Source organism: Diadema antillarum, unplaced genomic scaffold (assembly GCF_040938485.1).
Source record: "Diadema antillarum isolate AM-2024a unplaced genomic scaffold, OU_Dant_1.0 seq00000161_RagTag, whole genome shotgun sequence".
Lineage (NCBI taxonomy): Eukaryota > Metazoa > Echinodermata > Echinoidea > Diadematoida > Diadematidae > Diadema > Diadema antillarum.
In genome coordinates, this window is record NW_027271232.1 from 1534754 (window position 1) to 1606842 (window position 72089).

Here is a 72089-nt window from a genome sequence, read left to right on the forward strand (position 1 = left end):
CAATATCACTGATCAGCCCATTCTAAACGGGTTTATAGTTGCCAACTGACACATGGGATTTAACTGATAGACATAGGGCTTTTAACTTTTTGTAGGATATCATCAGGGCATAATGTTACCAAGTTTGCTTGTTTTTGAACACCACAAAATCATAATATTGCACAATGTGGTTTGCATTTGTACATCAAGTGAATGTACTTTTTGCAGACCTTATTTCAACATTTATGATTTCACACTGTATCAGTGTATGACTCTACTATGAGAGAGAAAGCGGCACCTGAAAGAAGGCTCTTGTCTGGTTAAATAACATGCCTAGTCTAGTAGACACAGTATATTATTACAGTCAAGTACTGAGTATGTGTCACATCATTCATATAGAACAGTTCAAGTTACAACAAACTGAAAATTTATTTCAGACTTTTCTGACCCCAAGAATCTAAACATAGGCCTATTACATAGACCTCTACATTCTTAGTCGAGTTCTATAATCTGTACACAAACCACAAATAGAAATATTAAAATTTACAAGTCAAGTGTCATTCTTCATAACTGATTCAAAATGATTCTTGAATCTCAGGTTTAGAATTGACAAACTGAATCAGATATACCGGTACTATGTAAGGAAAAACAAACAATTGTGTACTAAACACATAGACTGCAGTCATGAAACAGTTGACCCGCTCTTGTGAATCTATCTTATACTCCTACCTTTGTACCGCTGCTTGTTGGGTTTCATTCCTGCTGCGGTTAGTCCGGACGGTTTGGCTTCACCAGGGCTTCGTGTAGTGCTGTTTATTCCCGCAAAATTCATAGCACTCTGCTGGGAATGAATGGGTTGCACGCTACCCTGTGCTATTGAACCAATGCCACTAGATGAGTATGAATCTTCCCGTAAATTCTGCGACGTAGCCATAGCAGGCTTGGTCGAGAAAAAAGGTAATGTATCTAGGTGGTACTGTCAGTTTGTGCACAGCTATGTACACCGTTTATCCGTGGAAATGTAGGCTACTCTGCGCTAGATTCTCTCCGAACCATGTATCGTGAAACCTGGCCGTGACCTCCGTACGCACACGGGTAGTTACCGACCTGTGATCGACAGTGTCTCCGAAAACAATTTACGTAGGTCTTGTAGAACGTGCCGACGACAAAATTCCTCAAAATCGTCCTTGCTGTCCGAATGCTTACTTCAGAATAATGATGTAATAGAGTCTGTGATACCCAAATTAACTCATAAATTACGACAAAAACATACGAGACCGACCAATACAAAGCTATGCACAGCACACAGCTTCCGTTCCCGTTCGTACGATTCCCAAACCCTACACAAACCGTACGCAGGAACTTTTTGCTGTTATTTCACGTCCAGGCTCGATTCATGCACGGGTGATCCCGATACTACACTAGCGAACGTTCGCTGTGCTTAGTGAATGTGTTCGCTCCTTGAACGACTCGACTTCTTCTTAGGTTTGCTACTTCGTTACGATTTTTATTTCTGTTTCGCACTAAACTTATTTTCTTAATATCTTATACTGAAACATTTATTCAATAATATTTATTGAATCCTGAACAGTTTATTTATCTGTAGACTGGACTAAAGTAATCACACATTAGTTTGATGGCATTTTGACCCCCCTATTTTCCTAGTAGACAGGTCTAGCTTTCAGTGACGTCACGTAATTTGACATCGATTGCCGTAATCCGGTAGTTTTGAATGTTGTGTCCTCATGGGGTTCATTTCGGGACACTGACCGCACCGAATAAGAGGGATCGAGAGCGATGGGGGACCGCGTAAGGTCCACTTTTGTCATCATGTCCAAAACAGGGAAAAATCTAGGCCTGAAAGGGTGTGAGCACTGGACGCGTGTTAAGTACTGGAGTAATATCGTACAGTAGACGGGCTTCGAATGACCAATACAACTACATTGCATAACACAGTGATAATTAATTTGGTACTAACAGGAGCGTTGACATTGCGGGAAATGTGTTGTAAAATGCAAACTATAACCCTGACTAACGCTAAAAAGTTTTTATCAATTCTGTGTGAACTTGGAACGTTTAAAGACACTGCTAAACACTGTGGTTTCCAAATCTATGTAACGCGCCAACCTTTGCTGATTTAGCAATCAAGAACAATCAAACGTTTTGATAGATAGTTGTATTCGATTAATAAAAAGAATGCACCGGTATATGAACAAATGTAACCAGGATAATACACTGTTTACTGAGTATGATATATCCGGACCCTCATAGATATTTCACTCTGTGAAAAAAACAGCAACAAAAACACTGCTGTAAATAAACAAACAAAAGCGTATAAGCAAAACCAACATTAAGTGTATATTATATACATATATATCGGGTCATTATCAATGGATTGGTCCAAAGGGTGTGAAAAATGAGAATGCCATTTCTACGAAAGCTTTGTGCTGTCCCTTCAAATATAACTTTTAAGTAAACTTGTGAAAATTTTCGGTTGTACAAAATTAAAATTGTAATGTGTTTATCATGATTTTGATACAAGGTGATATGAGTGAATGTTGATAGCCATTACTTCACGCACTTATTTGCTTTTTAAATATTTGTTCATCCTTTTGTGTGATGTGAATGTTTAGAGTGCATGCATAAAAGTATTTCATTTCATTACCCGTAGGAATTTTTGTACTCGGCTGCATGCCCATATACCTTGGTCTACTTCGCCGCTTGATCTAAATGTCTGAACTGTTTCCTTCATGTTTATAGAAATTCTTTAAGAATCTGCCATCAAAGACCAATTTCGATCTTTATTTTTCTTTGAGACAATAAAAAGATACATATTACTTGAAGTTGATGGGATTTATGTCTTCATTATTTCTTTTTTCCTTATGTAATGTGTCTCGCTTTAATTTGTTTACACTAATGCATTTTCATATGAAAAAAGTACAAAAAAGTTTCTTAGCGACGATGACAGATTTACACATACATAATCACATCAAGTTGGTCGAATTATATCTTCCTCTCTTTTACTTTTTTTTTGTTCTTTTTTTCTTGGTTTTTATTTTTTCACGTGAAAGCATTTATACATGAAATATTTGACAGAAAGCCTCAAACTTTCTTTCTTTCTTTACCATTGCTATGTTTGCTATTCGTTGGTCACACTTCCTGTAGCTTGATACTGTCGAGGCTTATCTCTGTGTTAAAATTCATAAGTCTTTGGATGACAGAGTCTGCTTGTGTGAATGTCTATCTAAAAGTGTGTAATTCAATGTTTATAACTAAAGTAATATCTAATAAAAAAAAACAGAGAAAGATTCACTGGTATCGAAAAATTAAGGAATTTCTTAAAATGAAACTATGGAAATTCTACGATTATGCTAAAACAATATACAGCTCACATGCATATATATATATATATATATATATATATATATATATATATATCCCATGCAATGTTATGATCTCTATTTTGTTCTTTGCTTCTTGATAGAATTTGGAAAGAAAATGAAATGAAAGATGGGATGATAAACGCTTATAATGACATCATGAGTTTCTCATGCGCATCATACACATATCTTCGCCGTCTATCCTTTGTTGACCTGAATTTAACAAAGACAATTCAATAAAAACAACAGCAAAATGTATGGGCACTCAGATCGTTCTAGATTTAATCATTTCCTGCATGCGGCGGTCACTTTTTAAAACCAAAATAAACCTTCATCATGATTTCTATGATGCATTTCTGAGGGCAAAGTTTCTGGGAGAAAGTGTAACAAGGTATAATCAGCAATAATCTTGCATTTTGAGCGATTATTATCAGGTGTAAAGAGCTTTCAAAGCGGAATTAATGTAGATGGCGATTGTTCTGTCCTCCGGAACGTTAGGTGCGTGCGCAGTTGAGTGATCTCGTGTGTACATCCTTGTGTAGGTTCTTGTCTATAGGCTTGTGTTTGTGTTTGCAATGTATGTCTATCCGTCTGTAATATTCCGATTCTATGCAAGAAGCCGCATACGAGAATAGTTAATTTGATTCATATTAATATGTATTTTTTTCTTTTCTTTCATTGTATTTTTTTTTACTTGACAGTGACGATATCCATTACACATAGCACGTCATGGAAGCATTTTGCCTGATTTGCCCATCTAAGGTGTACAAAAAAGAAATCACCACATAGTTTGTGAAATTGGAGTAAATGCAGACAAGTTAAGACACCAACTCTGAGATTATTTTCCCAACTCTCCGGGAATTCTTGTTTCTGAAAAAGTTGAAAAACTATAATGATAATGAATTATGTATAAGGCACCACGTGTGATATACGTATATGTCACTGATTTTTTTGAAATTCGGCTCTCTTCTTGCAAATAGCTGAAGTTTCCCCAGAAGCAACATTGTCTTCATGACTTGCGGTTAATGATAACAATAACGGCAATAATAATAATAACAATGATAATAATAATGATAATAATAATAATGATCATTACACACACACACACACACACACACACATATATATATATATATATATATATGTATATATATATACATATACATATATATTATATGCACTGTATATATTTTCAACAAAATCTAAGAAATTTGAATTTGGGTTAAACCACTGGAGTTACGTTTACTCTAGAAATTGTATAGCTTCCCTCTAGGCACCCTCTGACTATTCATCGATTTCGCATAATGATGTCTGTTTCTTCAGCTGCTCGCTTTTGCTCACTATTTCTTATCTGATTTGTTGTCTTGTGTTCAGACATTGTATCCGCTAAACGTAACTCTCTCGAAGGGATAACTGCACGTCCTTTAAGTAACAGTATAATTGTCGCTTGCGCAACACAAAGGAAACAATGATATATCAGACCTTGCTTATACTGAAGCAGTTTGTCGATGTTGCGTATACGCGAAGTTGACTTTTATTTGGCTTGTCTGTTTGTTTTTCTTTGTACAAGCTGTATTTGAAAAGTATATGATAGCTATCATTATTTTGAATTATGGTTTTTAAATAGTTTCCGCCGTTGCTTAAACGTTTATCAAACGACAATTTTCTTTGTGCTATAAAGATTACATGCAACTGATGACCCTTTTCCGAATATAATGTCCTGTCTTCTTAAAGGGAAAATCAAGTCCAAAAACAAGTTAGTCTGATAAAAAAGAATAAAATCTTACGAATTCAATGGTAAATATTTGACTGAAATCGGATGAAAAATAAGGAAATTATGAAATTTTGAAATTTTGCTTATTTCTGCAAAACATTATGTTTCTTGTACAGTGGATATGAATATTGAAATGAGTGAGATGACCAAGTCATAACCTTACAGTTTTCCATTGATTGTGTAGAAAAAATTACGAAAATTCAATGTTTCTGTCATCGAAGTCTAAAACGTGATATTATTTCCAGTTGAATAACTTTAGAATAGTGATCAGTTAGATACATCAGGATTTTAGCCTCGGGCATATTTACGTTGGAATGAAAGACTGGAAATTTCAAAATTTTATGTACAAACTATAATATGGTAAGTTGTGAGGGTATGACATGCTCAATTTGCCATTTGCATATTCATATTGACCGTTCAAGAACTGTTTCTTGAAAAATTCAATCAAATTTTTGCCGCTGAACTCGTAATATTTTACTCTTTCTTATCAGACTAAAGTATTTGGACTGGATTTCCCCTTTAATCATTATACGCTTGTCTTTGCCATATTGTCATCTTGGTAGCAATGAAAGCGATGAACTTATTGTTAAAGAAGCTGACTGGGTGATGTAATATGTACTTTTGGCCTGCTTATTGTACTCTTCTTTCTCACTTTTATTCCCGGTAGAGGGCATAGCCGGAATAGCCATTAACCTTAAGACATTCGGACAGGAGACCATGTACATCTCAAACTTTCAATTTGAAGAAATATAATTTTTCATGTTTAGAAAAAAAAAAACCTTCTTTTTGCATTGCGGATTTCACAATTGCTAATTGATCTGACAAATGATTCCCCCTTAATTGGCGAAGGTAAATCCGTTATAGGTGGATGACATTAATTGGTCTTGTCAAGGAGATAATTGTTTTTATTGTGTATTATACTTTTGCTGTTAATTTCATTGGTCAATCTGATTTTTCTGCCAGTTGCCTATTATTCTGAGAATACTGTGATGTAATCTGTCAAGTCCTGCTGGAATTTTGCTGCAGACATTATCATCTTGACGTCATTAGATTAGCAGCTTTGAGTTTTATTGCATGTTTTATATTGGAAAAACAAAAACAAAATACACTTAGCTGGTTAATTTATCAGGTTTGCACAAAGTCACAAATAAATAGATATTCGACAGAGACATTAACTGTAATCTTCGAAAATGTATTTTTGAAATTGAAAAGTCAGTTCAAATTCAGGGAATTATTGGCTTTTGGTAATTCTGCCCCTGAAAAGAGAAAAAGAATGGTACATGACTAAAAAGGATTCATCTCAAAGATAAATTCTTATTCTAACTTATAAAACACTAATTGTAGAAATCAAGTAAGGGCAGCATCAAATCACAGAAATGCGTTTTTTAGGACTTCATTTATAGTTTAAAGTTTATAGCGGACAAAAATATCAAACATGCATTTTTTTAATTTTTTTCAATGATTAGGCATTATTTCTCAGACTGATTTCAAATTTCATACTTTTATATTCTCCTATGCAGTTTATTTCACAAGTTAGTATCGCATTCCTCGCTATCTAATGCTTCTACCATTGTCAATGTCTGTAATAGAAAACGATTATATGTCGATCAAGGAAATTTAGTTTTCCAAGTAGAGAACATGACCTATACCGGTATACAAATACATTGATATTATGTTCTGTCTCCCGGGTCTCAGAGATGCTTATCGCAGATTATATCCCCATTGTGAGTATTAAGGTTGAAATTTGATAAAAATAAAAAAGTCACAAGAAGAACAAACTTTTTTTTCTATTTTTTTCAATGCTTAATGCAATTTAAAAAAAAACTGCTTCTCTATTTTTTTTCAATGTTTAACAGAATAATAAAAAAAAAACTTGCCGACCACTGCAAATGAAAAAAAAAAACAAAACAAAACACATAATGAGGCACATCAGAACACATAATTATTTTGAAAGCAAAAATCATATTTTTAGAACATCTTAACGGCAGCAACTTCACATTCCATGTGCGATCAAATTTCAAGGGAATTTTTTTTTATGTATACTTTTTAAGAGAAAAAAAAACTTGATATCACAGAAATACATTGGCAGCTCTGCGATGATATTTCAAGCATGTCATTTTCGAAATTCCCTATAGGTCTATAGATCAACATGTTTAATCATAATGATATCAATAATGTACATTCCGCCTGGGGATAGTCTTGCTCGAGGACTGTATCAGCTTTTTGTTGACACAGACCCAAACCTCATACAATGATTCCTTCATACATGGAAATATTGAAAACGTGCCACCAGTAAGCCTACTCCGTGCCGTGTGTGTGATCGCAGCAGGTGTTGGGATGATGATGTCGGATATTGATGTCGGCTGATGTTCGTTATTTCGAAGATTCATTATTCCAAAATTCGTTAAATCAAAATAGAAATATGTTCACTTGTTCCAAAGTTTCGTCATTCCGAAACACACAAAATCCCTTTACCTATAGGTCCTACATGTTCGTTAATCAGAAAGTGAAGTAGGGTTCCTTATTCTGAATACTTATTGCGTTATTCCAAGGGTTCGTTATTAGGAAGATCATTAATCCAAAAAATAAAATAAGGTTCGTTATTCCGAAAATGTAAAGAAGTTGCCTTTTACTAACGAACCTTTGGGATTATGAGGGCAATTCCGCGGTTAGTAACGTTACATTTAAAGAAATGTAGATATTTATTTTTACTACTAAATCACCATTTATTCATTTCAAGTCAAAATCATCGTAAAACATGTTCATCCTTCCCAGGTCTATGATATAGAAAAGAATGAGCACAATCCAATGATATATTAGAATTGCTATGGCAACTAAAAGGGCTGGTTAGTAACGTTACGAAACAAGGACATGACCAAAAAATCAGTGTCTTGTAACAAAAAGTGTGCAAAATTTCAAGTTACTTGAAACAAAGTGTTGCATTAATTTCAATTATAGCATCATGACAAACGTTCACGCAAATATTTTTAGCAGTTCGACCGATAATTTATTAGCTAGACCCCCAAATGCATGGTTAGTAACGTTACGGTTAGTAACGTTACATTTGTCCGGAGTAATTCCGCAGGTCATTTCACCCTTTTGTAATTGAAAAAATTTAACATGACTTCTGGAGTATTTAAACGTATTCATCTTTTACCTTTCAGCAAAAATTTTAGGAAAAAAATCTCAAAGCAACCCACTGTAATTTGCATTTAAGTGAATTTCAGCATCCCCAGTCCCACATGTTCATTTTAAATGATGGTTTTAGATCTCGCAAAATCAATAAATACGAAAAATAAAATCTACTGAATTTGAAAGACCTTAGTGATTGGTGAACATCCATGGCATTAGTTGATACCTAAATTAAAGAGTAAGATAAAGAGGCACATTTCTTTTATCCATGTCATGTCCATCTAATTGCGGAATTGCCCATGAAACCTTTTTTTTTTTTGTTCCCAATTTAAAAAAAAAAAATCCAAAAAATTAACTGTTTTTAATTTTATTTTCAGATTTGCAAGCCCTATCATTTGCATTTTCGGATTAACGAACCTGTGGAATAAGGAACCTCATATTATTTTCAAATTAACTAACCTTCGGAATAACCAGTCTTTTGTTGTCGTTGTTGTTGTTGTTGCTGCTGGTTTTCAACAATTCAATTGACATATGGAATAAAGAATTGTAACCTTGATGCTGATAGCGATAATGATGATAATGATGCTGATTCTGATAAGGATAATGACAACAATCATTATTGTCATCATCGTCGACAACAGGGTTCGTTAATCCGAAAATGAAAAAAAAAAATACCTTCAGAATAATGAAACTTTTTTTTTCTCTCTCTCTTAAATTTTCGGAAAAACGAATATTTAGAGTAATTTACTTTTTTTATCATATATAGATTCACAAATCTAATAAACATAATAATATCTATCAATCAAACAAAACGGTAGAAATTTCCTTACAATCGAACATAACAAGAAATGTCTATACCAATGATTCATGCGGTAGCATTAATAAAAGCAAACATAGAGGCAGGAGTGTCATTACAATCGACAGAACAAGAAAATTCTATGATATCTAGAGTTTTAGGTATATTGAACAAACAAGCAAATTGACAGAAGTGTTCTTAGAATCGAACATAGCAAGAAAGTTCTATATTTTTAGGGATTCCAATGATATTGATCAAACAAAATGGCACACATTAAGTGTCCTTGTACAATCGAGCATAACAAAACAGTTCTATGGTTGCTTTTTTTAAAGATATTTATATAATACTATTAATCAAACAAAATGGCAGAAGCGTCCTTACAATCGAACCTTAAAAAAGTTACTGTTGTTGTTGTTGTTGTTGTTGTTGTTGTTGTTGTTGTTGTTGTTTAGGATTCAGATAATATTCTCCTTACGCAGGAATGACCACAACCAGATACGTAAATCAGATGAGATTTTAATGTCAGCAACTAAATACAGTCTATCCACTCGGCCACGGAACATCCACACAAACACACACACACACACACACACACACACACACACACACACAAAGGTCTGCTCCGAGCATCGATCTCTCAACATCGTGCATGCGAAACCGTTACTAAAAAAAAAACAACACTTCGACATGTTAGCAATAAAAACAAAATAATAATTATACATGATCGTGAAGTTCAGGAATTTAGTAACTATAACCATGGTTAATAAAACACTACAATAAATCGCACAGAAGCTGATCCGGCTTTTTTATTGATTACCCCCCCCCCCCCCCCCCCGAAATTCAGTGGAAAGTTGTGTGCAGCAATGCACCAATAAGACTTGCAAAACGATGGCATCATTATTTTTTGTATTTCTGGATTTTATTGATCAGATCAAAAACATTGTGCTTTTTCATAAATCATATGACATTTACATTTTTGACATCACAAAACAAACATTTGATAGCATTCAATGATAGTAAAATTACCAGGCGTCTGATCCTTTTTTTTTTTATCATTATATGGCATCATTATCATCTAGTCTGCATGATGTGTAGTGTGGCAAGTATTACACATCAGCAAAACCATGTTAAACTCCATGTCCCAAACATTCCTTCTTTCCGTCCGAATTCATTAAGGCTCATCAATCTGTTTTGATTTTAATGTGTTTATCGAAGTCGACGTTAAGTCAAGACAAGTTTTGCAAAAACAAAGCAACAACAAACAAACCTTGCTTTTGTCTTTTACCGTTTTAATAACTATCTACTTATTTGCTAGTTTATTTTTAAATGCTGGTCTCCATCCACGTCCGTATCTAATGAAACTTTCCAGTCTGTTTGTTATTGATATGTTTATGAAATTCACCTTGAAAATGGAGACATTGCATATCAGTAGCTGTTTCGCTATCATTAACTTATTTTCTCATTTGTTCATTTGTAAAAATTTCAATACTTTTGATGAGATTCAGAAAGAAGGGTGCTGTGCTACGGATGGATACTAGTTACTTGATGTCTGCATATTTGCATTATAAGAGGTTGCTGATAATTGTTATATACCGCTAACAGTAGACAAAGAAATATACAGCTAATTTTCTCGATTTCTCCATGATTTGTAAGTTTGGTGTACTCGTTTTTTGCTGTTGTTGCTTTGTTTTTACTGACACATTAATAATTTTCTGTGAGAATTGATGTTTGATCATTCAATGCCTGCTCTTTTAAGATAGTGAAGTTGACAGCATCGGTGAATCGGTAAATGGCTGATATACACTGCTGCATTCGATGATCATCTCAATTTGAAGTATGAGTACATGGCTGTCGACGAAGGCAGACTGTGTGATGTCGCTTAAATTATAATTTTCTTTTGTTCTACGGGTAAATTGGTATGATTTGCATTTTATTGAGAGATGTTCTTCAAGATTCATCAAGGATAACGAATTAAAAAATTAGATATTATTATCATCAGTTTTCATAGAACATCACATGAAAATGCAAAGATCGTAAACATCAATAAAATGCCTTTTCTCACAACACAGTCTAAAATGACACGAAGCAACTCTCATTCTATCTGTGGAGCTGACAAAGTAGCAAGTCTATAAGTTTAATTTTATTCACATGTCAATCTGACAAAATAATCAGGATGATGGTACTAGAAAGCAATACTTGTGAAATATGAAAATAGATATATGCTGCTATGTTAGATTCAAGAATAATGTATCGTAACAGATTTTCCCACTTCGTTATTAGACAAAACTGGAAACGCTTGTTAGTGTAGGGTAATTTCCCAAATCAGTTTCAACTTCAAATGCATTTTAATCAATCAGCTAGATGAATTTAAATGGATAGCAATACATTCAGCATGCTGCTTTAAACAAGGTTATGTTATAAAATTTCTTTACAGACGAAACTTGATTCAAAGTCATTGTAATATAATTTTTTTATCCTAATCATGTCAACAAAAAGTAGCAAGTTTGATATCATGGTCATAGGGACCAAAGACCCATTCCCACTGAATGCCATGTTACTTAAGTGACGACTACATAAATTTAACTCGTCATTATTTCTGAATAATATTATTTTTTTTTCAATTTCATCAAAAACCTTTTCTCTCTCTTTTTTCTCTCTTTCTCTGCCACGTTCAATTCAATTCAAATGAAAATTTATTTCCAACAGCACATTTTTTGTTGAGACAAGTTCAAGGAGGGGAAAAAGTACAGCGTATTACAATGTTGCTTAGATTTCGTCACTTTCATTCCAACCAACTTTACAACACCGTTAATTTAATTTACATTATTACATTTATTTATGTCGTGAAGTAAGTAAGATCTGACTGAAGAGAGCGTTTATGTATTCGTTCTAATTTACGAGGGGAGTACATTTAAATGCATTATTCTCCTCCATTGTAGTCAACAGGAAACGAAAATACCATGAAGCGCTACAAACAAACAAACAAGGAGTAACGAACGAGGGACATAGTTCACAAAATGATGAGGTGAAAGACTTACTTATTTTGTAGCCTGATTGATTTTTTAGGATTATCAAAACATTTCGATGAATATTCATGATAGTATGACGCAGCAAACGGAGAACGGCAAAAGCGATCAAAAGCACACCACACATCGACATCAACACTCATGCTCGCACATTCACACACACTCTATGCCCATGCTGCGTCCTTGTGTCTGCACGTGCGAAGGCATAGCTATTATTTCAGACGCATGTTAATTATGCTAGTCATTGTTCCGCTGATGAGTGTGTTAAAAGTCAAATAATTACATGCTGTAGAAATGAGCGCTCATGCCCATTCAAATGATATCATTCCAAACAACACGTTCATTCTTCCGCTTTTTTCCCCCTCCATTTCTAGGGAATGACAGATAATTGCATCAAAATTTGATAATAAGAACAAAGCAAAGTAGCAGTTAACAAAAAAAACACACCAATAAAAGCAGTGTCATTCTAAGAAGGACATAAACAAAAAGAAAAAAAAAAACATGGAAGGCCAAAGATAAAAAACGACAACAAAAACGACATCCAAAGCAACTTCCTTCCAGCACTGGCCAAGGATGTGCGACCGCAGTTGTCAACGTGACGATCAGCGAGCGAAGGATAAAAAGCCATCAACAGATGGCGCTCTCCTTAGAACACTCAAATCTTTTTCTGCTGTATTTGGCAAGTCTCGTGATGTAACGAACTATTCTTGCTAATCAGTCGCTCCTCACTTGAGCTACTAAAAAGATCTTGTGTGTGTGTGTGTGTGTGTGTGTGTGTGTGTGTGTGTGTGTGTGTGTGTGTGTGTGTGTGTGTGTGTGTGTGTGTGTGTGTGTGTGTGTGTGTGTGTGTGTGTGTGTGTGTGTTTGTGTGTGTGTTGTATGTGCGTAATGTTCATAAATGTTAAGCTTCATATACTGGGGTTTTTTTTCAGTTCAGATCTAGCCCTGGCCAACGAAGGCTAAACTAATTTTGCTTCTGTTAAAAGAAAATATATATTTTTTTTTAAGTTGAAAGAGGGGACATCGGCTACAGCTATAATTATCATCTATTCTCTAATCGTCCACTTTTTGGCTTTCTCCAACTACCAAGAATTTCACAGAATTAGAATGTAATTTGTTAGCCGCTCCTGTTCCTTATCTTGACAATTATTATTATGATTGTTTAAGGATAGATTAGAATGCATACACGGAAATATGAACAGTTTCCATGCTAGTTTTTATGTCTGCAAGTTATAAATTAGAGATTTTTCCACACATAAAAGGAATTTTGACAGATTCATGCTCAAGAATGCATGCGAGTTTTTTTTTTTTTTTCTTGGCGAGTATGCATATGGAGAAAAGTGTAACTCGCTTGTTTATTGCTTCAGGGTTTTTTTTTTCTGATTATATTTGAGACTGACGGTTGCAAATATGGAATAAAATAGGGCCCTAATGATTGTTTTTAAATGTATCCTGAGGAATGTTGCGCCTGAATGAGCTCATGTTGTTGCCTGTCTACGTTAATTTGACTCTGTCCTGAGAGTCTGCGCTTTTTAACCATTTTATGCCTTTCCATGTGCTTATCTACCTCGTGTTTTCTGTTCTCCGTTTTTTTTTAGAGATCTATTTATGGACACTCCACTTCATCATCTTCCTGTTTACTACCCTTAGTCCAGCAGAAGACACCACTCGAAGGCTCCTGGTCCTCAGAGAGGGTCTGAAATATTATTAACAGAGCTATCCTCCACGGAAGGGAGCTACCTACAGTGCTTTGAGCTATTGGAAAACATTGTGTTTATATTGTGTCCATAATACACATAACATTTAATATACCATCACTCACAAGAAAGTTGTATTGCCTTGTCGGACTTACATCACAGACGCAATGCCATCATCTTGCACTGTTACTACTCGCCGTCTCCAAAACACCCTGATAACATTGAAGAAACCAAAAAAAAAAAGACACTTACAACTTCTTCTTTTTTTCTACACAAAAATGAGGGCGCACACAAAGCTTTTTTCTAAACATGCAGGCTCACGCATGCACACATCAATAATTAATCGGAGAAGTTCATGGTCTCAGGAGCCGGTTGACAGTGTACTCATACTCAACAACCTGCATAATTCTTAAAGGGGAAAAACCCTTTTCAGTCCTAGCTACTCCCCCTCCCCCCTACACACGCACACACACACACGCGCGCGCAGACTCTTACAATGTTTTGGCTCTCTCTAAAATGTAAAAAAAAAAAGGGGGAGAAAATCAAAACGAAATGTATGAAAGTGCTTGACTGGGCGAAGGTTCCCCACTGAGATTCTCCCAACTGTGCCCAAGCGAAAGTGGGGGGTGGGGTGGGGGGGGGGGGGGGGGAGACCAGCACTACCCCTCGAAAACAAAAAAAGCCCACCACCCCTGACATCTCCCCCGCCCCCACTGGAAAACGGATCCTATTCACACGCTACGGTCACAAGTCTTGTGTGTCTGCTGTCAATGATAACCACGTTCATAAAGTCAAATGATTGATGTGAATTAAGAAGTGTCTTGGTGCTAACACGAGGAAGTCTACAATATTTCTATATTCCATTCATCATCCAGTCTTTTAACAATGATTGATTGATTGATTGATAGATTGATTGATTGATTGATTGATTGATTGATTGATTGATTGATTGATGGATTGATGGATTGATTGATTTATGATGACTCATTTAATTTCTGCATTTCTTTTCCATAGATGGATGTTACACAAAGACGAGTCAAAGTTATTGCGAACATTGTTTGAATCTAACAGTTGAAACATTCAAGTAAAGTATGACATTATTCCATGATGATACAAAATGAAGACGAGCAGGTGCTATTTGCTGCATATTATGCAAACTTAAAAATTACAGCCCCCAGCCTCCATCCCCGCCTTCCATGCCCCCTGGGCCGACCAGAAACCTGCCTGTTCAGCTTACATGATCGCTTTTACGACAGGCATACATTCAAGCTATATCATTGTACAGTGTGCTCTTTCAATGTTGGGCAGAGTAGCCATTGTGAGATTAGGGGGATCCAACATGCAGCCCGCAAAAACACCTGTCCATACTTCAAATTGATAGTCCACGACTGTAACATGAGCATTTAACCATTTGAGAACATGATTCAAGTGTCCTCTCGTCACACTCGACGTTTTACCACTATTTCCTCATAGACCCGTGCATGCATCATCATGGTCGGAATTCGATGGCTGAAAAAAAAAAATTAAGAACGTCATCCCAATCGGCACAGGATGGGAAGAAAAGAAACATACATTTGTGTTTGATTCCTAGCTACACCATATCATTTACACTGGATAAGCTTTAATGTAGGATACAGGACAACTAAGAGCAGTCCGACAAATAAAATGATAAGAAGTAGACAACAGAAACCCCGGAAGAAACTAAAAAAAATATCCCCAAACATCGTGATTTCGCACAGCAAAGCCCAGAGGCAGTTCGATGTGTAAAGTGCGGGTACTCATTTGCCGTGGTGCAAGTTTACATTTACGTAATGTCAGAGAAAACTTGAGAAGGCTCAAGAGAACGCAAGTCCGGTTCAGCTAAAAGGGGGAAATTTCCTCATTTTGCATTGCTAAGATGTGTCGCTAATAGATAGTTCTTCTAGGGCTTCTAAGATCTCATTATTAACACATTGCCTGCATTCAACAGATCGCAACTTATTTTGGAGCCAACTTATTAAAGGGTGTGTACAGTTCTGGTTAAGGTGAGGATTTAGCTTTTAACGTTTTGCCAGATATTCAGAAACCACTCTATGAGATGTCGAAGAGCATGCAATTCTGACATGTCTTGGGGGTATCAAAAGTTTATTTGATGAAATCCGTTTCGAAATGGCTGAAATATCCCAAAACAAGGTGAAACAAAGAGATCCTAATAAAAGGTGTGGCCAGTCGCCTTTTATCATTATCACTTTCTTGGTTATCTCAGCCATTTGAAAAACAATTTTCATCAAATGAACGTTGAATCCTTCTTAAAATTACATGCTCTTTCATATTTCATTAGATGTTTCTCATTATCTCACTTAGGAATGTTCAAAACATGAATCTTCACCTCAACCAGTACTGTACAGTCCCTTTAAAGCGGAACATGAATGTTTGTTTCGCCTGACGTCAGGATATCAAAATGTTCATACATGGAGACCTTGACGGATCTTGAGATGCCTTCATCTCCAAGAGTAATTGACAAATTTTACAAGCTATGCTTTTCTTGTGAATTACTCTTTTCCATATAGAGTTACAAAATAAGATTGTATCGCTTACTTGTTTATTTATCTAAAAACCAAAGTTGATATCATTATGATATTGTATCCATGTTTTGTTGAAACTTATGCGATTCAAAGTTCCTTAAAATAGTATGTACTCATGTATGCGTTATGTATTATTGCTTTGTATTACTTTATATGGAAATAAAATCATTTGAATTGAATTGAATTTGAATTGATTTGACTTGAAGAAACGTTAAATGGTCACACACATTTTTGGTGCTTTTTTGCTTTGTTTTCTTTTTTTCTGTCACAATTTTGTGATATCTTCATACTGACAAGGCTGGTGTGCTTGCTCTGTTATCTTTTGATATAATTGCAAAATGTGCTTATAAGGAGATGCGCTGAAAACACATCGATGTCAATAGCTATATTATCTCTAAAGTCTTAATTTTGTAACTGAAATTTCGAAACATATGTAACATTCAGTAATCGTCATGCAGTAGGCTACAAAATCTCTCACGCTCACACTATAGCCATGATGTTCTCTGGCCAGCCATGCACTGAGAAGCCACGAAGCAATTTGCACCTCAGGACGAGGTTAAAGGACGGGGATTGTTTACAGGAAGGAAAATATCAGCTGTCCTGCGAGTACAAGTGCCGAGTTGAGATTTCATGTAATGGAGTCGCCCGTCCAAACCAGTCTGGTTTTTCCGTTCCTTAAAATGTGAGGAAATTCTAACTTTCTGCATGTCTGTCTCTCCAAAGCTTCGTCCATCTCTCTAACGCTTCCCTTTTCCGTTGGTCTTTTTTCCTGTTTCATCATTCTATTCTTTTTTTCCTCTCTCTCTCTCCCCTTTTGCTGTTATACTTCTTACATCATGTACATAGTGATCGTTACAACCAGTTTTATCTTCATGAATAGAATACGGTGATTTATAACGCTTTAAAAGTGAGTCATGCATGTTCCAATGATTTATGATAAATTATTTGACCTCCCCTTTCTGTGACAGCTGTGAATTAGCATGGGATGAAGTGAAAGATATATAAAATGTTCTAGGTGAATTTTGAGAAATACAGCATGTGAAGAGAACACTAAAATGAAGAAAAATGTATTATTTCGAAGTATCAAGTATCATTTTACCAGAACAGAAATATTAGTCACCCTTATGTCGCATTATACTGTTATAATTTCTTGCGAGTTATATGAAGAGACAAAGTTATTCACTTTTACATGTACATATTTATGGTCACCATACTTTTTTAACAAAGAGAAGAAGAAATGTCATATTATACTGAAGAGTTGTTAAATTGAACAATGATGACTTAAAAATGACGGGTAGAGATTGACTTCACTGAGTTATTGACACGCAGAATGATTCTATAACGTTAGCATCGACAAACCAATGTTCGAATTTGGATAAAGGCTAAGATATCGTCGTCCATAAGAACTCGTCTAATTTGCATAATGACATTACTGCTATATCTTTGTCGTTGATATCAATGAAACGTGGCAAATCTTACATTTCCACAAGTTTCATATTTTCGTCGGATTTCACTGATAATTGTATCTACTAATCTATCCGTCCTTTCACTCCTGTAAAACGCCATCTAGGGCATGTGTAGTGTCCCTTTAAAATATATGTTTGTTTGTTTGTTTGTTTTTACACAAGTAAGACCCAAAGGAACATCCGTCCTAAGGCACTTCCACTCTTTTGCGGGTAGGATATTAGCAGCATGAGCTGCTTCCGGAGCGCTAGTGAATAAAATCAACACTCTAGTCATGAGACTACAATAACGTCTGCAAGATAATTTTGCCATTATAAAATCTTTCCGAATCTCCAAATTGCTTTCAAGCTTAAAACATCTTTCCCAATTAAGAGTCTCACAGAAGTTGTCCTGTGATAAAGCTATAGATAGCCGTAGTCACAAGACAGTATGCCGAAATGAGCAAACTTGGTTTTCAAGAATCTGTGAAGCTGGAATATCACTCTACTCTACATGAACCTTGGATGTCTTTTTCGTCATCAAGGCCAGGTATCTGTTACACTGATCTCCCGTTAGTCAGGGGGGCATGCGTTATTATCGCATCTTGCGCGGCAACTATACATGGCGCTCCGTATCGACTGAAATCTAGGAAGATGTACACAAAAAGAAGACGCTGCTGCCAATTCCGCAGTTCGTCCGGAGAGTAAGATAAGACCTTGATAGAAGCTGGGTCATGGTCGTAACAGTGAGGACTTTTTTTATATGTTGATAGGCGCCACAGCGGACGAACGCCGTCTTTCTTCATTACGAGTAAATAGTAACACAACCTCTGCGTCTAATTTCTCGGGCGGCCTGTTCATATCTAACCCTGCAGTATCGCTGCACTGTTTGCAAGGAGCTGCAATGTAATTCGCTCTCATAAAAGAAAATTTGTCTAGATGGCCACCCGACGAGTCGTACCTCTTTGCAGAAAAGAAAAAGAAAAAAAGAAAGGACTGCATAGCGACCACAGGCCATTAAAGGTAGACATCAAGAATACACACACACACACGCACGCACGCACGCACACACACACACACACACACACACACTCACATAGATATATAATCACAAAACTCACGAAAATGTTGAGAAACGTTTTTTTAATGTTTTTCTTTTATACTGTCCTGTTTCTTTTTTTTTTTCGACAGTTACTACGTGACACGTAAGTGTTATTGGATTCAGCAGTGTGGAAGACGGGAATAATTTTGCAGATTTGATGGGTCAATAACCTGCCACCCCCACTGAAAGATTTTAACCTTCCCCTTCCCTTCCTCTCTTTCTTTCCCACTTCTTCATAAAATCACTTTTTTCTCTTTTTTTTTTTCTTTTTTTAAATCAGACACTCAACAAGGGGGTTCCAAAGTATAATGTTCGGTCTTGCGCAAATGCACGTAATATACAGCGGCATCCTGTTTCGGAAGACCTTCTGTCGCGTAATTAGAAAGGGGCATGACTGGAGACCGATGCAGTGGCAAAATGCAGCTTTTCTTTATAAAAAGCTAGAACTGGATATAGCGAGCTGCGTGCGTGTACCCATGAGCGCACTTGGGCATTGCGCTCCGTCGGATAGCTTCGTAGGGGAGCTAGAGCGTCACTCGCACGGCGCCAGCGCGAGGCGCATCGGGCCAGAGTTCGTAAATTAAAAGCTCTCCCTGGCCATCTCGCTGTGAGGCCACGCGGCAAGACGTGGGGTGACCAAAGGGGAATGTTCGTTGCCACGTGACGTGTGCCGATGAGAACAGGTCGCCGCCCCCTTTTCTTTCTCTCTTTCTTTCTTTCCTTCTTTCTTTCTTTCTTCTTTCTGTCTGTCTGTTTGTCTGTTTGTTTGTCTCTCTGTCTCTATCCGAGCCTCTCTCTAGTGACTAGACCCTCACTGGTAAATAAGAAAATACGATTACACACAATATTAATGACAGATTATTATAAGTGCAGAGGGATTTTTTTTTTTTTTTTTTGGCCGATATAAAGAGATAGACCTACCTAAAGTATTCTAATTCACGCCCGTCATTCACTGTTGCATATAGGGCCTATAGGTCAAAAATATGTTTTATCACTAAAGAGAGTCTCCGTGGGCTTACACAATGAACATAATCATGCTCATCATAAGATTGCGTTTTCAAATTGTAACTTACTTATGTACGTTCTGAGTCCTATTTTACGCAGGTCCACCCTTTTATGCACACTGTTATGATCGTGTGCAGTTATCCTTTTGAATATATTATTTCTGACCTCCCCCCTCCTCCAAGTCATCATACCGCCCCATCCCTTCCACACACACACACACGCATACACACACACACATACACGAGCGCGTGCGCACACACACACACACATTACAATAATAGAGAATTTACATAGATACATTTTGCTCCTCGAAAAGACAGAAAGAGGAAATCACCCTAATGATAATGATTAGCCATAAAACGTATTACCTCACGCAGCCATGCGATTTGATTCTTTCATCCTCGTTTCATTGCTGTTTATAGCATGTGAAGTAGATCGCAGGCATATGCCTTAAAAATTGATATTTCTCAGGGTTTAAGAGAGGGAACTGTTAAGTTGAATGATTATTGCAATAAACGGAATTGTGAACGTCTATAGTCTGTAGCAATACAGACGAAAATCCCTTCACTCATTCCATTTGTTCAAAACATACACACACACACACACACACACTGACGAACAAACAAACAAACAAACAATGGCTGACTGTCTTGCCTGCGTATTTCACATAACTTGGGTAATACTATACAATATAGCCAATGTTAATTTCATAGCATTAATCAGAATTCCTCTCGAAACAAAGTGGCTTGAAGAAATGCTGGTTCTTTTTGTTTCGTCGGTTGGGGATTTACTCCAGGAATTTTGAAATATAATGATAATGGTAAAATTAGGCGTTTATAGGACTATAACTCCATACAATAGTCATCATGATACTACTCTATAATAGTAAGTCAAGACAGAATAAGCTCTCGACCCTGATTGTTTTTTGTTCATTTCGTGGTATTATGTGGTATTATGTTTGTTTGTTTGTTTGTTTTTTGTTCTTATTGTTCCATACCCCACGTTTCAAAGAATAAACCAGAAACGTAACAAAAAATTGCATGGATGAATATTGTCGAATACTGAACAGGTGAATTATGAAGAATCTACTAAAAAGCATTGCCTTTTAGGGTGTAGATTCCCAGATGGAAGAGAATAAAACATGTATATGTCTAAAAATGTCTATCTTTTATGTTCCAACGCTCATATCCGCTGTGTGTATATTGTACTGAAAGTCTAATTTAATGTCAAAAATAATTATTTCATTATAGTCATGGCAAACATTACATCAGTTATTGCAATGCAGACAGAACCAACAGAACTTACAGTACAAAGTTAACATAATAACAAAAAGAAAAACACCATTATAGTATAAAAAGAATTTCAGTTGATTTGGGTGTTTATAATAGACGTGGTACATTCAGGCGCTACGTTATCTATTTGTCAGACAAAATGAATACTATTTCAACTGATTACAGCATGTACACTGTACTTTATTGTGCTTTATGGTTTGTTAGACGAGCAATAACTTGCGCTTTCTTTCTTTCTTTCTTTTTTGCCACTGGAGATACCTAGAGTAATGACGTAATTAATGCTGGTCTTCCATCTGCTCTTTTCGAGAAAAAAAAAGAGCAAAGGAAGAAAAAGGTTATGAAAGAAACTGATGATTATTAACACAGTTAGCCACGCAGTCAAAGCTCAAATATTACGGGTACAAACTCTATACCATAGAATATTATATTGCCAAATATAAGATTTGTTTTGATGAAGACGTATTTAAAATTTGACTGGCGGTTGTTGTAAATTAAGACTTAACTGTGCACCAGTACAATAAGATTTCGTTTTGCGGGGTAGATAACAAACAGTGCGAATCTAAGCGTGTGTTCAGCTGTCGTGTAATCGTCTAGCAAATACTGTCGATGTCTTAGAAGATATTGTCCCACAAGGCATAGTTCAGTTTTATGTTTCAACACAAAAATATGTACCTCTGAAAGGATTCCAGGTTTATTACAGATATTTGCATTTTTGCTTTCAAAGAGTGGTTCTTGATGAGCTAGTGACTGTAATATATATATATATATATTTTTTTTTTTTGGGGGGGGGGGGGCTTTGTCTATTTTGCTACAAGGCAGCTCCAACCATTTGGCATAAATTAGAAAGTAAACACAATGTTTGAATCAAAAGATCTAACAATTCAAACGAGTATGAACTATATTGAAATCACTTCTAACAATACTTAATTTTGACGTCCCAAAAGTAAAAAAGTATAAATAAGAGGGGTAGTGCTTTTTGATTGAACGGACGCATTTTTCATCGACACCGTATGCTATGAAAAATTCTTTGCTCAGCGACCAGAGGTATACTTATTAGCAGATATTGACCCTCCTTGAGTTCGCCAATAAAAGAAATTCCCCTTTTGTTGGTCTCGGACTGCCAGATATAATAGCTCGATTCATCTTAATTTGATGGACAGGTAGGTGGAAGTTGGCAAACAGCTCGCGAGAGTGTACTCACGATAGACGACCAGGTCGAGGCGCCATGTGCCCGCCGCTGGTCTCCCCGTGGTTGTCACGACTGACAGGACGCGCTGCCGTGTGGCGTGCGTATGGATTCCTGTCACAATAAGGGGTTCATAACCGGATGAAGAGCAGCTTAAGTCGGTCAAAGTCGAAGGATAGTCTAGAGTAGGGTTACTTGGGTTTGTTTGAGAGCATCCACCATTCTCATATGTTGAAGAAAAACCCGTCCAAAATTTCACTCACCTAAAAACAATTTACCTAGCGATACAACTATGCCATTCCCGTGTTTGACGGGTGGTTGAATAAAGCGTTATTTCGTCTACCTTTCGTCTACATTATTTTAAGAATCTGTTCTTGTCAATTTCCAGGAGTTCATAGACCCCGTCGTGCTTTTTTTTTTCCATTGCGGAACATATTAGATATCTTCTTTAAAAATGAAATAAAAGGATTTGCTTGACGACGTACACTAGAAAAACAATAAATCTAGACATAAAATGCGTTTCTTTCCTTGCACTCTTATCTGGCCAAAAGGGGAATTCTAGAAGCGTTAATATTGTTATTTCCTTGCATGAGGTCAAAGGAATTTTATAAATCAGAGTTATCGAAATAATTGTAATTCTCCTTCAATGTAAAGTTGGACCATTAGCCTTTGATCGCACAGTCCCTGTATATTGATTTACCATTGCATCTTATCCCTTAACAGTGTAAAGACGCTTTATTTAAATCGCAAACAGTGCTCCATGGCATTACACATTCGTCTATACTTCATTTAACCGAGAATGGTATGAGAAGAATAATATGCTAACCTGCAAAATGGCTCTGTCTGTTGCTAAGTGTCCGATCACTGTGTCATATATACAGTAGGCCTAGGGCCCACTTCTATACCATCCTATTCGATTTGCTGTGTAGACCGTGTTTGTATTGCTTATGGGGATTATGTATACGCGCGCTTTTGTGATGCCTGTCGTATAGTAAAAGTGCTGAGGAAGTATACGCAGCACATACCCCACTAACTTTTGCGCTCATTCAACTTGTCAAGGAAGTTTTCAACTAATTATGCAAATCAGTGAATAGAGAACGTCACTTTGATCATCTCATAAAATGTGTCTTATCTTCTTATGATTACTATGTTAAGATACCTCCCATATCACACAATATTCTTACAACGTTAGCATGAATCTAACGCACCTTGCCTTTAATAACAAAGCTAAACTAAACAAAGTGTGATACAGTGTATCAAATTGTGCTTTCTTCGAGCTGGTTCATTCCTTTTCATACGCGAAAAGCACGCTGAGATGGGCAGCGATGACATCCGCAGAGCATGATTTGTATTTTTCCACTTTCTTTTTGTTCTCATCTCCTTAACTATTACCACATTTATGTTCTTTATGGCAGTCCCGGTGTATGTCGCAAGTTACATTTTGGATCAAAGCTATGCACTCTAGTGATTGGTTGGAAAAGCTTCACGTCACGCGAGTAAGTGCATTTTCGATGATTTCAGAATGTTGGCATATTTGACACTCATGACGTTACTTTTCATTACATTTTCCAAAATGTAATACATGTATACAACTGGTATGTTCACTACTACTACAGTAGTTAGTAAAATGATATCACAAAGTAATTGTGACATCACAAAGAGTTTAATGCGTTGCTTCGTACGGTCTCTTTGTGACATATTGAAAAAACAATTGTGACATCACAAAGCAATTCTGACATCGCGCGCTGCTTCGTGCGGTCACTGCGTGAAATGTTATAAAAGATTATTCATTATTGTGACATCATAAAGTAATTCTGATATCGCGCGCTGCTTCGTACGGTCACAGTGATACAAGAACAAGTATTGTGACATCACAAGGCAATTCTAACATCGCACGCACCGCTTCGTACACCTTCTGGGCCCTGTTGCATAAAACCCTTACCGCTGGAATTACCGCTCCTTTCTAGCGGTAAATTTTATAATCCTTGATGCTGATTGGCTGTGACGCCTAATTTTGACGGTAGTTACCATTGAAATTAAACGGTAAGTTTTATGCAACGGGTCCCTGAAATGTTACAATGGGACATCACAAAACAATTCTGGAATTCTGAAATGCTCATAGTTTTAACCACAAACTCTTAGATCTGTACCTGTATACTATTTCAGAACGTTGGCATGTTTGACACTCCGTAGTATACTATTTTAAAGCTGACTTCTCTTTTTAGGCTAAATTTCGACTTTCTTGTGGTTCTTGATAGGCCTGGGTGCCTCCAAAAGTACTGTTTACTCACTGGAGCTCGTAGTATTTCGGAGTCACCTCTGCCCATAGTTTTGACAAGAAACTTTCCGAAATATTCCAGGTTGAGCCACTGATTATTATGAAATTATCTATAGGCCTCACACCTCTAAATAGAATGGAATGTTCCTGACCGCATCACAAAATCGAAAAAAAAAAATCATTTACAAGTCAGAAATGCAGTTTGGCAAAAAACCAAACCAAAACAAAACAAAACAAACAAACAAACAAAAACAAACACAAAAACAAAACCCCGAATAGCTGCAGATATTGAGTAGGAATTTCTCTACAAGCTGCATTTTGGTTGGAAGATTAAAGCTTTTCTCATGAAATTTTAAGGGATTTATTATTTGATTGGGTGCCTGTACAGAAAATATGTGATTTTTTGAGTGACAAGAACTCGTAGTCTGGCTTTGCAAACCCTTGGACAGAGTTTGAGCTTAAGAACCCCCCTTGGAAATTTGATAGATGAATCAATCTCACTTTTTTTTTTAGGTTAGTGAAGCAGAAACACCTCATTTTTCCAAGCGATTTCACAGAAATTTTTGAATTTCGAATTTTGACACACGTCTCTATGGGGAATTATTTACCCGTGGGAGCCCATTTATAAGATAAGAGAGCATTAATCTTTTTTTTTTTTTGTCCAGAGCTATCGCTCTGATTTGTCCCGAAGGACGCCATCTGCGTCAAAATATATACATTGTTTTCCCGCGTTTAGACAAAATTGTGAAGTGAAGAAAAATGGCTCAAGAAACGAAGAAGAGCATATCTTCTACACCCACTTACTCGCCAGATTCACTACCAGAGCTTTTACCTGTATATTACAAGAGATTATTTCCGTTCGGACCATACTACAGGTGGTTGAATTATGGTGGAGGTAAGTTATGCTCAAGTAGAACACTTTTCGCATTGCCGGTGAAAGTACAGTCCCATACGTTCACTTCGATGTTGCACAAGGCATTAGCACTAACGTTAGATAGATCTAGAGTCGTAGACTAACTGTTAGACAACTAGAGTTTCTAGTTGCGGTCAATCAGAGACTCGTCTCAGCTCAGTCGTACGGGGAAAAAAAAAGTTTGTTGCTTGTAGTTTGTCGTTGTTGACTATGCTCTGGATGTTGGGTGGTTCTAGATCCTTGATGGTACGTGAAATGTAGGAATGTTTGGAACGGTTAGTTTACCCCGGCGCGGCGCGCGGGGCGCTGTGCTGTGCCTGTGTGGGGGTGGCCCTGTGCTGTAACCAGTAAATTGTTAGGGCCTAAAACACTAATTTAACTAACACTAACATGACTAAATTAACAGCTCGGTACGCGGGTACGGTTTGGGGTTGCTGATGCGGTTGGTAAGGGTTGAGTATCGTGCATGTGTGGAAAAGTGTGGAAACTTTAATTTCAGTTGATAAAAAAGTGGAGTATCATAGGACATTAATAATAGCCAGGTGTCACAACTCGCATACCGGTATCAATTTTTGCTGAATATCATGCAGTAGATCTACTTTCTTTGTCATGTTTATGAATGTATGAGTCTATGACACAGTCACAGTTACAAAAGAACAAGTGATGTGAAACAAAGGCCTGGCTGGGCCACTGGTCTTAATAGATTTTAATTTTATGACATGTCAAAAGGTTGAATCTTACTGCAACCAGCCAGAACGCGAAGCCTCACTGCCATGGCATCAGGCTGGGGATAGTATAGACCGAGGGTCAGGAGACAAGTTTTTCTCCTTGCAAACCACACAACATGAAGTCCAGTGACGGTATGTGGGCATTACTGGTGATATAGAACACTTTTAGAGGTACCTCATGACGTTATGTTATTTTTCTGACTACAATGTATACAAAGCAAACACCCTGTTAACTTAGTGCACTCCCACAGTTTGCAACTGACTTGTACAGCACTACAGCCTCTACAATTACAAGGGAGGGCTCTGGGCTGGGGTTAGGTTGAGTCATGAATTCGCTGATGACATGTACACTGTACAATGTATGTACAGTACACAGAGATTTGTTAGAGCATTTTGATTTTCAGAATAACTCCCACACATTTTTGTTTTGTAAGATTGAATGCTCTTCTCTTCAAACTAGATACACCATTTGTTGCATTGTGCTATTATTTTGTGTCTGTGATGTTGCTCTCCTATACCATTCAGTGCCAAAAACCTACTTTCCTCATCGCGAGTTCTCCTTCACACTGGAAAATGACATCTACATCCGCTATCAATCATTTGCCGACCAAAGCGAGATGGAGAAAGAGATACAGAAACGTTGTCCCTACAAGATCGACATTGGGGCTGTCTTCACTCACAAGGTACAAACGTAGAGTTGACCAACATCAGTCATAAGTTAGCTGTTCAATATAGCATTAACATATTGTCTAATCTTGGGAAAAGCTGGATCGATGTCAAAGTCTCCAATCTCATTCATGATTAGACAGAAGTCGTAGGTTTCAGGTTTCTTGGAGCCTGCAGGAAGTTCATTTCATATCTTGCTGTGGTAAGATGCTCAATCATTTCTTTGAAGGAATGATACGTCTTCAGAAAACGGGCGTTGTCATAAGTGTTTACACATTGATAAAGTCTTGGCAGTGAAAGTGTTTCAATCATCACACCAAAAATGGTTAACTAAATTGTGAATAGATTATGGGCAAGTTACAATATGTGACTCTGGGGGAAAAAAAATGAATTGTGCCATATGTGGAAGCAAGAAATAGATACTTGTGATTCTTGAAAGTATTTCAAATTGAATTATATTAAATGTAGAAGGTATTTTGTGTCATATCTGAAGAAGCAACATATTGAGTGATTCAATACTAGGAGCTATTGTGAGAGTGCCAGCATTTGCACATGAAGAAAACTGGCAACACTGATTTGACTGTCTATACTGAAGTCATCTTGAATGTTGGGTGGAACTTTACTCTACTTCACTCAGCCAAAAGATCATCGAACATTGAAGGCAGCAGCATTCCAAGCCCAAGAGAAGGAACTTGTCTTTGATATCGACATGACAGATTACGATGATGTCAGAAGCTGCTGCCAGTGAGTAACACTAGTCTCTTGTTTGATTTGGATAGCCCTCATCTTTTTCTTTATCACTTTTGTGTCCAAATGCAGTGGACTCCCATTACTGAAGTCCTCTGGACCAGCAGATTTCTTTCATTATATTGAATTTTCATTTTAATCAAACAAATAAACAATAAAAACATAGAGTGGATAATGTTGGGCTCTGCATCTTTACTTCATTGTAATTTCATTATAATCATGTTTGTTATAATGGGACGGCACTGTATCCTCTGAGACAGATTTGATTTTCATCCCCAACCCCCCTTACCTTCAGAATTTCTAATTCTGTAAAACGGTGTTGATATAATAAATTGAGATTCCTTTGTGCAACAGACACATAGTTGGAAGAATTTTTGTGCATACTGTAGATGATTGAAAACAAAGAGAGAGGGGAGCACTGTCGTGTATTTAAACATTATTTGCCTTTTATGTATTTCAATAAAATGCTGTGTCATAATTATTTTGTATTTCACTCTAGGGGGGCTGATATCTGCTCGAAGTGCTGGCCACTTATGACGATAGCCATCAAGATTGTCGACAGTGCCCTGTGTGGTAAGAAAAATAAATCTACCCTTATCAAAATGCTATAAACTGAGATGAGTCTATCCAATAGTTGTGAAGAGAAATGCACTGTTTGTTGTTTTTAACCTGTGTGCATACTTCAGCTTTTTATATTTTATGTTTAATCTGCACTATAAGTAGTGCAGATTAGTAATAATAAACATGTAGTCATTTAATAAAGATATTAAGATGGAGTTAGTTTTCAATACAGGTGGCACTAAATGGGCCGTAAAAGATATCCCCCTTTAGTGACCACATTAATCATCACTAATGAACATAAGCATCACATAACACCATCCAAAACTCAGTCATACACAAGAATGATATACAAATGTATGCACAACTGCTGTGTGCATTTTTCTCCCAAAAGTTGCAGGTGATGAAATGAGCTTGTATTGTACATTATCTGTAAGACTGAACTTAAATTGTCTTGCATTGTTGTGATTTAAACAGGATTCTGTGATGGAAGTTGATCTTATCATAGGTCTCTCTCTACCGTATTTTCTTCATCTCCACTTCCCTTGATAGTTCTTTTTTTTTCATAACTCTCTACAACCCATGGACTATTCAGTAAGAAGTCCTGTAAAATGAGGAGCAGCACTAAGGATTGCTTCTAAATTGCATGCCAGAATAAATTCATCCTGTGTCACCAAGGGCTTGAACACGTTCTCTGTAATGCTGTGACAAGACCTCAATGTTGCATCCTTTTTACTTCATTTAAAGATAATAAAACAAATAATGCACAGATTTAAAGATAATATAAAGTTTTGGTACCGTACCTCAAAAGTTTCCCTGAGTTTCCTTGTCTTAGTTTGTGTTTCAGGTTAAAGTACCTTTCATATAACTAACACTGTGAGACTTACTCGCCCCAAAGTGCTCTCATGTCTTAGTAATCATGCAATAATGGTTTCGTACCAGAGCAGAGCGGGCTCTGAAAAATTCGAACGAGCCGTTAGTTTGACTCGACACAATCAATATACATGTATTGTACGAAACTTTGGGGCGAGTAAGTCTCACAGTGTTATTTATATAAAAGGTACTTTAACCTGAAACACAAACTAAGACAAGGAAACTCAGGGAAACTTTTGAGGTACCAAAACTTTATGTTATCTTTAAGACATACATTGTACATGTTTATATCCAGGTCTCTGAAGGATCTCTGTTAATTTTGAAACTTGATCAGAGCTTGCAGTGTACAAATCTGCATGATTAGACCATGCTGTATACTTGATGTTCTATGAATTTGTTACATGTCGCATTCAGAAAGAGAAAATGTGTGGCTGTATGATTTATATATTTTTAATCATGTTCAGTTTTTTAAATAGTATTGTTTATTCATTTGTTCATGTGTGTGTGTGTGTGTGTATATTATCCTTTTTCTTCTACCATGTTCACCTTGATCGACTTCTTTCCTTATGTAAAGATGACTTTGGTTTCGATCACCGTCTGTGGGTGTACTCCGGTCGTCGAGGCGTCCATTGTTGGGTTTGTGACGAGGCGGCAAGAAAACTCTCCCAGAATGCAAGGTCGGCAATCGCAGAATACCTCAGCATAGTCAAGGTGCGCCTTTTCACTCCTGTACTTGTTGTTGTTATACCTATGCAATGTGATGGAACTAGCATTATTATGTCAGCAAGTTGCCTGTCTTTCTATTTCATGTGTGTGATGGTTGCTTAAAAATGACTGTACAATATTTTGAGTCAATATGCTTAAGAGTAAAATGTTAAAGCACAAGAAATATTCATAAGTTTTCATCTAAGGTCAGTCCAATTTGATGAATATATGTTCAAAGCAGTGCAATTCGGTGGATTACTTCAGAGTATATTTAGTGAAGATCTGGGTTTTGATTCAAGATCAAATTATGGTACATGTAGTTTATATAACTCAAGTAGAATATAATTCAATTTCACTTTAGAAATTACAAAATGCTATATAGCAAACTGCCTTAGAAGCCACTGCCAATAACCAGGGCTCGACACTAACGGTGGCCCGGTGGCCCAGGGCCACCAAAAATGAAAGTCGGCCACCAAATTTAAAAAAAGGGCAAATTTCGTGGCCCACCTCGGGCCACCAAAATTCTTTGAAAAGTATGTCAATAAGTTCGTAACTTAACAGTTTATTAGCAGTTAAATTTGTTTAAAGGATGGATGAAAAGGACTGAATGAGTGCCTGAGAGTGAGGGTTGCAAGTTGAAGTTTATTTATGAGTAGATATGTCCAACTTCTAATTCTTACTATCATAAAACTTAGATATTTGACTCATTAAAACAAAGGACTTGTAATGTTTTTTATTGTTTTTTTGGGGGGACACCAAATCGGACCACCAAACAAAAAATTTAGTATCGAGCCATGCAATAACTGAATAGTTTATGCAATAATTTAAAGTCTTAATTACCAAATCATGTGATAACTATTCGCAGCTACCAGTGCAGCAATGTGTTTGAGATATTTTGAGCAGGTCTGTGGCAGTATGGCTATGGTTTTGCACATTATGCATTTGTTGCATTGTATTGGGTTTCCCCATATAATGTTATGTCAAAAAGCATCTCCCTCGGGACTGCAATTTGATTTTGTCCCTGAAAAACTTTGTAGCCAAAAAAAAAAAAAGGCTGCTGAGAACTGCTTTTCCAATCCAATAGTTGCGAGCCACTGGAGCAAAGTGGAATCAAAAGGGGCTTGAGCTTTTGATCTCAGCAGAATTTTTGTCAGAGGCAAAATGACAAACATGTAGGGTAGGCAAACACACATACACAACAAGCAAAGTCTGAGGAGGGCTAGTTACACAAAACGAGGAAAGCAATGTGATTGTATGCCATCATAATCTACTCCTATATCGTATATATTGCATTTTTTATGCGTTGATGTACTATGAATTCATTGGTTGGCTCTCACTTTTATCTTTGCCATACCTTTGTACTCCAAGTTTAGGGCTTGTTACCTGTTACCCCCCCCCCCCCCCCTTCACTCCTGCTGTTATTTCACTTCTTTTCTATTCTTTCCCCTTTTGTTGTTCCTTAAATATCTTCTTTGATGCTGCCTCCCTATTCATCATTGTCCCTCACAGGTTGCCCCTTTGATCCTTGGGATCTTCCCTGGTCCACCTCTGCCTTTTGTTTGTTCACCCCCACCCCCACTTCACTCATGCTGTTGCTATGTTCACGCTTTTCTTTAGTCCTCTCTTTTTTCTTATCTTGTTTGATGTTGCCTCCCTATTCTTCCTTATTCTTCACTGGTTGCCCTCCTATGATCCTTGGGATCATCACTGGCCCACCCCAGCCTTTTGTCTGCTCACCCCTTGCTTTAATCTCCCTCCATTTATACCTGTTTGGCTTCCTGACTGTGACTTCCAACCTTAGTACATCTATGTCCCTAGCCCTCCTCATACTTTCCTCGTTGTGTATGACATATGTAGATGTTTACTAACCCTACATGTTTGTCATTTTGCCTCTGATGAAGATTCTGCAAGGACTGAGAGGTCAGTCCCCTTTTGACTCCTGAAAAAATACCTTGATGCTTAATCTTCACCAGTTTAAAAGAGGAAAAAGTGACTTCAGATAGAGTAATTTAGACACCAATTGATAAATTTCATTGATGTAATGCATTATGTCTCCTCAAAATCTTAGGGTGGTGAAAACCAGATCAAGAAAGTCCTCCTTGGCGAACAACTGCATCCCTCCATAGAGTGAGTAGTGACCCTGTGTACTGTGAGCTGTTATAAATGCTAGTTTGACAAACACACACACACACACACACACACACACACACACACACACACACACACACACAATCTATATAGAAAGATACATCAATGTCCTCTCAATACCAGCTACATGCATCCTATTTTGTGAGCTACTGTCTACAAGCCATTTGTATTCATGTGGTGAATAGTTTGAGTCCATCATAAATTGCCCGCAATGTGAAGCATTTATCTGCATTTGTATGTGTGTTTGTACTTGACATAACTTTCATTGAGTTATTACCTCAGCTGTAAAGAACTTTTTTTTTTTCTTTTGGTCATTTGAAATGGATGAGATACCAAAAATGGAAAACATACAAGTCAATTGATTAAATGATACAATTCATTTTGGAAACTTTTTTTAAAAGGTGTTAAAGGAAGACATATTCCTATTTGTAAAATGTATTCTATTAACAAAAACAAGTAATGGTCAAGATCCTGAGGTCCACCCATATTACCTGTCATCGTTTCTTTACAGGAGAGCCAAGCAGGTGATTGTCAGCTACTTTGAGGACTATGCATTGAACAAGCAGGACATCCTGGGTGACAAGGAATCCTGGAAGAAGGTGCTAGTCTTGGTTCCAGATGATGATATCCTTTTAATCCGTTCCACCCCGCAATAAGCCAGTTCGTAGTTCCACTTTGCGCATGAGCAGAAAAAGGTCATTTGTACCAAGAGGCACGTTGGTTTTTAAATTCACTGAGATAAGCATCTGTCATATAATGATTATTCATGCAATCCTTGTAAATGTTGCTTGCCAGTACATCCACCTGACAGCAAGCCTGGTATTTGGCAATATGAATTTAAAACAGTTTTTAATGCATTTATCGCGAAACAATGAAATGGATGCTTCCCCTACGGGTGATTGACGAACCATTCTGGTCACTGCAGGTCTATGCAAGTTTATGCATTGTTTGAACACAAATTCCATGAATTGTTAGGTCAGGCAAGCTTACTGGTACGCATAATGTCTCTTTGAAAACGATTAAAGTGCCTAACCAACTGAGAAAAAAGAAAGGTCATTTGTACCAACATGCCCATGAGCTAAGTACGAACTGGCTTATTCTCCTAGAGCCTCCAATGCCCCCAAATGAGATTCTTTGTACCTGTCCACAGAGAATGGACAGGTTGGTAATCCACCTTTGCGAAAGCAGTCAAGCGGTAACATGTATCCCCTTTCCATGGTCAACTACATGTGATGTCTAACAATGCAAAATATTGATCGGGCGAGAGGAGTGAATAGAGCTTGTGCTGATGGGCTCAAAAACTCTTATTGTTCTGCACAAAAGAGCCACCTGAATGGGATCAGCCAAAGCGAATGTCTACTAAGCTCAGTCCTGATCACTATGTACAACTTGTACATCTTCATATGAGTGTTATAGCAAATTAAGTGCACGCTACTTTGGAAAAATGCAAATTATACTGCGATACACACAGTTTTAACTTAAAAAGAATACTTATATTGATAGGGGGAAAAAAAGTCTCTTTCTATTAAAGCCATTTTTTCTGGGCAGCACAGCACAATTAAACATGAATTTAGGCCATGACTGCAGGCACTTGTGTCTACATTTTGGGAACCTGGTATACCTGGTTCCCGTATATCAGTTGACACCACATGAACATGGTATACCAGGTTCCCGTAAAGAACAGGTTAATAGTCACAACTTGGGTTGGGACACATCAACAAGCCACAAACTCTGGCTGGTATATGGTTTTGTGCAGCATCTTGTCAGTCATTGAGAATGTTGGCAGCTGTTTTCCTCATCATATAATTAAGCCTAACAACAATCAACTTTCTTAACCAATTCTCCAAAACACAAATCTAGCTGATAAGTGTTGCACAAAATGTCATACTTTTTTTTGTTAAATATCTCTGCTTATGTTCGTAGTGACACAACATGATTTCTTATTTTTATGTGGACATAAAAAAAAACAACTTTATCTGGGCATAAGCCATGTAATATTTATAATGTACGCATGCATACTTAAACATGCAAAAATTCGACCAGTTTGTGCTTCTGTAAATACAATTTGGATGGCACAAGTAACCCCACGATAGTCCTTGACTGACCTTTGACATGCTTACATCTGCGAGGTCATCTTGAGCATGACATGACCAAAGGCTCAAACTCAACGGAGAGATGGAAGCTACTACGAGAGAGAATCAACAGAGAGGTCTCAGCCGTGAGTATGCTGTATGCTTTGTTGTCATGGCAACTCATCAAGCCCTCCCAGCTATACATGTTGGGTAGGGGATGCAGTGCATGCATGTTGTAATTTACTTGCATTAGGTTCATTTTGTCTTTCACTATCATATTCGTTATGTTACTTTCTCAAAAGCATTTTATTTTTGTGTTTGTTTTGTCAATGCTACTTTTTTCAGACATTTTGCAAAGCAAGGAACACTGAGTGTTTTAGATGTCCCTAATCTCAGATACTACTGTATGTAAATATCTTTCCTTTATAGTCTGACTTCAACTTGTAGGGAATAATTTAAAAGAATGCTGCTTGCTGTGCTGTGTGCTATTTACTTCATACAATAAGAAGTATCATCATGAGATATGTATATCTTTATCTTTATACCTGCTTTTGTAACGTCTTATCTCACAAGTCATCTTTCACGCAAGATTTAAATCTGAACGATGAAAATTTCAGTATTCCTTTATACTTGCTTCTGTAATGGCATCCCAAAAGTCAACTTTCATCTCTGACCTCTGTAGGGGCGAGCCAAGCGATGTGGCCAACTGGTGGCCGAGATAGCCTTCCAGTACTGCTACCCACGACTGGACGTCAACGTCAGCAAGGGGGTCAACCATCTGCTCAAGAGTCCATTCTGCATCCATCCGAAGACAGGGCGGGTCTGTGTTCCCATGGACACCACTGAGCTGGATCTGTTTGACCCCATGAAGGTCCCCGATATTAGGTGAGGTCTATATAAGCATTTTCACCTTCACCAAGATATCTATGACCATTGTAATGCTGGTACGTCTGCATGTTAAATCATTTTTTAGCAAAGTATGATAGAGTTGGGTTCGAAGATTAAAAGTAAATTCTCAGCTACTACACTGGCCATGCAGTAAAATTTGTGTCTTTGAGCTTTTAATAGGCATATGGATAAAGAACTATAGGGAAGTTAAATAATTCACTTTGTGATAGAATATGGTGAAGTCTGCATCTGACTAACCATGTAATTAGGTGTGTTGTGGGAGCATACTATTTAGCATCATAGTGTTTTCTAGTCTTCAAAGAACATGTGTATGTGACATGCACATACTGTTGATATATTGTATCTTTCTTTGCTCTTTGAATGTTTTTGCATATTTTTGATCCGTTTTTACTCTTTGAACATTTTTTTTTATAACATTAAATTTGTTAGCTGTTCAACCAACCCGCATGTTGATTTTACTGATAAAATAATGACTGTAATGAGAATGAGTTGAATATTTCTGCCAACATAAAACAAAAGGAAGACTTCACCCATACTTGTCTGTTTCCTTGTTTTGTTTTGTACAGTCAACTGTGCTATGAAATCGATGACTTTGACCGTAGGAATAATCCCACAGAAAACAACGACGAGAATCAGCCACCGACCAAGAAGAGAATCAAGGGTAAGGAATTCATCTTTTCTTTTCATTTGTTTAAACAATTACCTTTTGCTTTTCTAGGCACCTTGTTCTAGTGAAATAAAAGACATGCGTACAAATGTTATAATGTCTATTAAAATTGGAAAGTTTGTGTGGTCTGAAGACAACTTCAATTGTCACGTGCAATGCAAAAAAAAAAAATTCAATATCAGTGCAAGGTGGAATGAATTCATTGTGTTCAGACCTGTCAGAAGCACCTGATATGTGTTTTGGATGGACAGTGGTTTATGTTACAGCATATATGCAACACATGCCTCTCATGTAGTGTATTGATCATGGGAAAAAAACTTTTATGAGAACAGTTTGCATCAATTGTGAACATATGACAAGTACCAAAACATTTTGCCAGTGTAAGATTTACAGTTGAAAACATTCTTAGCTGCAGATATGCCAATTAGCTTAGTTTTACAATGTGCTTCTTTGCTGAAGTTTGATTGAGCATGGCCACTATTAGCAATTTGGGCAGTCTTTCATGAAATATGATGTTTGTCCTCAAAATTGTTGCCACTGTGCATCAGTGCCTCTTTTGGTCTGCAGAGGTTGGTAACTGTGTAGCTGTATTTCAGAACATGAAAAGAGAAAAACAACATGGCCCAAATTTACGAAGGTGGTACAAATGAAACCATGGTTTAAACCATGGGCAAAAACTATGGAGCGCCAAATGTCGCATGGAATATTTCGTTACGAAATCAGTCATTTCGTCAATGAAATGATTATTTTGTAACAAAATGACAACATTTTTAAACTAAATAACATTTTGTCCACAAAATGATAATTTCGTTAACGAAACTATAATTTCGTTAACAAAACGGTCATTTTGTCGACGAAATGACCAATTTCGCAACGAAATATTCCGTGCGACACTTGGCGCTCCATGGTTTTTGTCCATGGTTTAGACCATGGTTTCATTTGTTCCACGTTCGTGAATTCGGGCCATTGAGTTCAAAGCAGATTTTAATGAGTATGTGTCTGGTGGTTTGTAAATGGTAGCAAAGTTTGAAATATTGTGGATCTTGCATGGGAATTGTCTCTACACAAAAAGTTTGGTGTTGCATGAGAAAACTGTGTTTGTGCTTTGATTCCTCCCAGACTACAAGAAGACCAGTCTGCTGAAGAATGTGGAAGTGTTTGAGAGATTTGTGGCTGGTATGGAGAAAACATGGAAAGGAAAGCTTCAAGAACAGAGTGGTAAGATTTGATAATTTCCAAACTTCACCAAAACAAAGAAACAAGCAAATAATGATAATAAAGATAATGATAATGATCATCATAATCATAATCGTAATCGTAATCGTAATCGTAATCGTAATTGTAATCATAATCATAATCATAAATCCTGATCAATGAATGTATAACACACAGTATTTCATCATCAGTTACTCTCACTCAACTACGCACAAATAAACTAGCTGGCAATGCAGCTTTCTCCTCTACTGCATCCAGGCTATGGAATAGGCTCTCTCTCCTTCTCTGAAATTATTACCAACACAGGAAACACAATCTGAAGACCTACTTATTCTGAAAGTGCTATGTATGCACTTGACTGGTACTGTCACTGCCTGGTTATCTCCCATGGTGACCAGGGATGGCATCTCACAGTGCTTTGTTTCCAGTGGGAAAAAATAAAAATATCAGCTGCTATTATAGTATTGTGGTCTAAGTCTCTTCTTTCCCCAAATGGTTTGACTCTGGCCTGGCAGATTTTATTCATGAAAACATTTTTTCCAGAATATCAAGTGATATTACATTGTTTTATATTCATGTTTCCTACTCTGGCTCTATATCATATGCAAAGCTACTCATAGGCCAGTGCACATCTCAGATTTACATCTGTTGACATTTGACACTCTTTCATTAATGTATCTCATTCAGAGCATTGTTGAGCACTGCCTGATGTGTATCCTTTATCTGGACGTCATGCGAAAGCTTTCTTCTTCAGGGGATTAGAAATGGGACATTGGAGAAGATTTTATGGTCATTGTGATGAAGGAAATGGAAATAACAGGGGCGAAAATGGTGACTGTAGACTACAGTGATATTTTACAGGCTTTCAGCATCCCACCCTACAATTTTAACCTGAATATGAAATTTCCTGTTGATTCTATGTATTGATGTCATCAAGTGAAATAATGACATGGCTCTATGACTTTCATTAAAAAACATGTTAACTATTCGCTAATACTTTAACATGCAGATCTATTCACTTTACACTTCTTATAATTTGTGGTGATGTGCAGTTGTACAGCAAGCTGCATTTATACATAATCTCTCAGCAAAGTCACAGTTTTTTGGTATGATATTGAGGACAATCAAAAGATAAGTATATGTTTCTCATAAACCTCATTTCAGTGAGCAGAGAGCACATGGAAGCTATGTAAACAGCCAGTGTGGAAAAAAGTTCTTCCTCTTTGATAGACTGTAACTTGGGTTCTCTCTTTGCCTTTCGTTTCCTCCATCCAAGATCGTCAGATGGAATTCTAGTCTGCCCACTCATACAGCGTTTCACCCAAAGGAGACTTGGATGGTACTCTGTAAGGCTGAAGACTACAGGACTGTACCCGAAGTTTGGAGCTGTATTCTGTAACATGACGAGCCAAGCCAGATATAAAACATAGACTGCCCACCAAGAAGTAGCAAAGACCAGCATTTCTTTCTTGGATTTGGTTTTGTGTTTGTTATTATCAGGAGTCTCTACTGATAGCTAGGCAAGTTTTCAGCAAACTTATGTACAGTGGACTCCTGTTATAACAAAGTCCTCGGGACCGGCAGTTTTCTTGTGTTATATCGGAATTTCGTTATAACCGAACAAATAAACAATAGAAATACATAGAGTGGATGACATTGCAGCCCAAATTTTTACTTCGTTATAACCAGAATTTCATTATAACCGTGTTCGTTATAACGGGAGTGCTTTGTACATTACACCCATTTTATTGCAACTGATTAATACATCCATTTGTTTATCTACTATTACATGTGGTAGTAGGATGCTAATCACTTGTGATGAAATTTGGCATATCTGACATGAGACCACAAAGTATGTCAGTCTTCTACACCAGGGAAAGGTTAAGTGTCATTTTGTGGCTGTGCTCAGTTCATTCTTGATGAATCCTAGAGATGTTGTCTTGGAAACGTACATGAAGATTATTTAGATTGCAGTTGGTCGCAAGATACGAATAACTTTATTCCAGCAGTTGCTCTCAGATGTGATGAGTAAACCAGGTCAGTCATTTCTTCAGATAGATTAATTCTCACATCGAGTTGTTCTTTATTGCAACTGATTGACAACACGAGCTGTCGGGCGGAAGCTTGATAGCCTGATCACTCTCATGGATAGGACACCTGTCGGGTAATAGGAGATTATTTGTTCACCAATGCCAGTGACTTCTTATCACAGCTACTACTGAAACACTGAATAATTGGTGCTTCTTTACTTTGATGGAGAGAAATTGTCAATCAGTTCAACTATAATGTCTTGTCGTGAAGTGAAAGTCTTAACCCTTATAGCACAGAGGAAGTTGATTCATTTATATCATTTCTGATAGAAAACTTGTTTTCTCTTCATATAGTTCAACAAGAAGGTTTTTTAGCCCCAGTGATATCATTATGTCACAGGTAAGAAAGCTTGTTTGCGTGGTTCTCTAATCCATATGATGGCAAACTTTTTGGTAAGTGCTACTATACTTCTGGCCACAGTTTCTTGTGGAAGTTTTGTATGTAATGGAATGTTGATCCAAAAATGTATGAATTGTGCTGCAAAACTGGCAAAGGGACCATCAAAAAATAGTTCTATGGCTTAAAGATGTTTAGGTGATTATGAATAATGCTTATTGTACATCATTTTAAAGCCTTGATTCTGACAACCAGTTGTTGTGTACCCCCAATACCCCCACTCCTCCAACAAGAGAGAGAGAAAAAAATTGAGGGGGGGGGGGGGGGAGGGCATAGTGCACACTTCTTTTTAGATCAATGCATTATTCCCCTTCCAACCATGAAAACCAACTAAGGTAATTGACATCTTCCATTCCTGTTTGTACATGTTAGTGCCTATGTGCATTATTATTTTTGCCAATTGAATGAAGAACAAAGATTTTTGGCTAGCCCCCTACAGTGTTGAGGACATTTTGCAGCACTGGTTGTGTGTGTGTGTATATGAATGAAAGAGAGGTGGACCCATCTCCCCCCCAAAAAAAAAACCAACAAAAAAACAAACAAACAAACAAAAAACCACCAAACAAACAAACAAGAACAAGAGGCAACTACCTCAAGCAAAACAATGATGAAAACCTAAAACATTGCTGATAGTGACCCATGTAGCTGTGTATTTAAAAATCCAAGATGTACTGCATTTATATGTAAGACTTGTATAGTGCATATGAATACCATCATTGTGAAAGCAAAATGTATGCATAATGTGTATGCATGCATTCTGCACTGTGAAGTTGAAGGACAAGTTCACCTTCCCATACACAGAGACTCCAACCCCAAGCACCTTCTGATCTGGAGATTCTCCCGCCTGAAACCCCTAGCAAACGGGAGACTCCAAGTTGATGTGTGCGAAGCGCGAAGTTCCTAGGGTTCTTGATGCTCTCTGGTGCTATTAAAGGCTTTTTTTTTCAACAAACAAAAGCAATAAGTAAGAAATCCTTTCCAACGGGAGACACAGAGCCAGGGCGGGAGAAATTAAATCTCAAGCGGGAGAACGGGAGATTTTGCAAAAATTGGTTTTCGGCGGGAGATCTCCCGTTGAAAACGGGAGAGTTGGAGTCTGCATACATATGGATTGAGTGTATGCAGCAATATTAGTAGAACACATCAGTGAAAGTTTAGGGAAAAATCAGATAATCTGTTCAAAAGTTATGAATTTGTAAAATATCTGCCAGTCACTGCTGGATGAGAAGACTTCTATAGTGTATGTCACATGCATAGAACGATGTAAGGAAGGCAAAATTTTTATTGATACAGTGTATTTTTGAAATAAGGGCATATTTCCTTGGCTTGTCACTGACAATATAAGCATTATATAATTCCCCTTGCTTTTTGAAAGAGGCAAATCAAATGTTCTTTAATTATGCAAGAAAAGTGGAAATATGTTCGATTTTCTTTATATTTTTTATAGCGTTCTACACATGTGACATGAAAAGCTGCAGTAGTCTTCTCATCCAGCAGTGACTGAGCAGAAACTTTAAAAATTCATAACTTTTGAATGGATAGTCAGATTTCCGTCACACTCTCACTGATGTGTTCTACTAATATTACTGCATTCACTCAACCCACATGTCAATGAAGGTGAACTTGTTCTTTAAAATGTACAATTGTATTTCATCCTTTCATCCAACTTTTGTAAATAGAGACATTTCTTAATAAATGGATAAAACTAGATTTATCGTGTGAATTACCTTGAGCATTATTCCAGCTAACATGTATCAAAGGTAAGAGATCAAAGATAAGAGAAGTTGCAATTTCATGTCATGAAGATTAAATCAATGTGAAAAACCAAAAACCGTTTCGAGCATTTCGGGATTTAACTAATTCTTTGTCGTGAGGTGGTAACCAAGACCATCCCATTAAAAAATTTGGGGATGTCAAAATTGAGTAGTCTGTGGATAATTTTTCTTTGTTGTTCCTGCACAAAATATGCACAATTCCACGACTGAGCAGATCTACTCACTGAGCTTAATTTTCCCACTCATTTGAGAAGTGAAAGGTCAGGATGTTCAGGTTCATTAATATTTGATTATTTCTGGCAACAGTCTGTGTGTTTGTGTGTTTGTGTGTGTGTGTGTGTGTGTGTGTGTGTGTGTGTACATAAAATCCTTAAAAATGAATAAGTACAATGACCCACATACCACATGAAGGAATAGCGTTGCTAGGATACCACTATACCTGCTTCACTTATTTACACAGCTCATCTTGCCTGTTCACCATCACTGTTGTCATCATCATCAACATCCTGACCCCTTACATCACTACCATCACCATCACTATCATTCCTTTGGCCTTCAGAAAGACTTCAAACCATTTGACATCATCATAAAGAACTATTACACACTCCATGAAGTACATTGTAAAGTGTAATGCATGAATGTCAATACTGCATATAAATATTTATTGCATAAATATTTACTGCAACATAAGAAACAAATAATGCCTTCGGCGACACTTCGTGGCGGAGGCATAAAAAGCATAAGGAATGGAAAAAACAAACAAAATAAACAAAAACCACCAAGACAATCCTAGTTGGTTTCTGCCAGAGTCAAATGGATAATTTAACAGGTCTCACTGGCTTTCCTCACAAGGCAAGAATGCGTATACATGGTTAAGACTGGCAGACCAAAGACAAGGACATGACACACTGTGGAGGGAAAAACAAAAAATAATGTAGCACCAGCCACAGGAAGAACACTTGATTACATCACTGGACCAGTTTGAAAACCATAGTCTGCATTTCACACAAATTTGTTTATCACTGTTACTGAACACTCATCCATAACTACTGTTTTACAGGGAAAACAACATACAGAATTCAAATTCATGCCAACATACAACAAAGTATACATGACTATTAAAAAAAAAAAAAAAAATGGGTTAATTTTGTCTCATTCTGATTTTTGGTATCTTACATTTTGTCTTTGGATAGGAATAGGTGATGGTCTCCAGTCATCACTGAGCAAATCGTCCACCAAACCACAGAAACGGGTCAAACCCTCTAATCCTACTAATAATGCTGCAAGGTGACGTGACTGGGAGGGCTCCCTGTGCAATTTAGCACATAAGAAAAATGTCACTGTGATCAAACATCACACTTGAACAGCCCTCAAAACATAGTTTTTGCAAAGGGCTCAAAATTAATCTTCCATCCCTGGGATTCTACTACCAATACATCAAAAGGGTCTACCAAGAAACTTTGATACCTGGCTGACGCGATTCGCAAGGATGATGAGTTGCTTTGTTGAAGTGTTTTGAGATTAAATGTGTGGAACAATTTCGATCGTAGTACACAACTTTTATTCCCGGAGATCTCTCCCCTTTAACCTTGCGTTCAGCATTGTGGGAAGGTAGAACAAAATGTGACGATCAATTGTGCCCTGGTAAACATGTTTTCCAACAAGCTGCATGCGATTCACTATACAACGGAAGATCGATGGATACCATTCTGGCCTGATTTGTCAATTTACCAATAATCAATCATGAAAAAATTTCGTAGACATCATGAAGGGGCAAGCTCTGAGATTGTGGACTCCCAGTGCGCCTTTTCAGGTAATATTTCACATATTCGTTGTTACTCAACTGAAATCATGCTATAGCATTATATCAAACATTTCTTAAGCATACATGTACATTTTCAGAGCAATTATCAACACTTTAGCTGGCATACAAGAAATACATTTTGGTTTTGATTTGAATTAAGTCTCTCATTACCACTGACATGGCGCTGTCACACACTTTTTAATGGCACGTTGACTACATGGTCCTGAAAGGATTAATAATCATAGTATCATCAGCGTGACAGCTTGACACACCTAGAATTAAACGACTGAATTTACATTGTCAGCGACAATGCTTCAAATGCTGGAATACACACATTTATGTCCAGTGGAAGGGTACAATTACAATGAATGGAAAGTTAGTTTTTACTGTTACCCAACTTACAAACGGACCTCATTCTCAACCACTTTTAAACTTTCAGCCACGGTTGTGCTTCAGTCATTCTTGTGCCAAAACAGATCTGTTAAAGGGAGCACTCAACTTTTAATACACACAGTCAACTCTCGCATTCCAAAGAGTACTTCATATGTTCTGCATTTTACTGGCCAGAGAGTAATGCCAAACTCTATGCATGCAAAACTTAGTCTTACAGTTGCAAACACAGTGTTCTGCAAAGTTCAAACAAGTCAACTGATATTTCCAAATTGATGGTTTCCCAAAATGAAAATAACTATTTTTCCCCTAAAAAGAGGGAATACAATGCACTTATTTCTCATTCTGTCCATACAATTCTTGATTGGGAATACACCACTTGCTAAAGTATCTTACAAGTCCCAATTCATGAAATGTACTGGAAAATATACAAACATAAATTAATGCATATGAACTTAGTACATCATAAAGCTTTCAAAATCACGAGAAATGCAGCTTCTAGCAACTAGTTTATGTGAATTCAACTGCCCTTTTTAAGCTCATTTTTCTGAAAGATGACATGTCAGACAACTTTGCAAATTTGATTAACTCATTTAGATATTCAACATTCCTTATTTTACCAGTTAATCCTCCAAATACCAAAATATCACAAGCTTTCAAAAAGGATGTACTGTAAAACCCAATCTATTCGTGGCATGAAAATTTCGCGAATTGGAGCCGACGGCCTTTCTCGCGGCATGAAATTTTCGTGAATTGCCAATGGCGTAAAATGCACGCGAACATTCCTTGTTTTACAGTTTCATCAACTGCACCTGAAAGCTATAAATACCCTTTGGAAAAATACTGAAATATACTGAAATGTAATACTGTTTCACACCTTTGTACGTCCAGTGCCTGTCAGTCCAACAAATCATCAATTTTACTTGTTTTCATTTTATTTTTAGGAAGTCACTAAAGTTTTAGAAGACGAACATGTTCTCCTTAGTAATACATCTACAAAAGTTTACATCAAGATCACCCATGAAAGACAGAAATGGCAAACCATTCTGAGTGGGTGGTTTTCATTAACAAGTTCATATACATGCAGAATGCTCATCAGAACAAACATGCTAGTCTCCATGGACAGTTGTTTTTCGCAGACAGGTGGTTGGTACTGCAGGTTTCGAGTGTATAAGGTCAACATTCTTTCCTACTCAAGTTTACAATACTGTGAAGCATTTCATAATATTAATGCTTATACTTGAGGTGATGACCCACCTGTCACACCATATCATGAAACGACATCTTATACATCTGACTTTACAAACAACAACAATAAAAATCTGGCAATGTACTGCAGTGGACAGCCAATTTCATGACATCATATAATGTGACCTTTAGTTGATTTCTACAAAACCCACTAAAACTTGTTTTTGTTTTCCACCTTTTTAGGTTGAGTGGTGTGTTAAACACTGAATGAGTGACTAGTTTTCCATCACGAATGTAATATTAAGCACACAAGTTACTACAGAGCGCAATACATCACTCAATGGAGCAGTTCTCTTTGTAGCTGCTCAGGAACTCACTCAGTTCCTGAGCTTTTTACTGTCTTGCATTAAAACAGAGAGCAGGGGAAGGTCCAAGTTTTGAGCAGCCATTGTCAGGTAGAACATGTCTAGAGGCAGTTATTATAATACACCCTCTCTTCCCATGTAGGATCCAAAACTTGGGGCACCATGGGTTTTGGTGGGCATCATAGCAACACTTGAGTTCAGACTTTTACCAGAACAACTGATTTGCAAAAAAAAAAAAAAAAAAAAAAAAAATAATGAGAACAGGTCAGAAAAATTAAAAGCTCCGTCACATGCAAGCTTAAAAGATGACAATACCTTGTAAGTGGAAAGCTGCCATTATCAGCCATTGCTACAAACTTCTTGAAAACTCATAACCTCCCTCTCTTGTCATTTCACTGCAGTACTCCAAATACAGAAACACATCGGACATTGGAAGTAACCATGAACAGAAATGCAACCTACAACAGGTTCTATCACATACAATGTAATACTCACCAGGACTCAAAAATCATTTTCCACCATTTAGAATTTGCTTGCTAGATATTGAAAAGCTGTACTAAGACACTGACTTGTCTGGTTGGTAAGATTTGCAAGGATATTGAATTGTTCATGTTTTGAGATCACAAGTTTCAGCAACAAGTTTCAGCAACAAGCAATGGAGCAAGACACTGGATTGACACATACAAGGTTAGAATAAAGTAAAAAAGGATATTTTTGCGCGACTAATTTTTCGCACTTGGCCGGGTAAGAAGAATTTTGCATGTTTTTAATTCCGCAGAATCAAGACATCAACTACTGGAACATATGGCACGGAAAAAATATTCGTGTGCTTTTATTTTCGTGTTAGCGTCTGCTTGCGAAAAAATGCGCGAAAATTTCCACTTTTACAGTACGCCATTTTGAAGACTCCCTGGTACTTCTGATGGTGACTCTCTTCTCTGCTTTTTTTCTGGTGGCTCCTTACTACGACGGAAGAAGTTGGGATTGCACTGCCTTTTCAACTCAGCACCAAGTGGAACCCTACTCCAGTCCAACGGAGCTGTGGAAACACAGGATTACATGTTAATCCAAAAACACTGGTTGAAAAAAATATTCTGCTTCATGTACTGGACATGATCTCTTTAGCTTAGTTAATATGAATTCATTGTGTTTTCTGTATTAAGCATCTCTTTCTTAGTGTGTGACACATTATGAAATTCTTATCTGTCATACAAAGGCTACCAGCATGCTCTTCAGCATCTTTCATGCAAGCAGGTTCACCCTGTTATAATGAACATGGATATGAGTATTCATTATTGCAAGGACATTTTCCCTGTACATATTTTTTTTCTTTTAAACACACATGTTTATGACACAATTCATCCAATACAGAGGGCTAATTTCATAAGTAAGAAGATTATTCTGTGAAAAAAAAAACAAGTCTTTTTTCCTATATTTGTCCATTACAAGATCGAAAAATGGGTCCAAAAAATACCGATAATACACGCTAGATACACAACCAACACACAAATACAGTACACACTACATGCACACAAATATGTGGTACACATGCCACCTTGTCACATGGAAAGGTAACATTCATAGGGCAGTGTATGTCTGTAGCACACAGTATACCGTACTATCTACCAAAATACACACATGGTCAAAGGAGAGGGTGCAAGACACACAATTATGGTCATTTTGAGCTCTAGGTCACCATCATCACCTGCACTATAATTTGTGACATTTTGTATTTCCAGATCTCTATAGGTGGTACAGTTTACAATGACAGTTCATTGTGGCCAGATAAACATCATCTCGCACTGCTCTGATATAAGCTGAGGGTGTTAACCAGCACAGACATCCATTCATGAAAACCTTTTACTGAAAACCAGGCACACTGGAGGAAAACAATTGTAGATAAAAGAGTCCACATGGGCTGGGGAAGGAGACCAGGGCCCTGTTTTTTTGAAGAGTTAACCCTAACTAGGCCGGCCTATTTAGGTAAATCATAGAGCCGGGGGGGGGCCTCCCAGGCCCTCCCTGCAGATCTCGGCCGTCGACCGCGCAATCACGACAAAAATTGGCACACACATTGCCTATGATGTACTCTAAAGTATCACGAAGTTAAATTTAAAAGAAATTTATCATTTAAGGTAAATTATGCTAATTCATGCATAAAATCAGACAATTTGGTATAAATCACTAAATAAAGCTCAAAATGGGCACATTTTTTGTGTAAATATTCTTTTTAGTGTCCTGAGCAAATATAAGAGAAAAAAATTGTGCCATCAGAAAAAATTTCTTAAATATTTTATTGTTTTTTTTTAATTTCTTATGTATTTCTTTATTTTTTGGACTTTATGTTTTTCATTGTTTTTTCGAAGAAACTTGTGCGCGACATTGTTCCTAACAAGGAAATATGTTATTAATTGATTTTAATCAATAAAACCCCAAAATAATCATGCTTTTATGAAATTTGCCTGTAAGCACAGTTTGCATTGAAATTGTACACGAATTCACGCGTTTGAGCAATTTTTGGTCTGACATGCACATACATATTTATGCGCAACTTTGGAACTGCACGCCCAGGCATCGCAAATTTGGTGTCAAAAGATGCGGGAGATTCGAAAGACAAAAGTCATGAAACGTCGCGGCGATAGCTTCTCGCGTTAGCGATACATCGCGCGGAACGTCGAGGGAGGCCCCCCCCGGCCTAGTTAGGGTTAAAATTGATTATATAGTTGATTTCAACCATCAGTCTATGGCAGACTGTGTGGTAAGGAAATTCAGAAAGCGATTTTATGTTTCGATAAAACAAGGCCCTGGGCACCATTTCATGATAGCTGTCAGCTCTGTCATGTCATCAGCCTCTGACAATTTTAGTCAAATTCTTGGTTTTTATTGGCTAAATGGCTCTGGGCACTGACTGTTACTATGGTGACTGTCAAGACTGACATCTTGTCAGGGCTGACAGTCAAGGCTGACAACTTTCATGAAAAGATGCCCCGGGTCTGTTTCATGAAAGTCTCATGAGAGACTTATTGCTCCTAAGACACAATTATGAGAGACTTCATGAAATGCATTTGACTTCTCTTTGAAAGTCTCTCAAAGCTACACATGAGCAACTCGGGCATTGCGAGATTTACATGTATGTCAAGACTTTTATGTGATGACTTCATGAAACAGATCCCAGTCGCTCCTCTACAGCAAAAGGGACCGACATCTCTCTCACCTGTACTGACGCTCCAAGGCTTTAAGTCTCTCTCTTCCTCAGCACCGGTGGCTCGGCGCTTTGTCCGTTGAGGTAGGTGGGACCCCTGGCCTCCAAGAGCCTCTCAATGTCAATCCCGTTAGCACTGTTCTGCAGTTGGGTAGATCCATTTAGTCCCCCGGTCTTGAGGGCAAAGAGGTCCACAAACTTCTGGCCAGAGCCGTTGGCACAGGAGTCGGTTGCCAGTGGCAAGAGGCTGCATGAAAAGCAAAAGTAGACGTCATATGCACTTCTGTCCATCTTAGCTGTAAAGTTTGACGAGGTCTCAAGTGCTGAACAGCTCAGTTAATCATTTTGTTTACCTTTTTACTGATACAAGTTTTCAAGGCCTACAATCAGGTATATTGGAGCAAAATGTATCTTGATGCACAGAGTGTTGCATAACACTAACATCTCCATTTTGTGATTTAGAATATGATATTAACCTTTGGAAAAAAAGAACAAAATACTTGCTTGACAAGATTGCTAAACTATTTGCAACATACCACAAAATCTGCTTGATTTACCTGTGAGTAGCTCATATTACCTTTTCAAAATATCCTCTGTCTGCTCATGGGGATGTTGAAGACAGCTCTTAAATGCAGTCTTCCACAGGCGTTTCCCCCTTCTGAATTTCTCTCCTCTTTTCTCTGGACCGTCGTTTTCTAGTAAAGGAGGAAGATAAAGAATTGTGAATACCAAAAAAAATCACACAATAAACAAACCTACAAGCAAAATGCCTCCATCGAACACCAAAGAGGAGCATAAAAAACAAATCCTGTGAGTTCACATGATGAGTGGTTGCAATTTTGCAAGCTATATCCATGATATCAGCTCTCATTTGCATGATCTCTGAACACATCTTTTTTTTTTCCCCCCTGTGGCATTTCTATGAATTTTAGCTCCAGGAATTTGTAGATGCATAAAAAAAAAAAAAGAATTTAAAATATTCTTTGAACACCTGTGGAGTTTCCAGGCTGCATTACATTTTTATCTTTATTGTAATAAAGCTAAATTTCACATCAAACCATGAACATGAATGGAGCATACAGACTGACTGCATAATGCCCCACTGTGGAATATAAAATAACATTTGTTTGAGAGTACCCTGTAAGACAAATCGCAAATGAGTGTTACTACCAACCTTCAAACAGTAAAGTTACTGACCATTCAAAATATTGCCTATGTATTTGTTTCCTTCCTTGATTGCAGATAGTGAATCTATTCTTTACATCATGCAAACATGTTATGCTTGCAATAAAGGACGATTCATCTTTTACTACAATTTTAGCCCAGAGTAACTAAACAGGGCATTAAGCCATTACCTTTGCAAGTACCCTAAATTAGATAAAATGCAATGGTGGTAAAGTCCCCTGATTTGTCTATTATGCTATTCAACTACCAATGGGGAAAAAATACAAAGTGATTTATGTGATACACACTTCACATGGAAGATCTTGCATGATCATTCTTTAAACAAAGCAGTACCAGCAGTACTAATTTTAGGGTTCACTGGTGATACCAGGACGCTGTTGCACAACAGATGCAATCAAACATATGTCTGAAAGTCCAGCATAAGTCAGGTATCAGCTAATCAGAATTGAAAACTTATTAAAGACTTACGTTTGATTTTCTGACTCATGGTTGATATTAAAGGGGAATTAACCCACAAAATACATGTTGATTGACTGAATGGAGCAATATTAGTAGAATACATCGGTGGAAGTTTGAGGAAAATCGGACAATCCGTTTCAAAATTATGAATTTTTGAAGTTTAGGTGATGAGACCGCTGGATCAGGAGACTACTATGGACCATGACATCACATATGGACTACCATATAAAGAAAATATTAACAAAAATTAAACATTTTTCACTTTTCTAGCATAATGAAAGAGCACTAGACTTACCTCTTTCAGAAAGCAGGGGGAAAATATTACCCTTGACATATGTCAGTAACAAGTCTAGGGAATGTGTACTTTTCATATGAAATGATATTTTGTGGAATTTGCTTTATACTTTATTCATATCGTAGTACATATGTGATGTCATGGATCTGCAGTAGTCTTCTGATCCAGCAGTCTCGTCACGAAATTTCAAAAATTCATATCTTTTGAATGGATTGTCTGATTTTCCACAAATTTTCACTGATGTGTTCTACTAATATTGCTGCATTCACTCAATCCACATGTATATTTGGGGTTAATTAGGTGATACGCTATCAACGTATCACCTATTGTGTTTGCTAAAATCTTCCTTTATTTTTTTTATTCTTCTTTCTTTCTTTCTGTCGTCTATATCTCAACATGACGGAATTACATGAAATTTTCAGTCAACATATCTCATGACAATATCTAGCCACAATAACATTTTCATGACAATAACATATCTCTGACGTCATCTGGGCACCATTTTGTGATTTTCGGACAATGTCACGTGATCGAACATAACATCATAACGTATGCTAATTACCCAGGACACCATGACGCGCGCGTATAAAATTTTAAAATGCTCAAAATGAATTCCGAAAGATTTCCGAACGATTTTGACCTATAACAAAGGAATGCACTGGCGTCAAAGTTGAAATTCCGCGTGCGCGTCTATGTGCAAATATAGTGAAAAAACATGTCTTTGTTTATTTCGCCATAGCTCTTTAAATCGTGTTTTTATTGCATATTACAAAAGCATATGAATTGTAAATAACATTTCAAGTATCCATATTTCCATTAATTCCTTATGACGTCATCATATCGTCATCTAATATCAAAAAAGTGGAATCAATTTTTTTAAGGTACTGTTTCTGACATTCATTTGCTCGTATCTCTGTTGTTTTAGCTCAATATTATCCCAAATTCAGCTATGTTGTACTTTGAACATTTGCCTTTCGAGTCCATGTCATGGTTCTGAAATTTGATGACGTCATCATACTTTAAATTGTGATTAAAGGTAAAGACTCAAAATCTGACATGTTTACGTGTTATGTCTATGGGAGGTGATTTTTTTTTTAAACCATGCATTGACTTGACAATGTTTAAGCACCTTTACCTCGGCTGAATTTGCTCCATTTCCTCTGAAACTTAAGTATGTTGTAGCTGAGACAATCAGCTGCAGTAATTATGCATTTTATTTTCTCAAATCTCCTCATCAGGTTGACAATTTTGCAGCTTAAAGGGACTGTACAGTACTGGTTGAGACCTAATTTCAGGTTTTTAACATTTTTAGGTGAGATAATAAGAAATCTCATTCGAAATATGAAAGAGCATGCAATTCTATGAGAAATTCAATGTTTATTTGATAAAAATTGGTTTTGAAATGGCTGAGATATCCAAAAAAGAGCGATTCTAATAAAGTGTGGGACCCACACTTTGTAACGATCGCTTTGTTTTACTTTGTTTTTGGATGTTTCAGTTATTACAAACCCGATTTTCACCAAATAAACTTTGAAATGCTCTTAAAATGGTATGCTCTGTGCTATATCATAAGTGTTTTCTGGTATCTTGCAAAAATTTAAAAGCCCAAATTCTCATCTCAACCAATACTGTACTATCCCTTTAAAACTGAAAATGAGAATGGAATGTGGACGAAACGATTCCTGATTCATCTTTGACATACAAGCTTACGTTCCTCATATTTTCTCGTCGAGACGCATGGCTGAGAGGTTAAAGGCGAGTCTCAGAGACGTGAGGTGCACACAAGCGGGTTCGAACCCCACAAGAGCACGAAACAAAATACTTGTATCTTTTACTTTTTTTTTACACCTTTTTATTACACCTTCGTCCATGTAGAAATCACGTTTTCATGTAAACGCACCTATACGCACACACACACACACACACACACACACACACACACACAATATCCCTTTGTTTTGTGTTGGAGACCACATTGCTTATAGACTGCTGCAAAATTTTGCAGGCTGTGTTTGTCAAACTTATCATAGTATATAATGACGATGTACGATGAATAAGTTGTACTTTAAACAATTGTCTGTCAAGTCCATGTCATTGTTTTGTCATTTAATGACGTCATCACACTGAAAATTGTGATTAAAGGCAAGGTATCAAAATCAGCCGATTTTACATGTTATGTTTACAGGACGTATTTTTCCCCAGTTGCCAGAAATGGCAAACCGCCATCAGTCCTTACAAGGCCGCATTTCTGTCTAGCAATACAATACATGTTCATGCGGCCATGTTTGTTGCGTGGGCATTTACTTTTCCCCCTGTTATATCTGCACATTGTTTTTTGTCGTCTTACCATTTCCGTGGATGTTCCGTGGCCGAGCGGTTAAAGCAACAGTTTTGCATGCACGCATTTGAGGGATCGATGTTCGCAGGACACTTTTGTTTTTTATTATTGTTTAACTCTTTTCAGATAACGTTTCATATTCACATTCTTTTCGTTGTCAACCACGGATGACCGGTATCTAATATCAACCCAGCGTATCACCAACTCGTCTTCAGTGACGAGTTTCATATCTCGTTTCCCTTTACTTTTTTGTCCAACAGGGTCTTGGTTTTGTTTTCTGACATACCTTCTGCTGGGCTCTGCTCTCTTTTGATTAGCTCCTTAGCCCAGCCTTTCAGATAGCTGATGAACACAGCATCCTCAGATTCAGGTCCTTGGCGCTTGGCTAAGGTGTTGAGCTTCTCCACAATGCTGTTCACCAGCACAGGAACAAAGTCCAAATTGATGGTGTTGCACAGGTAATGGAGCACGGGTGTCCACACAGCTAGGGACTGGGCCAGGAATACCCTTTTCACCATTGAAGTTATCTGTGAAAGCAATGTTAAATTGATAAAGCTCATTCACAGAGGGCCACATACATGTACATTGTATATATGAATGACAGCTCCCAAAACTAGTATTTAAGTGCAACTGATCACAAGGTAAGATACTGTAAAAGATGTCATTTTCACACACATATATAATTTGCGAGATGTTCTTTTCGCAAACTTGACGCTGAGGTTGTCACAAGGTGTACTAATATCTGTTTGCAATATTTTTGCATATTGTTTAAATCCGTGGCCTAACAGTGTTTTGCAAAGTTTGTGAAAAATAACAGCTTTTACAGTATGAGATCCTGTCTAATCGACCTCCTGGGGCCAGAGAAGATGAGATGGTGAGTTGTGAGATCTTATTTTCTTGCCTTTTCAGGTCTGAGAAAGTCATTTATGATGCATTTTGTCAAATTGTAACAAAGACTGTTCACAAATGTACTAAATATCAACATAATTTATCATAAAAAAAACAACAACAACTAAACAACTAATTAGAAATGTTACTATGGCAATGGGTACTGTTTCTGCCATATCACATGGTTCTCCCAATAGGTCTATAGTGCATCTTGACAATCTGAGAAAATGGTTTCACAAGATTGGCAAAAAAAATTGAAATGACATATTTGAAAGTTTGGCATAACCTCAAATGTGTTGAGTGTTTGTAAACATCCTTGAACCAGGTACCATTCGGATGGCTGAATTGTTTTTACAGAGCAAGTAGTTACGAATTTGGGCATTTTCACTCGACCTTTGTCCCTTGCCCTTTGACCCCTGGCCCACTACTTCAAATAGTCACCAACTGGCAATATCAAATTTTCACAATTCTTTGAGCAATTTTCAAAATACAGGAAGAAATGTGATATTTTTAAATATTTATATTTGACCTTTCATCAAATGGCCCATATCTTTCCCAACAGTATCATTGTGCATTAATGAATGTACATACCTAGTTTAATTAAGGGTATGCACTGAATAATCTCCTAGGTATGGAGAACATAGTTGTAATTTCAGCATTGAATAGTAGAATTTCAGCATTTTAACCTGACTTTTTATCCTTGATCTTAGACCATGTGACCCCAAATTCCAACAAAAACCACTCTCTGGTGGTACATGCATAATAATAATAAGTTTCCTGTAGACACCTTGAGCCAATTCAGAGATATGGAGGGGGAAAAAAATTAACATTTTCACTTGACCTCTGACCTTTGACTCCAAGGCTAAAATTTTTTTCCTACAGAATCTTTATCTTGTAATACACGTAAAATCCAAACACTCAGTTTCATGGAAAAACCTTCAGACATTGCAGAGATACAGAGGAAAATAATTACTCTTTTTTTTCTTAGACATACGACCTTGTGCATGTGCACACAAAAGTTGATAGGCACAGCTATGTCAACTCAAATGGCGCTCCGTAAGTTGCCCTGTCCACAAAATAGATTACAGACAGAAAGACGTACACAATGTGTAGGGATGGATGGACGGATGGATGGATGGATGGATGGACAACCCGGAACATAATGCCTCCAGGAAACTTAACACATCCAGCCAAATGTACACTGTGCATGTACAGAGGAAAATATAGTTCCACTGCACAGCTCAAAGGATAGTCAAAAGCACCCTCATCAATAATTGATACATACTATCAACCACTCCAAGCTTCTGTCTTTGTTCCGTGTTTGGTATGAGATAGCCATACGAGGACACCAGAAGGTAGGCAAGATATTCCCTGTAGAAAGGTAAATGTTGGCAGAAAAAGGTTCATACACGAGTGTCATTCTACTCAATCAAAGCAATCAAAATAAAGTGCCAAAATGTTGAGCATTGTAAGTATCTGGTAATAGTGAAATAATGAAATGTACCTTACTAGTGGAAGGGGAAAGAGAAAACACACAAAGGGTACATTTGAGCGCTCTAAAGCGAACCAAAGAGAACTGAACCATAGCATACCGTAACGTACCATGCCAATTTGGGAGCGTTCCATCGCTCTGTTGAGAAAGCGTACCTCACAAGTTATTTTTAGAAAATGTCACACATTTTTGTAGGAAGAATGTCATCCACCTGGCGCTTGAACTACTTACAGCTGTCCCAAACAGAGAGAATAATGTTCTTGCATTGTGACATATGCGCATGATACGCGCATGCTTTACAGCGAACTTTTGGTACACTTTTGGAGCACATCGGGAAGTGGCCCACTTTTGGCTCAGTACAGTACAGTATGGTACACTTATAGGAGCATTCGAGCGTTCCTCTGGTGCGGGTAAGGTACGGTACAGTACGGTACGGTACGGTATGCTTTAGGAGAGCGCTCAATGCACCCATAGATAAAGTCTTCTGTGTACAACACATCATCCCAAGTGATGAGTATGATCTGCTGTACCCACAAAATTGTATGTCATTTCCTATGTCTTACAGGGCGCACTGCGGCAGAGTGAATACGACTTTTTGATTTTCAGTCTGAGGTCAAGTTCAAATCCCTTCAATGTGTTCAAGTGCCTACATCTTTGGACAAGATACTTTTACCTATCATGTCCCTCTGTGATCAACCGAGGTGTATAAATTGGTACCTGCCAATGCTATGTTAAATGGAAAAGTCCTCTGGTAGAGTAGTGGCAACACTGAAGAGGCTAGCTACCCTTGGTAAAAAAAAGACCATATCATAATTACCGGTATTTGATATTCTTACGTCTTTTCTCTGAACCTTTCATACATGAACCTGCATCACAAAACCAACAAAAAGTCGCCAGACATGGATTTTTAGTTTTGAGCAGATTCTGAAAGAGCAGACTTAAGTATAATGTAGAAGAAGACTTGCTCTTTCAGAAAATATACAAAACTCAAGACTGGCTGGGTTGACTCATTTTACCTATTTTCATTCCTCAAACAAAATCAACGCACACGACTTTTTGTTGGTTTTGTTGATGCACGGTCACATATATGATCTTACTCTTTATAACCTCACACATCAAGAAAACCTGATTGTTAAACATAACAATCTTACATGGCAGCAGTTTGCCTGAGTTTCTTCTTCAGCTGTTGAAAGACTTGCTCCGGCTTCTCAGGCTCAGTAGCAGTCTCCATGTGCTCTCCATTTGGCACCTGGTATATGAACAAAGTGCAAACAGAAGGGGAGGCGAGTAAATCATTAGAAGAAACTCCTCAAAGACTCTGTGAAAGAAATTATATTTCAAGTTTGGAGATTAAAGACATTCTCTAGGCATTATGGATTCTGAAGTAAGTCTCTGAAGAGAGCACACTACACTCCAGCAAAGGCACAGACAATCTAACATTGAAGAACAAGAATCAGTTACGAATTAACTTATAAATCGTATTTCAGAAAGAGCAAAGCAAAAAATTTTAAAAAAAAATGTGGTCAAATCCTCCCATAATCATCAGTTGTACACATTCATCCAACTGCCATGTTTGTCACACAAAAACCAAAACATACAAGTCAGTGTCAGATCCAGGGGGGAGCACATAGGGGGCGCCCCTCTTTATTTTTTTTTTTTAAACAAAAGAAATAGCAAGAAAAGAATGGGGAGGGGTGCATGCACTCCCCTTTAATTTTTGTATTTTGTAAAGGCACCCCCTCTTTACGAAATTCCTGGATCTGCCCTAGCAAGTCATACAGTACATCAACATCACATGCTAATTACTGTCTTCTCAACATAAGTATAACTTAGGCAAAACAGAAATACTACTAGATAATGATTGCACCAAATCCACCGTAAAGTGGTCGAGGTGCATAAACACAGAGCAAAATTACAATAAGACAAAAAAAAAAGTTTATAAATGTTTTGTGAAGAATGCTACAGTGTACATACCGTTGAATATTTTGCTTCAAGGTAACTTTTCACGGCATCCATTATTTTTTCTGTGGATATCAATAGGTGGAAAAAACAATACAAATTCAAGCTGGTGTTAACTATTGCTCTTTTTTTTTTTTTGCGGGGGTGGGTGGGGGTGAGGGCTCAATGCTCATCCTAGCTCCAAGATGATGTCTTTGTGCACCACAATTGTATGTCACTGACTTAGTTGCAAGCCTCTCCTTCAGGGCTCAATGTATCTTCAAATGTCAAAAAGGTATCCACAATGTAATGCATGTATGGACTACACAAAATGTGATCACAATAGTAAGCAAATAATCAATGTTGGTGAGGGTGATGGGACAAACTATCACTTCTGAGGCGATCTGGATGTACAAAGTAGCTATCTTTCCAAAGCGCAGCTGAGGAAAGATAGCGTACACATTCAGATCGCCGAGGAAGTGATAGTTTGTCTCATTGCCAGAAACCAAAAGTTGATTACATGCTTTACATTCTACATCTAGGGTCCTATATATTCGCATTTTATTCCACATCTGAAACCGTCTTCACTGTCCTCAGGGCTTAGGCTATGTAGTTTACTTCAGACATACGCGCGTAGATGACAAAACAACTAATTTGCTCCGCGCCCCACGCGTGGCACCAAAATAGAAGTGCGTTGCACTGTGGTCTATCACTTGGATCCAGGACAACTCGCCCTCAAGACAGGTCGCCCCGGAGACAGCTCACCCTCGATTTTCGAGGGCGAGTTGTCTCAAGTGGTGAAGGAATATACCCCGGATGTTTGATTTAATTTCAGACAAAATAAAAGCTGCTTAAAAATGATTTTGCATTTATCTGCCTAAATTGAATTTCAGAGTGCACACAGTTTCTATTTTCTCTGATTAAAATCATTTTTAAAATGAAAATTATGGCATTTTGTTCTCGCATTTTCCCAGCCCTGAGATCGCTAGAATTGCCGAATCATCCATGCCCAATTTGTGCTCGCCCCCCGATTCTTATCGGCAAACTCAGTAAATATTTCGACTTTGAATGCACCTCTTAGACTTCATTTATGATTCAGGTTTGTATTATTGATTAATGATGCTAGATAGTAGGTTATATTCGATTAATATTTTACTGTCTTCGTCTATTCAGCAAAAGAAGAAGAAGATACGATCTCGCCCTCGCCTTTTTTTTTCTCCCGCTGGCGCGGCATGCATTGGAGGCTACATTGTGTTCTTGTTAACTCATACCCATAATTTTCATTTTAAAAATGATTTTAATCGGAGAAAATCAAAACTGTGTGCATTCTGATATTTAACTTAGGCAGATAAATGCAAAATTAGTTTGAGGCAGCTTTTATTTTGTCTGAGATTAAATCAATAATTCGGGATATATTCCTTCGCCACTTAAGACAACTCGCCCTCGGACCCAAGACATCTCGCCCTCGAAAAACGAGGGCGAGCTGTCTTCGGGCGACTTGTCTCGAGGGCGAGTTGTCTGGTGCCCTATCACTTGACCAAGGTCAAATGATAGACCACAGTGCAACACACTTTTATTTCATACGTACTCAAAATTGTAAGTTACATCACGTGTTAGGACTGTGTGGACTGTTAAAGAGATCAGCGAAATAAAATGACTATCATCATAGAGTGTAACAAACTTTTCTTCTCAGGTGATGTGATGGGCAAAACTACGCTTTATCACGTGAACAGCTCTTGACCAATCCTATAGCAAGATTCTTAGTACAGTGAAACCCCGTTATAACGAGTTCGGTTATAACGAGGAACCGCTTATTACGAGGTGATCACGTCGGTCCCGTTTTCCTTTGCGTGTAAACCTATGGCAGAACGAATCGGTTATAACGAGTTCGGTTATAACGAGATTCCGGTTATAACGAGCACAATTTCGGTAAATCATGAGAAAGAAAAACATATGCAATTTGATCGGATATAACGAGGTTCCTTTTCTTGACTTAATTGCCGCTTTCAAACATGCGACAAACAAAACATTGAAAACGGAATTCACGCTATCCACGTCTTTTCCCGTTTTGCAGAGAACCGTTCCTTCCGTGTTTTCTTCTAAATCACGCGATAAGACACAGGAATACCTTCCGATGTTCCTACTAGATTATTAAACATAATCATTCGATTTTCTTTTTCGCGAGCATGATATTACATCAGACCAAGGTGCAACGAGAAAAAAAAAATTAGATAACACATTCAAAAACTTTTCATGTAGCGACACTTGTGGCCAAATATGGACAATTGGAAAGCGTGTGAAACTCATCATTATATCCTTTCCAGATTTAGTTCCGACTTCCAGTTCTTTTGCTGGTTAGCAAATATGAGTTTGGATGATTAAAGCCGAAATAATGAAATCATCACGATCCCGCCGGGTGACAGTAGCGTTAAAATTGTTGAATAACGCATGTTTACCTACTTAATCGGTGTTCAGAAAAAGAAACAAACGCATTTATTAGTTTGAATAGATCTGGATTTGTTCATTATCATTTAACAAATGCTAATTTAACTAGAAATGTCGCTACAGCGACTGGTTATACCCCCGCCAAACAACATTTCATAAGCTTTGGTCAAAAAACTGAGGAAGTAGTTCAATCCGCAAGATCTTTCCTTGATCTTCTGCCATTAATATGCCGTTACCATGGCAACGTACTTTCGGGTACTGTCGAAAAATGCGTCTTGCACATCTACAACCAAAGGCACACATCTGTACCAAGTTTCATGGAAATTGGGCAAAAACTGAGGAAGTAGTTTGCAACACAAAATTTTCCATCATTTTGGCTCATAATACGTGAGCTATTACCATGGCAACATACTTTTTGTCACTGTCAAGAAATGTGTCATGCTGACCTATATCCTAAGACAAACATTCAATATGAATTCCATGAGAATTGGAAGAACACTGATGAAGCAGTTTTGCCATGAAGCATTTTGCCCTATATTTTACCAACATGCCGTTACCATGGCAACGCACTTTTTGCCACTGCGGAAATATGTGTCTTGCACATTAACATATTCAGATGAACATCTGTACCTAATTTCATGAAAATTGATCAAAAACTGTGGGAGGAGTTCGCGACGCAAGATTTGTACCCATTTTTGCCCATAATATGCCGTTACCATGGCAACGTACTTTTGGGTACTGTCAAAAAATACGTCTTGCACATCTACAACCCAAGGCACACATCTGTGCCAAGTTTTATGGGAATCGGTTGAAAACTGAGGAAGTAGTTCGCGACGCAAGATTTGCAACGGACCGACCGACCGCCCGACCGACCGCCCGACCGACCGCCCGACCGTCCGCTGATTCCTATATACCCCATTCAAACTTCGTTTGGCGGGGGTATAAATATGAGTGTGCATAATTAAGCAGAAATAATTAGTGAAATCATCGCGATCCCGCCGGGTGACAGTAGCGTAAAAATATTTTAATAAATAACGCATGTTAACCTACTTAATCGGTGTTCAGAAAAAGAAACAAACGCATTTATTAGTTTGAATAGATCTGGATTTGTTAATTATCATTTAACAAATGATAATTTGAATATGAGTGTGTATGATTAAAGCTGAAATAATTGATAAAATCATCTCGATCTCGCCGGGTGACAGTAGGGTAAAAATAGTTGAATAACGCATGTTAACCTAATTAATCGGTGTTCGGAAAAAGAAACAAACGCATTCAACAGTTCAAGAAACGGATGTACAAAACGCGAATGAGATTTTCGGAAGAAAATAAAGAACGCATTTTTAAAGCCTTCGGACGAAACGATCATTCATTGTATAAAATTACAGCCGAAATGCTTCATGAAATTATCGAATTCCCGCTGGGCACCAACAGCTTAAAATACCTCAAAAGTTACGGTAAACAACGCCTGTATGTTACTCTGAAATCATCGCGATCTCGCCAGGTGACAGTAGCGTAACAAGGAAAAGTAGAAATTACGCGGTGCGTAATATATGTCCCCGCCAGAAGTAGCATTTAGTAGCAAAATGTACAATATAGGTTAAAAATCAAGGTCAAAGGTCAAAGAAGTCAAAGGTCAAAATTCTGTGTAGAAGTTTTGAAGCCCTCACCTAGTGCCATCACATAAAGGAAACAGAATCGAAATCGGGTTAGAAATGGCGAAGGAGTAGCATTTTGTAGCAAATGTACAATATAGGTCAAAAATCAAGGTCAGAGGTCAAAGAAGTCAAAGGTCAAAATTCTGTGTAGAAGTTTTGAAGCCCTCACCTAGTGCCATCACATAAAGCAAACGGAAGTGAAATCGGGTTAGAAATGGTGAAGGAGTAGCATTTTGTAGCAAAATGAACAATACAGGTCAAAAATCAAGGTCAAAGGTCAAAGAAGTCAAAGGTCAAAATTCTGTGTAGAAGTTTTGAAGCCCTCACCTAGTGCCATCACATAAAGCAAACGGAATCGAAATCGGGTTAGAAATGGCGAAGGAGTAGCATTTTGTAGCAAAATGTACAATATAGGTCAAAAAATCAAGGTCAAAGTTCAAAGAAGTCAAAGGTCAAAATTCTGTGTAGAAGTTTTGAAGCCCTCACCTAGTGCCATCATATAAAGCAAACGGAATCGAAATCGGGTTAGAAATGGCGAAGGAGTAGCATTTTGTAGCAAAATGTACAATACAGGTCAAAAATCAAGGTCAAAGGTCAAAGAAGTCAAAGGTCAAAATTCTGTGTAGAAGTTTTGAAGCCCTCACCTAGTGCCATCACATAAAGCAAACGGAATCGAAATCGGGTTAGAAATGGCGAAGGAGTAGCATTTTGTAGCAAAATGTACAATATAGGTCAAAGGTCAAGGTCAAAGGTCATGACTGAAATTCTGTGTAGAAGTTTCAAAGCTCCCATGTAGTGCTATCATATAAAGCAAACAGAATCAAAATTGGCTCATAAATGACAGAGAAGTAGCAAATTGAAGATTTTGATCACACATGGACGCACACACGGACGGACACACGGACGCACGGACGGACGGACGGACGGAAGACCTGACGGACGGACACACACACGTACGGAGCCCGTTTCATAGTCCCCTGCTCGAACTCGTTCGGCGGGGACAAAAAGTTGAATGATGCATAAATAACCTAAATCAGAAAAAGAAACAAACGCATTTATTAGTTTGAATAGATCTGGGTTTGTTCATTTTCACAATTTTAACACTGCATTTCACAATGAAGATTTTCTTTCTTTCAGAATGGTCTACCAGGTACAGATTTGCGTAAAAGGATGACAACCTTCCACATTCAATCCTGTCGCATATTCTTCAAGAACGGTTGTACAAAACCCGAAGAGATTTTTCGGAGGAAAATAAAGAACGCATTTTTAATCCATTCAGGCGCAACGATCGTACATTATACAAGATTACAGCCGAAATCACTCATGAAATCATCGCATTCCCGCTGAGCACCAACAGCATAAAAATACCTCGCAAGTTACGGTAAACAATGTTTGTATGTTACTCTATTTGCGCTGGTGTTTAGAAAAAACTTAACAAACAAGCATAAAAATAAAGAATTAACTCATTTCAACCCCTATTTCTTCGTCTAATTCACAAATAATTTCCCTTTATTCTCTCAATAATAATGATCCATAATTGTGTAATAACAACGCAAAGGATGTTCTTAAGTTTCGTTGATGGGTACCGGTATATGATGTCGTGCCTATGTTTTTCTTTGTTTTTGATGCGTACGGTTATAACGAGGTACCGGTTATAACGAGGTAATATCGCCGGTCCCACGGACCTCGTTATAACGGGGTTTCACTGTATGTGGAATATAACTCACAATAGCTCTTGGCTAGGGAAACCTTATAATGAAAACTCATTGGACAATTTCCAAATGAAATGGGGGGCATGGTGTCCATTTCTTCATTGTACCATACTGCCGATACCACAGTCACCAATTTACTAACTTCATAACACTATTAAACTTACCTCCATCACTTGTGGCTGTTGAGAACAGACTTTGTAAAGATTTCCTAATTTGGGGACTTTGGCTCAAACCCCACCCCTTGGGGCATTGTGCTCCTGGGTGTCCATTAGGCCATGGTGCTCATTCATACAATTATACATTATATCACCTACTAAAGGGATGATACCAACAAAGTTTGATGAAAATTTGCCATGGGGTTTTCAAGAAGAAACTAAAAATGCTAACAAGTCTATGGAAGACGGACAAAGCACATTAGATGATGCACCTCAGCCTTTGGCTGAGGTGAGCTAACAACAGCAAATCCACAAATACCTATTAACTCTTAACGTGCCATGGTCGCCGAACGGCGACCTTAGTCCTGACGTGCCATGGTCGCCGATCGGCGACTAAGAAGAGCGAGAAAAGCATTGATCATTTAAGTTATTGTGGTACCGTAATGTGTTACACCAAGAAACTGCCAATGATATGTACTGGTAGCTGATTAGTATAACCATCGTTTCCACTGAAAATATGACCATGTTTACATTGGAAATTTTTGAGTAAATACATGATTTTTCAGCTAGATGTATTTTTTTCACGTCGGGAAAATCCGCAGTGAGCGCACCCTCCGCAAGATGTGTATGGACCAAAAGTCTCATTGGTAAACCACGCGTGTGTATGCTATTGAATCTGCGTGTATTGTCTATGCGGTTCCACTCGCATTGTTCCACTTGGATGCTGTCCTGCGGGAAGCTGCTTTGATTTTGTCCCTGAAAGAGGGTCAGCTTTCGTTCGGTGGTCAAGTCTTTCATCCTTTTGTTTTGGTAAACGTCACTAATCGTCCCCCACGCTAGCATAGGAATTACGCGCGGACAAAGGCCAGCCGATTTCAATAGAATACGCCCGCCCCCTGTCCGCTGAGACAAAAGGAGGATTAGTAGGTTCTTCCTTCTCAAGTGGACAAAAGACACTCTTCCAGGGCCAGGGACATTACTTCAGTTGCAAATACAGGATCTGGGACTAAAGAAGTCACATTTGGGAATGAATTACTGAGGCAGAAAGAGAAATTGCTAAGACAAAATTAACTGCTAGTATCTTTGGAATCATACAATTCTAGAAGGCAATTTTGTTATCATTTGAAAGAGGAGATGTTGCTCTAAAACTTTCTCACAGAGTCAAGGGAGCGTTCTATTGAAGAAAAACTGCGACTGACTCTTTTTTTCCATACTACACAAAAATTTCTAATAATTTTTTTGATGTATCAATTACTTCTGCAATATTTCAGGTTCAGATAGAAATTATGGCAAACTGACTACATGACATGAAAGAACAAACATTTCTTGATATATGTTGTGTAGAACTCAATTCAAAACAGTCAATAGTTTCAGAGATATGGCGGTTTTAAATTTCATTGTCGGTCCAATTTCGAAACATTCTAGCTTTAGGTAAAAACTTCTGGCACGTTAGGGGTTTTGGGCCTGGCACATTAAGAGTTAAATGTAGGATCCCTCATACTCACTCCTGGTGCTACTGTCCAGGTCACCTTCAGTGTAGCTATTCTCCATTGCCTTCATTTGTGGAAGCCAGAATTTTTCCTTCAGCCAGTTTAAGCAAAATCGCACCGCCCCTTCCACTAGCGAGGCAGCAGGTTGCTCATTGTGAGTGCCCTCATGGCGGATATTCACGACCCATTTTTCAATGTTGATCTGAAATTGCAGCAAAGTGTCAAATCAGATAGAAAACTATATTCTCACAGATGAATTTTGTCATGTCCATTTATTGAATACATGTGTACTTGTCTTTACGTAAGATAAAACTCATACAAAATTTATAGTTACACAATTAAATGGTGGGAAAAAAAAGTGTCTAGGTAAAAGGACTTCTCATCTAGGTGAGAGCGTAGTAGTGATGTGGCTTGGAAAATTTTTAAATTGCCAAGATTCTGTTCTATTCAAGCACCGATCCCATTTACATGTACAGTAACTGGGTTCAGACTTAAAAGGTCCTGTTTACCTTTGAGACAGTGATTTAAAAAATTTAAAAATTTAAAAAAGATATCACATTTGATGCATATGTGTAGGTCTGCTGTATCACAGAACATCCTACACATATGACATTATTGCAATAAAGCCTAAAATATAAGGAGATATCAGTATTTTTCACATTAAACCATAACTGTAGCCGGTTAAGTCTGGAAACATTTTTATTGTAACTATTGTTCACTTTTTGTGTATTTGAGAATACTTAACATACGGATTCAAATTTTTAAAGTGGCTGTTTCTATCACAAACTCACATTTTAGAACTATTTTAAAGCACTAATGCTGGGTTTTTGTTTCATTTGTAAATGGTAAATTATGCCTTTAAAGATGGCGACTGCGTATTGTACTTGCCTTTTCTGCCAGCTCATGTACTTTTGCTGATTTTAGACCCTTCTGCAGTGGTTCGGTATGGATGTTCACCATTCTATGACATAAAGACATCAAATGATGATGAGTAGAGGCACATATCAGCAAACACACAAACAAGCAGGACAAATCTTCCACTCTCTGTAAAGAGAGGGTGAGGATCTACTGTATAACCCATATATATAGTAGCGAGTCGAATATTTTGCACATCAGAACTTCCTGACAATTTTGCAAGTGGTTAATTTTGTGATTGCGGAGTATATTACTAAACGGAGAAAAGTACATACATGTCACATTGGGAACAGAGTTAATATTGTCATGGGTTTTTTAATTTGCGAATAGCACGCGACTCACAAAATTTTCAAATATATAAAAACCTTGTGCAATATTTCAGCGTATACAGTACTTGAAAACATATGGGTGCACATGTGCAAACATATTCAAGGAGATGGATCTGTTCCTGTTGACAAATTTCACTGAACATCCAATCTGTAATGAAATATCTTCATCAAATCTCCTGTTTAAGAGATGCATTCAGTTGGAATCTCTGCTAGCACTGTGCATCAAGGTGACAGCATTGCAGTCCATGTAAATTGTACAAGAAGTAATCATTTTTATAGATATTGCTGCTGAAACTATTACTTCTACATGTTCTTACTCTTGCTCAGCATTATCATTGATCTATCAGTCAGGGCTCCAGACTATCATATTTTCCCTACTGGTTCAAACCTTAAATGTAATGGTCCTGTGGTGCTGTACCTTTTTTATTTTCAACTGACCCCTACAATGTAATTTTTGGTTATTTTACCTGTCATGTCTGACCAGTAAATCTAGCAATCCCTGAAAAATTGCCGGCCGACAGTGATTTTTACCAGTCTGGGACTAACGGACCAGTGCCAGTGTGCAACATTGTACGTACTATCAATCATTACTATAATCAGAGGATGTACATAGAAGAAGATGCAGAAGAAGAAGAAGATCATCAATGTGTTACAGCAATGGGTAGAATATATCACAAAATGTGAAGTCTTGAAATATTGAGAAGGGTCTGCACCCAATAACAGCATTACCTGATGATGGCTAGTGTGCTTTGTGACCAAACAGCTTCGGGACTGCCTGCTAGCTGTGCTGCCACAAGGTCTCTGGTGCTTTCGATTGCAATGGGCAGCTTATTTTTCCTGCATTAAAAAGAAAAAAAAGAAGAAAACAACAAGGGTAACTACATTCTACAAATGAACCATAACCTTTTTTATTATTATTCTAAAACCTGTTACCATAAAACAACAACAAAATTGTAAAACAAACAAAAAAATTAGTACTTTCCATGTTAGTATACAAATAATACACAGGTGAGAGTGCATTTTTGGAGATGTAGTGCACTCGAGGGTATTTACAATTGTGAAACATGCACTACATTGTAAATACCCGAGAGTGAGCTGCATCTCCACTAACGTCATGAACTCAAACCTGTGTATTATTTGATTTATAAAATGGGTCGAAAACTAACAGCATTTTTCACGTACCTTTGTGGGTCAATACCAGTCAGCTACATGTAGCACTCGCTCAAAAGTCAAGATGTCCGAAGATGTTCGTTCCAAACATTTACGAACGTCGCACTCGGAAATCCCGTACATATAAGTACTGTACGTATAAGCGTGTACGTACACCACATGTTATGCACAAGAAAGGCCGGCTGGCAGCCTGAACTAGAAGTTGTTTACAGGATTGACAGCGCGTATAGTAGCCCGCGACGCACTTGTAACAACTGATTGAGCGTGCACTGCTAGTGTAAACATTGTGACGTCAGTGACTTTACGCTTTTTTGCACGGCCGTGCAATAGTAAGAAATCATGCACGCGCATGTGACTCATGTCAGCGCTTCCAATTGGCTACATTCTTGAACCCATTTTATAATTGCTATTACAATATAACCACATACATATTCATAACATGCATTTGTGCATAAAACACAATGTGCATACAAAGATGTTTTTGTTATTTCATAATTACACGGCTTGACCTTAGCGGTGGTCCTGGTGCCATTGGCCACCTAAAAATTGTGCTGGTCCACCTGAAATTGCTGACCAGGTGGCCCAGCTGGCCACCTTACATCCAATATGAGTTGCATGCGTTGTTAACATGTATGTTGCAAAACCGATTGCCCTCCGTATGGCCGTGCAAGGGGTGAGCTTGCACGGCCGTATGGAGGGCAATCGGTTGTGCAACCTACATTGTACATGTGAACAACGTGACGCATGCAACTCAAAATTTTCGGCGGAGATTTATTTAGTACTGGCCAACTCATTTTCAGACAAGTTTATTGTATTTGGAAGGTAAGAAAGTGATTTGATATTGATGCACTTTGTACGAGTATACTTTGCTGAGCTCGAGCGTGAGATTGATGAGAGTTGACACTGCGTTCCAATTGTCGCTGTGCTAGCATACTAGAATTCCGTCCCATTATGCCTTGCGACGCAAGAACCGTAAATGCACGTATTGCCGAGAATTCTAATGTGCTGCTGACTGGGATATATTTAATAGCATACAAATGACGCACAGGTCTGAGTGCGTCAGTCGGAATTGTGTGCATAAGGTAACTATGGAATGCTTAACCCACGAGGCGAAGCCGAGCAGGTTCAGGCTAAATTCCATAGTTACCGCATGCACACTATATTCCGACTGAGCACGAAAAGACATGTGCGTCATCCGTTTTATAGAATGGGCAATTTCCTTGCCAAAAACCCCTTTTTCTATCGTGTTACCCGATGACAAATTTACTGGATGCATTTCCTTTTGGCTTGCCATAGACGAGAGCCCGAAAACCATGCATCAGTTTTTACTGGACGCATGGTTTCTCTTCAGAACCATGAATCAGTACCATGCATCAGTAAAAATTATAGAATAGGTAGCGAGAATCCTGCGACCTCATTGGTCGAGAGCTATGTGTTGATTTTTACTGGCCGCACGCTGAGTCACAGTGGTAAACATGTTATCGCGCACTTGTAGCAAGAGTACGCGTACTTGTAACAAAGGTTCGCGCACTCAGTACAACAAATGTACGAGACGCCTATTGGCTAAAACAGCCATGCATCAGTTTTTACTGATGCATGGTACTGATGCATGGTTCTGAAGAGAAACCATGCGTCCAGTAAAAACTGATGCATGGTTTTCGAGCTCTCGTCTATGCCAAGCCAAAAGGAAATGCATCCAGTAATTTTGTCATTGGGTAACACGATAGAAAAATGGGTTTTTGGCAAGAAAATTACCCATTCTATAAATCAGATGACGCACATGTCTTTTCATGCGTCAGTCGGAATATAGTGTGCATGTGGTACATTAACTATGGAATTTAGCCTAAACCTACTCGGCTTCGCCTTGTGGATTAAGCATTCCATAGATTAAGCATTCCATAGCTACCTTATGCACACAATTCCGACTGACGCACTCAGACCTGTGCGTCATTTGTATACTGATGCATGGTTGTTTTAGCCAATAGGCGTCTCGTACTGAGTGCGCGAACGTTTGCTTAATGCGCGAACCTTTGTTACAAGTGCGCGTACTCTTGCTACAAGTGCGCGATAACATGTTTACCACTGTGACTCAGCGTGCGGCCAGTATAAATAAACACATAGCTCTCGACCAATGAGATTGTAGGATTCTCGCTACCCATTCTATAATACTAGTAGACTGTCTAATTTGTTAAACATCTACAGGGGCTAACTGCTAACACTAACAGTAACAGTATACTGTTGGTATGGAGTCTACACACTTCACACATGATGTCACAATTGAAGCAACAATCAGACGCTCACCATTTAAACAAACAAACAAACAAACAAACAAATACAATTTGGTAGCACTGTCTGTGTTAGACAGAAAGATCCGTCTGTCCGGAGGAGTCTTTTATTTTTTTGACGTTATCACTCTCATCCGTAGACATGAAGCCAGACGCAGTCTCCGCGGAACATATCCCCGACGACCAGATACAGACCGATCTTTCGGTCAATGTCTGACGTCGGGGATATGTTCCGCAGAAACTAACTGCTAAACACAGCCCGAATGCCGAACGCGAACACAGTGTAACTGTGTACAAGGAGCGCCCCGGGGGTTAAGCGGAGACTAGACTCTACATCTAAAAATATAAACTCCTCCGGACAGACGGATTTCTCTATCTGTCTCTAATTAACAGACAGCTGTCTGTGAGCCGAGTGTTGTAAAGTACACCTAGGCCCTAAATATTCCAAAGTCATTTCACATATTTGTGGTGAGCTAGAGCTACATTCTTATTGTATAAATTAAAACCAAAAAGAACTGGGATTAGGCTAACTGTAACCAGCCCCAACGCGATGCTCCCACAGTATAACTGTGTTGAGGAGCTCCCCATGGTTAGGCTAATCCAGTTCCGTATATAAAGAGAGTCTGGCCAACTAGTAAAGTGGACGCCACGTTGTGCCCAGCGTATTACACGTTACAGGGTTAACGTGTACGCTCAGTCGTAATAATGAAAACCTACCAAATAAGGTGTTGTGAACAATGGGCACTGCGTATGAGCGCACTTGGGTAACGACATGGCTCCTCAAAGATCGTGGGACCACTTTTGACCAATCACAGGCTTCAAAACTCATGAGTCGAAAACCGAGTTGACCAGACTCTCTTTATATACGGCACTGGGCTAATCCTGACCACGGGGCGCTCCTTGTACACACTGTCACTGAACGTTCGAAGACAACCCCAAATTTTCGCGGCTCTATAATTTACGTATTTCACCAGAAAAAGCCTTACTTTCACTGTTTTGTATCCTCTAAATATGTCTCTTATCTAATTCATACTTGCCGTTCACTTGCACACTTTGAAACTGATTCTACGGTATTGAAAAGACGTTTTTCTACGAGTCCATCTCCATTCTCCCCATTCCTCCCTTTGTCTTTTGAAAGAAACTTTGCGAAGGCACATAGTGCATTGGCGATATGAATATGCATGAACGACACAATTTTTTTTTTCCCCTTTGGACAAGGCCCTTTCGCTCTCATGCTGTGCGCTCGCCTGGGATATCACTTCTTCATTCGCCCAGAAAGCAACACAATACAGTGAGAAGGCCTTGAGGAAAGGCTACATTGCATTCTTGTTGGCGCATGCGCACAGGTTTCAAATCCTTCGAACAGAGCATGTTGTCATCCTCACAGATTCCTCTTGACCGGGTCATTTAAAGTCTCCATATACAGAAACGGACCACTGGAGGAGCAAAACGTACCAAGGCAAGTATTATCAACAATTGGACCAAATCTGTAAGTATTTAAATTGAAGAAATTTTAAGAACTTAATTTGGAATTTACCCACAAATCTACTCTCTACCGTGACTCAATATCCTTCCCTAAACAGCCCAGAATGCAGTGCAGTCTGTTCAAAGTACAGCTGTAATCCTTGGCCTTCCCCGCAGAACACTAAATGAGGCGGCCTCCATACTTGCCAAGCTCCCCCCAGTCAGTGTTGAAGCTGACAAACAGTTTCTCAGACTCCTTGGAAAAGTCCTGCTCCCTCATGACAGAATCGAAAGGAGATTGCTTATGAATTCCATCTGCCAGGTACCTACTAGTCACACTGTGAAGGACCTCAAAACCAAGCTCGCTTTGTACGAACTCCCTTCCATCGATGAACTCGTCACTTCACCACCACCCCCTCCACACACCTGGAAATCGATGTGCCATGGAAGAGCATCACAGGGACATCACCAGGAAGGCAGTCAGCACAAAGCCATCACCGCACTTGACAGAAAGATCAGTCTGTATCTGGTCGTCGGGGAAATGTTCCACGGAGACTGGGTCTGCCTTCACGGATCCCCTCCTTATACAGACCGAAGTCATTGATGCCTGCTACTGTGTGGAGCGGTCGCGCACAGATCAAACGTTACGATAAACCAAATTTCAGACAGTTTTTTTGCATTCAAACAAGTTTGACATGACATGACACATTATGCAGCAATATTTGGGGTAAATTTCTCACATTGTGCAATCGAAATACTCACAATAACTAGGTTATAACGCAGAAATTTTATCCATATCGCAACTTCGTCGTTCGCTCGCTGTAAGTCGCCATTTTGAATCTGTTAGCCAATCACATGCGAGGTACGTGTTTGAATTAAAAAAACACGCAGAAACTACCTCGCATGTGATTGGCGAACGGATTCATATGTTTCTGCAGTTTGAACGTGACGACGGGACGGGCTGGTTGATGTGTGTTTTACGTTGAAAATTCTACCAACATGTTTGATTATTCATTAATCTGGTGAGTGTAGTGCATTCTTGAAATGTTGATTTTGCAATACAAGCTTAAATTTGCCGACCTAGGCCTAGGGCCGTGAATTAGACGCAATCGAGAAGGGTGAGGTACCTCACCCAATTTTCCATAGAGACAGTGGTTAAGAACATCCACACAGCGATGGTTACTAATAACTTCCATCTGTCTACGGAGGAGAGGGATAACGTCAAAAGAATAAAAGACTCCTCCGGACAGACGGATCTTTCTGTCTATCACTGCACCTACTTATACTCTCCACCGTCCTGGTTCATGAACATGAACTCCTGCCCTCCATCATTTCCTCACAACATCTCCGACCAGCAGTACCCATCAAAGCTCAACTGCTCAGCTGGGTATACCCAACCAACTCTCGCCTGGCTTCACACCATCATGACCATAAGAAAGAGGCAAAACAAGCCCAGGATGCCTTTGTGGCTGCACTGATGAAACAGTGACCCATCTCACACCGGACCTGGCCTGGTGGGTGAATGCTCACAGTACAAAACCCTCAGAGACCCTCACCACTGGCAGTGCACCAAGTGGCCAAAGCAATGGAAAACACACCTCACCAAAACTGCAACACCAATGCTTTACCATGTTTACCAGACTCACTCCAGGGAGGTGGAAGAAAGATGGAGATGGCACTCTGAGAGCTTCCCTCAGAGAAAAAATCAAGTGGTCTTACACCGATTAACGTCTTGAAATCCAACCCTCATTCTGTGATAAATATGTCAAAATCTGGCCTTATCGGTCCACCCATCACCCTCCGGCG

The 72089-nt window shown here is 38.1% G+C and overlaps 1 protein-coding gene and 1 long non-coding RNA gene across 2 annotated transcripts; one reads left to right on the forward strand and one right to left on the reverse strand.

The window, feature by feature from the left end:
- The first annotated feature begins 25398 nt into the window (after positions 1 to 25398).
- LOC139727986 (DNA primase small subunit-like) lies at positions 25399 to 38578 on the forward strand. The gene is made up of 12 exons (XM_071638957.1): positions 25399 to 25548; positions 26820 to 26977; positions 27598 to 27704; positions 28207 to 28280; positions 29713 to 29849; positions 31912 to 31970; positions 32503 to 32615; positions 34112 to 34209; positions 34746 to 34948; positions 35539 to 35633; positions 36759 to 36857; positions 38131 to 38578. Exons 1-12 carry the CDS (start codon positions 25413 to 25415, stop codon positions 38148 to 38150), a joined length of 1299 nt encoding a protein of 432 aa, XP_071495058.1. The 5' UTR covers positions 25399 to 25412; the 3' UTR covers positions 38151 to 38578.
- Positions 38579 to 48148: 9570 nt separating this feature from the next.
- On the reverse strand, positions 48149 to 52776 carry LOC139727987 (uncharacterized). Its single transcript, XR_011710781.1, has 3 exons — positions 52629 to 52776; positions 48643 to 48760; positions 48149 to 48312 (listed from the first exon to the last, which is right to left on the reverse strand). It is a non-coding gene; the product is annotated as an uncharacterized lncRNA (long non-coding RNA).
- Between the last annotated feature and the right edge of the window lie 19313 nt (positions 52777 to 72089).

Excerpts from the sequence above, each read along its gene's own strand:
- LOC139727986 (XM_071638957.1), top strand. The coding sequence starts at position 25,413 with ATGGCTCAAGAAACGAAGAAGAGCATATCTTCTACACCCACTTACTCG. Across the intron at positions 34,210-34,745 it reads TCAACAGAGAGGTCTCAGCC|GGGCGAGCCAAGCGATGTGG; the intron begins GTGAGTATGCTG and ends TGACCTCTGTAG. Across the intron at positions 36,858-38,130 it reads AAAGCTTCAAGAACAGAGTG|ATCGTCAGATGGAATTCTAG; the intron begins GTAAGATTTGAT and ends CCTCCATCCAAG.